The sequence below is a fragment of the Bos taurus genome, chromosome X (assembly GCF_002263795.3).
Source record: "Bos taurus isolate L1 Dominette 01449 registration number 42190680 breed Hereford chromosome X, ARS-UCD2.0, whole genome shotgun sequence".
Taxonomy (NCBI): domain Eukaryota; kingdom Metazoa; phylum Chordata; class Mammalia; order Artiodactyla; family Bovidae; genus Bos; species Bos taurus.
In genome coordinates, this window is record NC_037357.1 from 21123483 (window position 1) to 21195571 (window position 72089).

General features: G+C 44.8%; 1 pseudogene; it reads left to right on the forward strand.

The window, feature by feature from the left end:
* The first annotated feature begins 22496 nt into the window (after nucleotides 1-22496).
* Nucleotides 22497-33687, forward strand: LOC132342080 (zinc finger protein ZIC 3-like; annotated as a pseudogene).
* Nucleotides 33688-72089: the final 38402 nt, after the last annotated feature.

Sequence of the window (72089 nt, forward strand, 5' to 3'; positions counted from 1 at the left end):
ATTAAAGAAAGAGCTATTTAAATTGAGTGTTACAGAGATTTAATGAGAACCTAAATGGTGCAAACCAAATCCAAATGCAAGAACTACACCAAAATCTTTTTCTTAACTGAGAAATCTTTTACATGTTTCGTTACTTGCTTGTTGAGAGATTATTCTTAATTGTCATAATACTCCTTGTGTTTGAATTTTATGTTGGGAGGCCTTTGGGGACTCCAGAGTTGCTTAGTGTATGGTTCATAAGTGAAAATGAATGTAATTCTGACATTACATTCATTGTAATGGATCACTTGCCTACAAATGCTAACCTGGGCACTGTTGGATGGTTCTGGAAGTTCTGGGAGACAGATGTGCCCTCCTTTGGAAAGGATGGAGAGAAAAAGATTCCACCTGATTTTTTAACCAGTGAACTCCCTGGGGGACCAACACCACTCTGTGCAATTAGGTTAACTAAGGCCAAGCAAAACCACTGGAGTTTAGAATAATTTCCCAGAGGCATAAAATGCTGTTCATATAGGTGCAATTAAGGTATGTAGACTCTTTGACTCCAGTTGACACATTCAGCTGGAACCTGGGATCATCGTGACCTCAGGAAGGAAGTTAGGACATCCTTCTCAGGCCATAGTGACCTGCTTCTACTTTCTCTGTCAGGTTGAATCTCTTTTAAAACATTTTATAAAACCTTAAAATATATATATATGTTTGTTGGTTTGGCTGCACCAGGTCTTAGTTGTGGCACACGGGACCGTTGATCTTCGTTGCAGAACGTGGGATCGTAGTTGTGGCATGCAAACCCTTAGTTGCAGCACATGGGACCTAGTTCCCAGACAAGGGACCGAACCCAGGCCCCCTGCACTGGGAGTGTGGAGTCTTAGCCACTGGCCCACCAGGGAAGTCCGTGGCTGCACCTCCTCTTGATCTGGATTCTTGAAGTAATGGATCATGGAGAGTTTTCATCTCTTTCTTAGGAAACCTCTGCTCAAATATAATCCAAAGGGCTTAGAAATGCCATATCCACTCTCCCTCAGCCCCCCTTCTGGCGCCACTCAATGCTGTTATTCTCTCAGTGCTGTCAAACTTGATCTTGACTTTTTACAGACTTGAGCTTGACTTAATCTATGGTCATAGATTCTTAGGAAGGGAAGGGCTTGTCGAGATCATCCCGTCCAGCTGACTCACATTATACATGAGCTCAGTAGAAACCCAGATAGCTTAAGTAAATTGTCCAAGGTCACTTGGAAAGTTTAGGGCACTCCATTCCAGTGCCCACTGTGTCTCCACTTCACCATTCAATTTGTCTTGAGATCAGATTTCCAGAACTCTGCTCCTGGCTGAGCTCAGGCCCAGGAGTGACTAGACATTCTGAATTATTGTCATTCTTCTGGGTACCTTGTTAGGGTGAAAGTTGAGTTGAGCTATTGAGAATAACTGGGCAATAATTAAGGAAGGGAAAACTGATGGAGTTGTAGGAGTTCCACACATTCTCCCAACCCCACCGTGCATGTCGCTCAAGGCCTGCCCAATGGGTTCTCCTTCACCTGGTACTTCCAATTCCTTAGGTTGCATTTTGTGACTCCTGCCACACATTTTGGACTGCTACCAATAATCCTCTTATCTCCACTTCACCTGGGAACACACTGGGATGGAAATGAAGGGAGGGGCAGAGTCTTTCTGTTGGTCCAGATCGCCTTGGGTCAGGGTCTTTGGCTGCCCTGGGTAGAGATGAGACTTGCCCTAGCATAGAAAGGGAAGGTGCCGGCTTGGCCCAGGCTAAGTCTGAACAGACAGGGGCTCAGTTGGGGCATCTCCAGCTGGCCATGGAATTGCTCTTTGGGGATCTGAGGGACAAAAGCATCTGTCCTAAGTTGGTATGATGGCAGGTAGGATAGGGGCTGTAGTCATAGATTCATGTTTGGAAGAGATTTTAAAAGTAAGTTCCTACAACACACCATTATCTCCAAGACCGCACAAAGACAATGAGGCTCATTAACCCCTTCTAGTCACTCTGCCTGCTCCAACACATTACAGAGGAAGCTACTGTAGAGATTACTTTATTCAGGTTAGTAGCTTACACTGGGCCTCCCAGGTGGCTCAAGTGGTAAAGAATCTGACTGCCAATGCAGGAGATGCAGGCAGGAGACATGGGTTCGATCCCTGGGTTGGGAAGATCCCCTGGAGAAGGAAATGGCAACCCACTCCAGTATTTTTCCCTGGAGAATCACATGGACAGAGGAGCGTGGCAGGCTACAGTCCATGGGGTCGGAAATAGTCAGACACGACTAATCAGACACGACTGAGCACAGCACACACACACACACACACACACACACACACAGAGCTATCACTGAGTGGTCACTATTATGTGGCTCTATTTTCATTTAATTTACCTGAAGACTGTAAAGATGGGCACCTTTATTAAAACTTTCACAGATGTGGAAACTCATCAGAGGTCTTTTTAAAAATTAATTAATTTATTTTAATTGGAGGCTAATTACTTTACGATATTGTAGTGAATTTTTGCCATACATTGACATGGTTCTGGGGTCTTCAGTCACTTGTCTGAAGTTCAAGAAGCTAGTTAATGGCAAGACATATAGAATCAAACCTTTCTAAAAACTACTTGACTAAAGTCTATGCACTGACTACAGGACTTCTGTGAAAGAGAGACTAAATGAGTGAAGTGTGTGAGAGAAACAGTGAAAGAGAGAGAGAGACCTGGAGAGTTAGAGAGAGAGAGAGAGTTAGAGAGAGAGAGTTGTCTGCTGTGGGGTGGAGAGATTAGACAGGATTCCCCATAATTTCAGCTTGCTCAGAGGGTGGGAATCACTTAAAACTTTGTAAGGATTGGGACATTTTGAGGTACAGCAGAATGGGCCACTGTCCCCCAAACCAAGAGGACTAACAGCCAAGGCCACCGCTTCCCCCAAGGCGCCTTTGAGGTCTTGTCCCAAAATCCCCTCAGGGCCTGTGGCTGGCAGGCTTGTCAACAGCAGGGCAGTATTATTCCCTCAGTCACTAGTTCTCCCCTCACCCCGTGCCCTTTGTCCTAAGATAGTTCAGTGAGCAAAACAGCAACCACCGGGCTTTCCCTACTTTAATCTTTCCAAAATCCAAATGCAGTGCCCACCCCCCAGCCAGAGTCGGGGCCCTCAAGCCGGCTGCTTCAGCGGAGAGCCCCGGCCCCGCAGGGCGGGAGCCTGCACCACCCCAAGTCCCTACCTACGCACAAGTTTTCTGGACTGTTTCTCCCGGAGCCGAGTGTCAGCACTTCCATGCACACTTGACCCCGAACTTTGCCAGACCCAAACTGGGTGTGGCCCCAAGTGAGTTCGAAATAGCCAGCTGGGCCCTCTGGACCGCAAAGCATTTTCCGAACAGCCTCTGTCCCTCGGGGCGGCGAGTCTCAGGCTGCCAGGTGCGCCCCGAAACTTCCCCCGAGACTCAATGAGGACCCGGCCCGGGACAGTTTCGGGACCGAGTCCTGCTCCGGAGTTGGCTCCAGAGGAGGTCGGGGACCTTCCAGCCGCAGTCCTCACAACTCCGCCTCCTGGGCGCGGCCTGGCGTCCGGTCCCCCTCCCTGCGTCGGATCATGGTAGCCGTGCGTTGCACTGATAGTATCGCAGCCATACTCCCCGGATTCTGACATCCACCCAATTGAAGGGGTCGGTGATTATCATGAATACCAATTTACAAATGAGGGAGAAACCGAGAGGTGGACAGACTCCCCCGAGGCTCAGGGCTGGTCAACAGCCGGCTAAACTGGGCACTAAATCTTGTACCTCGTCCCAGGCAGTTGCTGAGGGCAGACTCGGTGGGCAGTTGTGGCTCCCACCCAAAGCCTCTTTAACTTTGGCACTTCCCTTCCAGGCTCAGGAGGAAAAGCCCAGGTTGCTGCTGCTGCTGCTAAGTAGCTTCAGTCCACTCTGTGCGACCCCATAGACGGCAGCCTACCAGGCTCCTCTGTCCATGGGATCTCTAGGCAAGAACACTGGAGTGGTTGCCATTTCCTTCTCCAATGCATGAAAGTGAAAAAGTGAAAGTGAAGTCGCTCAGTCGTGCCCGACTCCTAGCGACCCCACGGAACTGCAGCCCACCAGGCCCCTCCGTCCATGGATTTTCCAGGCAAGAGTACTGGAGTGGGGTGCCATCGCCTTCTCCGAAGCCCAGGTTAGGGACAACTAAAGCCAGTTAAGAAAGGCTTCACAGTTAGGTCAAGTTCGGTGGGGGAGGGGTCTATTGGATTCTAAACACTTGGAAGCAATTGCCTTCAGCCCTGTGCTTCAGTTTCCTTATATGTAAAATGGGGGATAATAGTACCAACTTCGGAGGGTTATGGAGGCAATTTCTTGACAAGATTTACCTTCAACACTTTTTATTTAGTGGTGGCGGTGGTCTAGTCACTAAGTCCTGTCCGACTCTTTATGACTCCATGGATAGTAGCCTGCCAGGCTTCTCTGTCCATGGGATTCTCCAGGCAAGAATACTGGAGTGGGTGGCCATTTCCTTCTCCAGGGGATCTTCCCAACCCAGGAATTGAACCCCGGTCTTTTGCATTGCAGGCAGATTCTTTACCAACTGAGCTAGGAGGGAAGCCCCCAAGGTAAGTGCTAAATAAATCGTTGTTTCCTTGCTCTCCCGGAGCACTCCGAACACCATGTCTTTCAAAGTTGCGAAGTCATTTCTTAAAGGACTGGAAAGTCTAAGGTGAGGTGGGGAAGCTGAAAGAGGAGACAATTTTGAACTGGCTGGCAAGCAGGTGTTACTGGGGGGACAACCAGTTCACATGGATGGAAGTCTAAAAAAAATTATAAGCACAAAGGGCAGAAGGGCCAGTCGATGCACTGGGCTAACAGAACTGAGCCAGTGTGGATGGCTTTTTCTTTCTTTTGTGACCAGACTTTAGCAGAAAGGAGCCAGATTGGGGTTGGTGGGAGGAGCGGTCGTGCCGGGACCTTTGAGGCTCTCAGGCCTCCCCGCAGAGCATCAAGTGCTTGCCTCAGGCGTGCGGGTTCTGATTCTCACCCTGGAGACCAAAGGACACGTTCCACCCACCTGCCTCTAGGCTGGGGATGCAGCGCGCGGCGCCGAGGCAGGGAAGCCGGGCTGGAGAGCGGCGGCCGGGCCAGCGGCGGAGCAGCCGAGTGGTGGGGGGGCCCCGAGCTGCGGACCAGCATCTCGCTGCGCCGGGTCTCAGCCGACCCCGGAATCTTCATTTAATCGCCTCTCTGTGGTCCTGTGGAGAAAGTCCCACCTAGAAAATGGTCACGCGGTGCGGGAAGGGAGCTATTTGTGTCTGGTGTTTTCCACCCCTGAGCTTACAGGCAGACAGCGATGTCAGCCCAGCTCTGGACAGAGAGTCGGAGGTCTGCGTCTGCACGGTCCTGGACCGCTTGGCACGGCCTTGGCTTCTTAGCAGGAACTTGGTTAGCCTTATTTTTAGGATCCCTAACTTTAAGCCCTCGTCTTTTGAAGAGGCAGCTCGGGATCAAAGGGCCCTCTGGCCCCCAGAGAGGGCACGCCGGCAGCCCCCTTTAGGTGGAAGTCCAGGGAAGACAGACAGCCGATGGGCCTCCACTCCACCCTGGTCGGCCAGCCCTGTCCTTGGGGATCGTGCGGCTCAGGGACTGAGGTGAGGGATGCTGCACCGCCAAGAGCCCAGCAACCTCTGGCAGCTCCAGGGAAAAACTTCCTGCAATTGGCAGGGCTCAGGGGACACACGAAGTGGTTTGAAGATAAATTCGTTTGGGGACAGATGGGTTCAAAGGAAGTTTTTAGGAGACTTTGTGAAGGGAGGGTAAAGGGGAGAGGCAGGAGTCCGTCCATTTGCCCAACAAACAAGTGGTTGAGACTCCGTCTATCACAAGATGGGGGTAACGGGGTGGGGGGGGGCGGGGGCTGTGCAGGGTTGTCCCCATGTCAGCCAATTTGTAGGAGCCGCCCAGCTGAGACTGGAAACCAGGTTGTAATTCCAACTTGAGTGATGTGGGACACTGTCCTTCTCTCAAAGGCAGACATCACACACCCTGTCACACCTACACCTTCACCACCCTCCAAGCGAAGACTAATTAAAAGGCAGAGGCCACTTCGCTTGTTCCAGCAGCAGTAAATCTTCGAAGCTCCTTGGCCTCGGACCTTGATTGCCAGTTGCTTCTCGGGGTTTGTCCTAAGACAACAGCGCACTCTCTGGGTCGCCTAGGTCGGGCTCTGTGAGCCAGGGAGCGAGCCATTGTCCGAGGTAAACACTATCCGCAAGGTCCTGTGTTCCATCTGGGCTTCTTGGCTCGGTCCTGGGACCCTCAGCAAGGACTGGTACCCAACAAGCCATGGAGAGAGTCTGGGAGGGACTGGCGCGGGGAGGGGGGGGCAGTGGGGTGTCAGTCGGGGCCAAGGGTGGCAGCCAATGGCAGCTGGAGTCACACTGGGTGCTGGCTTTGCTTCAGGCTCTTCTGCCAGGGTTCTGGAAGCCACCCGGAGTCCCAGAGGACTGCGGCTTCGTCGCCTTCGTGCATGGGAGTCCTCATCTCCTTGTCCAGGGCTGTTTGGCAAACTGCCTATTTAACAGCCGTCGAGTTCACTCTTGTACTGCTTTAATGCCTGGAAGTAGAAACCTAAATGTCCACCCCGGATTTCCCGGAGCCACGATGCAATTAAAAAACAAACAAACAAAAAAAGAATAAGAAGATGGGTAATAACGGGTTCAATGGAGACAAGCAATTCTTCACATCAAAAAGAACCCATTATTTCCAGGATTTTCTTTTCTTTTTTGTATATACATCTATACCAAGATTTCACGGGGCGCTCCCTATTTTATCAAGCCGTTCAGAATTTCAGGGTGATCTGCAGCTCAGAGACAGACTGGAATGGACCGGGAGTCACAGCAAAAACCGCAGCTCCTGTCTCCTGGCTAAACTGAGGCAGGTGAAACGCTGGCGCCTGCCTCCCTCCAGGTCCACAGGCTTTCTGCGGCCCGCGGCGTCTGCACTGGGGCCACCTTCACACTTGCAAACTTCACCAAAGGCTGTGGCATAACCGCACGCTTTGTCTTACGAAGTACGGAAGGGGAGCGCCGCCCGGACACAGGTTTCCTGGCAGGTTCCTCAGGCCTCCCGGAGGGCAGCAGGCAGCACCAACTTTCGTCTTTACCCGGACCGGGCCGTCCCTCTTCCGTCCGGCGGCCCCACCTGCGGGAGTCCGGGAAGGGAACTCTGAGAAGCTGCCGACCTGCGGGGCCTGCACTCCAACGGGCGGGCCGCAGGGAGACGATGATGGGTGCCCCCGGGAGACTCGGAGCGCCGGGCAGGTTCCAGCTGATCTGCATCCCAGCCACCGTGTAGAACCCGAGGCCCAGCTCGGGGGGCGGTCGGCGGGGGAAGGCGGGGAGGGCTGAGGGCTTTCCCCCTCGTTTTAGAGTCAACCTGAGGATCTGCGCATCACTGAGGAGACCTCTGGGAAGGGACCCGAGATCTAGCTGGTGGGGCCAGGGCATTGAGGAAAAATTCAGGGAACCTGGGCACCTCTCTCTTTGCCCTCGGCTCTCGGATGGACCCAGGGCCCTTCGAACAAATAAGCACTTTGGGGAATGTTCAAAAGAAACTGGCAGGTGGTGGAAAGAGGTGCGCCTGGGCGCTGGAGAGGGGAGGGTCGCAGTCCCCTGGAAATAGAACAGGAGCACCGAGGGCGCCAGTAATCGGAGACTAGGGCGGGTCGGCATCAGTGTGAGAGCGAGCGAGAGACAGAGAGGCCGAATGGACTCACACTGGACTATTTAGAAATGTAGACTTTGGTCTATTCTACAAATGCATACAATCTCACACAGTTTTCACTTGTTCATCCGCTGAGACCTTAGCCAAACCTCACTCTCCTGGTTCAAGTTCGAAGTGGAACTGGAAACAAAAGCAGGCAACGATTCTGGCGCTGCCGGAAAGGAGGACCACAAAGCCTCCTCCCGCGTCTCCCCTCCCGGAGCCGGAAAGCCAATGTGAAGATCAAAAGCTTCTACATCACCCCGGCGGGGCGCGCCCCCAGCCCTGACAGAGGCTGGCTAAATGCTGGGGGTCGGGGGAAAATCTCTGGGACTCTGGAGCTGGGCGGCTCCTGCCAACCCTTCCTGGTATCCAGGGAAGGCGCGGAGAGGAGCCCCTTGCCCTCGTGGGTTCTCGGCAGTGGTTTAGGAGTTTATATTTGTCTTTTTGGGGCCACCCGCTCCAGCCCCGCGGCTCCGTGGTCCACTGGGGAGTAAGCGTCCCGACTGGAGACTGTAGGCTCTGCCTGGCCGAGGCCACCAATTCGGTTCCTACCGGTGGGCGTTCCTAGACGAGTCCCTCTTTCAGAGCTGGGGTTCTCCGAGAGGCTGCTGGGGCCCGAGTGGATTGATTGGCTCCTCCAGGGCGGGGGAGGCCTTTCCAAAGAGGCTGGGGAAGCCCCCAGAACCTCTGGATGTGATGGTGCAGGGAGAGGGGACAGAGAGGAGAAACCCGAGGCTTGCTGGGAACCAATGTCCTACGCTAAACCCGGACAAAGCCAGAGACCTTTTTGGTGGGGGCGGCCGGCCTTGCCTTCCCCGCCCCACACTCTCGGGCCCCACATTTCTTGCAGGAGAGGGCGCATCAACAGGGGCCCCAGGCACTCCTAGTAGTCGAGATGCAGCGCCAGGCACCTCTGGGTCTTCCTTTCCTGGGCCACACGGACCAGGAGGCCGGCTACTGAAGCCTCGCCATCCAGGCCCGCGGCTGCCGGGTGGAAGCTGTCGCGCGGCCATGACAAGCCGGGTCCCCAGCATTGGACCCGAGTTGACGTCGGGACAGCCCCGCGCAGTGGCCGCTACGTTGAGAAAGCCCGGGCCACGCACAATGCGCCGGCGCCTCGTTAGGACCGGGCGGGCGCTCAGGGAGCCAGGCCTGCACTGTCCGCGGCCTCATCATTCATTTCCCTGGACGTGCTGGTAAAAATGCATCCAAACAGGCTGCGGAGCGCGGTATAAAAGCACAGCGGGATGAGCTGCTTTCCAAAAAGGATCTCGGTGATTGGCCGGGCTCGGTGTGATTGACAAGAGCTTAGTTGGTAAAGGGAAGACACGCAAGCTTTCACAGCGGGATCCCTTTTCTAAAATATATCACACTAGCCTTTGAAAAGCGCCGCACACTATAAGGAAATAGCGTTTCACGGCTCGCTTTATGGTGCGATGACATTTCTTTAAAACTCAGCGAAGATCAAAAAAGGCAGAAAGAGAAATAAAATGTGTTGCAAACACAATGTTTTAATTAGTTTATTCTGCGCGTTGCTTTTATCAGACGTATACATTGCGGGTTCCCCTTTTAATTAAACAGCCCCTCTCGAGCGGCGGCAGGCATCGAAGGGAGGCGAGGCACTGCGCCCCTTGGTTCCCTGTAGGAAAAACGGAAGGGCTGGCCGGCCCCAGAACCAGGCTCGCAGGCCCTTTTGCCCTCTGGGCCGGGGTATCGGGCGGCTGAGGCTTTGGGGCTTCGGGAAGCGGCAGGACCTGAGCGCCCCACGGAGGCAGAGTGGAGGGAAGGGAAGGAGAGGAGAGGAAGGGAGGAGGAGGTTTCCTTCTCCGGGGAACAGAATGGAACGAAGGCAGTCCCAGTAGCTCGGCTTTGCGCCAACCTCCCTCCCCCTCCCCCAAGTCTCCCCGTATCATCAATTTCCCGCCCCCGCTAGGGGTCGAAGCACCCCTCCCTGGGCCCTCTCGGGTCTCCAGGTTGGGCGGGTGCAGCGGGGAGCGACAGGCACCAGGAAAAGCACTGGGGTCTCGGCCCACTCCCGGCCTTCGGGCTCCGACTTCCGGCTACTCCGCCCTCCTTGGGTCCCAAAGTAGCGGATCCTCTGTCCTGACCAACAGGAAGAGAGGGCTTCGCCCAGCATCCTGCACACTGAAAGCGCGGGCGCCGCAGGCGCTGTTATAAGTAAGTGCGCCTCAAGAAAGGGGAGGATGTGTTGTGAGCCTAAGCAAGGCATGTTCTTACACACAAACACACATACTAAGCAAGGCATGGTTCTTACACACACGCTAAGCAAGGCCTGTTCTTACACACACACACACACACACACACACACACACACACACCCGCTTACTTCTTGGGAAGCTCTGCAGACTGAGCTCCACCTTCTTCCTCAGCCCAGCCCTTGAGCCGAATACAGAGCAGGCCCGTGGCAGCACTCTAAACAGTATTTGCAGCTCTGGCTGTGATGCAGTCATGTAGGCATGGTTGGTAGCCTTACACTCAGAGGGCATTGTTTGTTCATTCTGTTGGGAGACCAGAAACTCAAAATATACACCTGTGGAGTGGGAGGGGGTAGAAGAGCTGTGGATTTGGCCCTCTAGACAAACCCCAAACACAACCCCTTAAATTGATGGACTGGTCGGTAAGACCTCCTCTCCTGACCAGATTTGTTCCTTCTACTGAAACTAGGAAGGTTTTCATCCCTGCTGCAGGGACTGGGGTGAGGAGAGCCACCACAGGGCTGGGATGCCTCCTTTCCACTTTGGCTTAGAGGAAAATTTCCTTCTCACCTCTTTCCACTCAATGAAATGAGACAGAAGCCAGCATAGGTGACTGAATACCTCTGTAGCCTGTTGGCCTATTCAAGGGGTATGCAGTGTTGCCTCTCTTCGGGAAAGGGGAAGATCCGGTACTTCTCCCACCAAATATTTTTTTTCAGTATTGGAGTTTGAATATTTGGATTTGTGTAACTATCTGAAATTCATGATCTTCAACAGGAAGAACTCCTTTTAAAATCATATACATTCTCTCCAAGTACTAGCACACATAAGCAGTATATGATGTTTGGATGGAAATGTAAAAACTGCAAAGACCATTTGATAATAATCAAAATAATTAATACGTGGTTTCTATGAATCAGAAAATTTGATATTACATAGCATATGCACAATACGCTCTCTCTACTGTATTATCCTCTGAAGGTTATTTCTTTCATTAAATTACTTGTGATGGGTCTACATTATAAAAATAATCAACAAAATTAACTGACATGTGTAATGACAAAGTAGTGACAAACCCACTTTCAGAGCCATCTGCCTCCCCATTTTTTTGAGGCTTATTATACTCAAAATAATGATTTGAACCTACTACAGCTGTTAAAGAACAAAATAGCTCAAGAAATGAAGTGTGTGTATGGAATTGTGCTATAAAGCACTTTCCTATAGCTAGGCTCTCTCCCTCTTTCTCTCCTTTGCTCTCTTTTTCATGGAGTTATGAAATTGCAAAATTAATAATAATAAAAATAAGCCCCATTTGTTACGAAGTGGTCTTTAAAATTGTTTTAAAGGTGCCAGAATGGTAAACAATATTAAATGAAGCCTCTGATCTTGAAGACTTTCTATGCAGAACAGGACAAAAGAAGAATACAGTGGAAGAAACCACTCCCCAAATTAAACTAATAAATTCAAAGCTGATTTCATTTTTTTTTTTCTCACAAAAAGATAAATGCTTCTATGAAAGTTTCATTTGGGTATTCATCCCAGCAAACTCCAGTAATGTATCTGAGTTGGAAAAGACATAACTGAACATATTTTTTTATGTTTAAAAAAATAATAAAGAAGCACTAATAGTTACCCCAAACTTTCAAGCAATCAATATAGCAGTCACAAAATACCTCTTCTAAAACTTCAAATCCCAGCATTTGTTTTTAGAGTATTAAAATGTTTGCTGGCCCATGTGCAAGACAGTCACAATGCAGTATCATAGTATGATTTACTCTTATCTCCCCCACAAACACCTAAGACAGTGTCTTGTATAAAGCAGGAATATGTAACTATTTTTTTGAATATGAAGTTAACCAGCTAATGTATTACATGTGTGAACTTTAAAAAAAAAGTTTTCTAAGAAAAAAAAAAAGTTAAGTTTCAAATCACTCTGCAATTTGAACTTCATCCACTTGCCCCCATCTCTCTCTGCCTTCTACAACTTCAGTGAGATGTCCCTGGACCCTGAGCCAACCGAACAATCCTGCACAGCTCAGTTTCTTGTAATTGTTTAGAACCTGAGAGCCATAAGGCTCCCCTCATCAGTCATGGGGAGTCCACCTAGGGCAGCTGCTGCTGCTGCTAAGTCGCTTCAGTCGTGTCCGACTCTGTGTGACCCATAGATGGCAGCCCATCAGGCTCCCCGGTCCCTGGGATTCTCCAGGCAAGAACACTGGAGTGGGTTGCCATTTCCTTCTCCGATGCATGAGAGTGAAGTCGCTCAGTTGTGTTCCAACTCTTTGTAACCCCATGGACTGTAGCCTACCAGGCTCCTCGTCCATGGACTTTCCAGGCAAGAGTACTGGAGTGGGGTGCCATTGCCTTCTTAGACCTAGGGCAGCAGGAGGAAGCAAAGAAATTAATCCTGAGGAAACATTCCAAGTGAGAGGAAATACCTCCCCATCCACAGCCACTCCTTGTTTCTTCTGGAAGGAGGTCAGGACTGGACTGGGTAAGATGGAGAGAAGTGGGATTCAAATAGCCTGTTATTCAAGTAGCTCCATCCTTCACTGTCTTCCTGTGGAAATTTTGTTCTGTGACAACATAAGTGTAGCTCTTTAGTTGCAATAGGATAAATGGGAGCAGGCCCCAAAGCAAACAAATTCCTTATCAAGACGCTCTTGAGTTCTTTCAGTTCAGTGGTTCCTTCATTAAAGTCACCTGGGGAGCTTCAAAACATAGTACTATGGTGCATGCCTGCTAAGTCACTTCAGTCGTGTTTGACTCTTTTCGAACTATGGACTTTAGCCCTCTAGGCTCCTGTGTCCATAGGAATTCTTCAGCCAAGAATACTGTGGTGGATTGCCATGCCCTCCTCTAGGGGATCTTCCCCACCCAGGGATCGAACCCACATCTCTTACGTCCACAAGTGGGTTCCTACCAGTAGCCCCACCTAGGAAGCCCAGTAAGCCCAGGAAGTACACCTCCCTAAACTGAGTCACAAGTTCTGGGGTGGTCTGGGCATCTGAGTATTTCAAAGATTCCCAGGAGATTCCAATGTGGAGCCACAGTTTCCAATCCAGGGAATCCTGGCTCCACTCTATTGTTTCTGAGGCAGAGGGCAGGCAACTCCTCCCTCTTCCAAATTTAAAGGGATATGATGCCTGCAAAAATAACTAGAACCTGCAATGTAACTCTTGCTGCTGCTGCTGCTGCTGCTGCTGCTAAGTCGATTCAGTCGGTGTCCGACTCTGTGCGACCCCAGAGACGGCAGCCCACCAGGCTCCCCCGTCCCTGGGATTCTCCAGGCAAGAACACTGGAGTGGGTTGCCATTTCCTTCTCCAATGCGTGAAAGTGAAAAGTGAAAGTGAAGTCACTCAGTCCTGTCCGACTCCTAGCGACCCCATGGACTGTAGCCTACCAGGCTCCTCCGTCCATTGGATTTTCCAGGCAAGAGTATTGGAGTGGGTTGCCATTGCCTTCTCCGAATGTAACTCTTAGAGAACCACAAAAGTAACAGATAAAGCTGGAGTTACAGCTTTTGGGTGCATAAACTAAAGGGCCCCTGTGCCCTCCTAGGGAGCGTGTTAGAAACTGAGAGGGGAGGCTGGTGTAAGCTAAAGCTCGAACTGCTCACAGGCTATATATACCACCCAGAAGGCAAGTTTTGCTATCAAAAGGCAGTGCAGGCTTCCAACAGTCTTAGAGTCAGAAACTACTTCTTGAAGAAGAAGGTAAGAAATAAGAATTACTGAGCTTTTGTAAAGTGGGAAAAGGGGTATTTAGGTGTTGGGGGGGGAGTAGAGGGGGGCTTCTAGAATGTTCTCAAGGCCACTTAACTGAGGACAGATTCGGCCTGTGGAACCAGTAGTGAGGAAAACAATGTTCTAGCCGTGTTTATTCTGCTTCACTTTATACATAGATCGATAAGAACCTCTATTAAGAAGTATGGGTGGGGTGGGGGAAACAGGGAAGGAAAACAGCCGTCTGCTGATAAAATGTGCTTCTCAATGGCCTTGGTCTGAGGAAAACACCAACTTTTGCCCTGGAAGGCTGCACAGTGGCTTCTGCACCACTGGTGTTGACTAAAGTGCATGCGCCAGTGTGTGTGTGTGTGTGTGTTGGCCAGGCGATTGGGGTGGGGAGAGGGCAAGGCTCAGCAGACTTTGGGGGCCAGGTCGATTTGGAACTTGGACCCTGGGGAGGGGGCCTCGGGTGCACATACGCAGAGGAAATTAGGAAAAGATGAGCCAGTGGACCGCGGCCTCCAGTCCAGCTGGGATGGTGAGAGATCAGTGAACGGCACCTTGTGGCCTCAGGGTCCTTCTGTAACATGGCACTATATCTGGGGCCCAGCGGTCAGTAGTACACAGGGTTTCCCTCCAGGGTTAAGGACCTGCTCTGAACTTCTCTGGTGGCCCTACAATGTGGGAGACCCGGGTTCAGTCCCTGGGTCAGGAAGATCTCCTGGAGCAGGAAATGGCAATCTACTCCAGTATTCTTGCCTGGAAAATCCCATGGACGGAGGAGCCTGGTAGGTTACAGTCCATGGGGTTACAAAGAGTTGGACATGACGAGCGACTTCACTTTTTTAGTTTTCTGAGAAGGGAGGCAGGAGCCCCTAGGGCACAGTTTGGGAGCAGCAGCCATGGAAGGTTCTAGTCCCAGTGTCCGGCTCTCCCCTCCCCCCCCTCCACTCCCCACCCCCTTCCTTAACCACCTCCCTCCTCCCTCCCCCCATTCCCTCCACCCACCTCAGCCCACCACCTTCTGAGAGCTGAGGGTTTCTCTTGGCAGGGCCAGGAGGGGGCTCATTTTAAATACAGATCACTGCACAGAGCCTCACTAAGATGGCTCCTGGCCCCGTTAAAGAGAAATGGCACCCTAACTGAACTGGAATGTCACTCCAGCCTTTCTTGGGCTTGCTAGGGTCAGAGGTTCCTAAGCTGATTTCCACAAATGGCGCCTGTGGAAAAGTCTAGGTGCAAGGAAGTCTTTCTTTCTCCATTCTGCTAGGCATATGATACCTGGTCAGGCCACAGCTTGGGCTTGAGACAGTTTCGGTCATCTAGGCCTGTCTAGAGGGCTTCCCTGGTAGCTCAGTTGGTAAAGAATCTTCCTGCAATGCAGGAGATCCCGGTTGGATTCCTGGGTTGGGAAGATCCCCTGGAGAAGGGATAGGCTACCCACTCCAGTATTCTGGCCTGGAGAATTCCATGGACTTATCCATGGGGTCCCAAAGAGTCGGACACAACTGAGCGATTTTCACTTTCACTTTCAGGCCCATCTAGGTCAGATGCCTGAATCATAGTATTACCAGATAAGATATAGGTCGTCCAGTTGAAATTAAAATTTCTGACAAAAATGATTAATTTTTTAGTGTAAATATCTCCCATGCAGTATTTGGGACATACTTATACTTAAAAAAAAAAAAAATCAGTTTATTTGAAATTCAGGATTAACTGAGCATCCCAGATTTCTCTGCTAGACCTAGTAGCTCTACCAGAGTGCAGTGACTACTTGTGTCTGGAGGAACTGTTGACTCTGCCAGCCTACGCCAGCTTCGAAAACTGAAGTGTAATCTACCAAAACTGAGTCTGAGAGGACAAAGGTTAAGGACAGGGAGGAACTGCAACTTTGAAGAGAAATTTCTGATAGGGCTAGAGTCTGGGAGAAACGAGGGGAGAGGCATACTTAAGAAGACAAGGTTGTGGGAGCATCCTGGAATCTTTATATTAACCTATAGTTAAAGGAGAGGCATTCAAGGAATGGGGCTAAATCCTTGCCCAAGTGTAGTGGCTGAGGACATCTGTCCATGGTAGAACTGGAAGGAGCATTTCTGAGAGAGAAAAAGGCAAGGGATGAAGTCCAGGCCCTGGCTGAGGAGGGGCAGTTGAATTGGCAAATAGTTGCCCTCTCCTCATCAGAGCCCCTGGGGCCTGGGGAACTGCCTCGCTTCCCTCGGGCTTCCTGAAGGCAGGCAGCTCAAGGAACGGCCTTAGCCTGGACTCACATGCCTCGCTGGGTTTGACAGCTACAGTTGCCCCTCAGGGTTCAGTCATGCGGAAAGGGTCAATAAACCTATGTATCTCTAGCCAAAGAAGAAAGACATAAAACCACCCTCAGGGTCACAGGTCACACAGTCACAGATTGAGATATTCACAACTCTTTTTTCTTTCCTCTCCTCTTGTCTCCTCTTTCTCCCTCTGGTTCATTCTCCCTTGACTCTACTTTTCGCCTTTCTCCAAAACCAACGTTATGCCTGGAAATAATTACGAGGCTGAAAAAAAAATCATGTCATGCAAATGAAGCTTAAAAAGTAGGAGAGTGATGGTGGATAAAACCCGCCGTGTTAAGAATACTTAGCTTCTTCGCTGGCAACCTCCAACCTCTAGTCTAGGGAAAGCAAACATTTTCTGTAAAGCATCATATAGAAAACAACTTTAGCTTTGCAAGCCACGCTGGGTCTCTGTAGCTTAATCTCCCCACCCTTTTCCCCTCTCCTCCTCTTTTTTCTACTTCTAACCCTCTAAAGATTAAAAAAATAATTCTTGGCTCCTGGGGCCATACAAATACAACAGGCCAGATTGGCTTGCAAATTGCCAGACCACATCAAGCTAGAAGTTAGTCTAATTCACTCCTACTCTGTCTTACTTGGGGGTGGGGGAAGAAAAGGGGGAAAGGGAGGCCCCCATCAAAGCCTTTCCTCCTACTCCTTCACTAGAAAAGGACTAGATGGAAGACTCCAAATCATGCAAAAACCACAAGCAAGTTGATTTTAACCAAATGCCATTCCTGAACTATAATAGAACTTCTTGGGAGTTGAATAAGCCGGGACAGCATTTTTTAGGTGGCAGGAATTCTCACTCTCAATTTGGGCAAAAGGGAAGATAATTGAGGTAATGCAGCATCTGGCCCCCAGGGAGAAGGGGAGGAAGAAGAGGGAATGGTGGACTGGGTCTGAACTAGGGAAATGGAGCTAGGAAGGTGGGGGCCCCAACACCTAGGCACCAAGGATGAGTCAGTGCCAGAAACCATAATGTGGTCCTGAGGTACCCTTCCTGTCACCTTGGGTGCAGGACCCTGTCTCAAAGCAGGGACATGAATAAGTAAATACCCCAGGAGAGTCAAGGCTTCTCTCCACTTGTTTGGAGCTGAAGTTATTACCAGAACTAACGGAGCACTTAGCACCTAGAAGGAACTTGGGGCCCTGCATAAATGAGAGCTCTAGAAATGTCAGGCAAGCTTTGCACCCCCAATCCATTCTTCTTTCTCTATCTCTTCAGCTCACTGGGGAAGGACTTGGAATCATAAATCAAATGCATCATTGTGTATTTCTACCCCTTGCCTGGGTCTCCCTCTCCCCTTGCCTCAGTGCTTCCCACCTACAAATGGTTCTGATCCCTTTGGGGAAGGGGAAGTCTTCTTCCAGTGTGACTTGTCCTTCTGGTACCCACAGCCAGAGTGTACCTCAGATCCTGGGCAAATAAAGGTACTCATTGGCTGCATGACCTGGTGGGCCAGGACCACGACTCAGACTTTAGCTGTAACAGAGCACTGCCCACTGCCTAGCTTTCACTGTATTTCCTGTATTTTCAGGGCTCTCTCTTCATTATCTCAAACTAGGTTCTGATATCTCTAGCTCAACTTCCTGCCTTCCTCCAAGTTCAATCCTCTTTACTTCAGCCTGTGTCTCTGAAGTTCAGATAATCTATCATTTGTCTATCTATCTGCACAGACATGATTGACAAGTACAATGAATGAAAATGTCTCATTCCTGTCTGGTTTGCCTTTCATTACATTGGGCAGCGATGTGCTGTGGACCGCAGAGGACAAAGACAAAACAGATATTTAAAAAGGGTTGGTTAACAATATCTACTTGTTCATTCTACATTGAATTTTAAAGGTATTTAGGGCTTAAAACTTTTTTGTGAAATGATGAGAGGGTAGTGCAAACTCTGATGCAGCCAATAAAATCTGGACCTCAAAATAAGCGGCTGCTGAAAGTGTCCACTAGTCCCGGAGCTCCCAAGATCGACAGTTTAGCTTGGCCCCTGAAGCCAATTAAGAGCTTTATCTTAGCATAAAAATAAAGAGGAGTTAAAAACTCATTCCTTTCCAGCCTTTTCTCCCTTCATTTTTTAAAAAATGCGATTTGCAGTTTTTCTTTTAAAAGATCTGGAACTCTTTTTAAAAGAGGGGGTTGGATTGATGTAAGGAAAGTGCTGTTACCAGGGGGAAAAATGCATATAATGGTGAGTTTCAAGTACATGTTTCAACGAGAAACACTTGGTGCTCGCTAGAAAAGAGGCAGGGGCACGAATTCAGCGTCTTGGAATTAATTCCCTTCCTGGATTCAAAGATTCATTTATTGAAATAAATCAGGAAGCATTGGCAGAACGGAAATCCGCTTGCTGGGTTTAAAGGGTCTTTAAAATGTTCCGAGTGTTAGATTGCAAGTCTTTTCTAAATACAAAACAGAAGAAAAGACCGCAGTGTTTCCCTTGGACTTAAAACTGCTAGATCTCCGACTTGGGATAATTTCATGTCCCGCCACAGAGACTGTGTTTTAAGAGGAAATTCTGCCCCATAGAACAACTGCTGTACATGTTTTGTTTTTTAGCAGGCTGGATTGAAGAGAAAAGTGCTGCAAAGTGGGGCTCTGGGTTCTATGGAGAAACCAGTTTATCCCTACTGCCCGTCCTGGACATTCTGTTTCCCTCTTGCTTCTCCAAGATGGATCCTAAATTCTGGCTCAAAAGCTTTGCTCGTTTGGCAATGATCAGTTTTCTCTGATTTTATTTATTGGCTTCAGATTTGGGCATGAAAATAAATCTTTTCCTATTTACTGTTGAACTTCAGTGTGAGGGAAAGGATCCCATTATATTTCCTATCCATACAGACATGTGGATATTTAGACCAGACCACATACAACTGGGGGACACATAAAAGAGATTTATTGGTTAATTTACGCCGCCTAATACACATGTAAACCCCAGTAAGCCAAAGCTGCCGAGGGAGCCTCGGTTCTAGCGTAAAATAAGAACCACGACTCCTGGGTTTCCAGTCGCCCTGCCCTGCCCTGCCCTGCCCTGCCCAGTGCTTCCTTTCTCCACCTGAGAAACGAAGAAACCAGAGCTCTCTTCTGTCTTACCCCAGCCTGTGTGCAGAAAAAAACTTTTCTTCGCTTGCTTTCCGCCACCACTCCGCTCCTCTCAGACTCAGCTCCCTAAAGCCCCCTGTCCCCGAAGTTGTTCCCAGGGTCTCCTCCGAAAAGGGAGTCGAGGGGTGGGGGCTGCAGGTAATCAGAACCTTGCCTATTATTATTGTAGTTGCCTAACAGGAGTGGTTTGCTTGGGGTGGGGGGGCGCGTTAAGTTGTTTTCTTAGGCGGTAACTTGCTATATCTGGAGGTATTTCGCTTTCTATCGTGTTCCAAAGGTCAGGGTTCCCCCTTCCCCCAAAGGAAACCTCCACCCACGCCAACCGAAATAGAATTCGAAATGGCCTGCCTCTGCCCTGCAGCTCACAAAGTCCCCAGCCTCATCCTCTTGGGGGTAATCTGGGGTCCCTGCGCCTACTGCGAGCAACGACACTCCCTCAAGAGTCGCACATTCGGGGCTGGGCCGGGCTGTCCTAGGAAGGGCTCCACCGCCCGGGGTTCTGCCTGGCTGAACCGCCTCAGGTCGGCCCCTTAACAAGCATCCCCCCTCCCCACTTCTCGGTTGATGATCTAATTGAATTATGCCTTTTTTTCCAGGGACTACAGAGCACGTGCTGGAGGCAATTAATTATCAGAAATGTGGTCAGATGAAGACGACAGTGGGCACTGGGTAGGTCAGCGGCGGCAACATCCCCCGCCCTGCGCTCGGGACCCCTCCCCCAAAAGGGGCTGGCCGAGGGGGCCCTCGGCCGCCCTCCTTCCTCGGCTCCTCCTTGCCCCCGCAGCCCCGACCCGGACTCCCAAACGCGCGTAGGCCCCTGGTTCTCGGGTACCTGGCGGGGCTCCCCGGAAACCCTCTCATCAGCGCTGGCCGGGCTAGGGCTTGAGAGCCACCTTCTTCGCCGCCCCGAACCCCGCTCTCCTCCGGGCTGACGCGGAGGAGATCCAAACTTTTTCTGATCAGCTGCGCGCCAGGGTCCGTGGGGGCTGGTGGGAAGTGAAGAGAGGTAGAAAGAAGGAAGATATAAGGGGGAAGGAGGAGAAACGCGGAAGAGAAAGAAAAGCTATCCTCCCTTTTTGTAAAGCTGATCCAGGGAATTCATTTTGCTAATTTAGGCTTATTGTTCTTCTCTGAACCTCCCCCCCCCAACCACCACCCCACCTTCCCGCAAAGAAACCGCTGCTGAGCGACACTGAAAACAGTCTTGGCGAGCCTATTTTCAGTAGCTGTAATAATTTAAGACAGCAGTGAACTCACCTTCAACTGGGGGGAGAGCTCTGATGTAGAGGGAGAATTGGGGCGAGTTTGAAGGGGAGGGGGTGACTACGGCAAGTGCGCTACCGGCAGGGTTTGCCCCCAGCAAACTGGCAAAGAAGAAGGTGAAGTTCTTGACCAGGCCTGGAGGAATGGGGGGCAGAAGTGAAAAGACTGCAGTTTATAAAGCGCTGCTTGAGGCGGTCTCTTCAAGCGTCTCTGAACTTGATCAGATGTTCTGTTTCCTACAGAGAGATGGCGGCCAGGCTGTGAGGCTGCCTCAAGGCGCAGACTTTGGGGCTCGGCTCCGGTTCGGAGTATGACAATCATAGCCATCTCTCTCTCTCTCTCTCTTTTTTTTTTTTTGCCATTCTCGCTCTCTTATATTATTTGCAAATGCCCTGCTGAACAAAAAAAAAAAAAGAGTGGATTTATAGCCCTGTCTGAACCTGGTCATTATGTCCAGAAAGACCTTGCACCAGACAGGAGAGGGGGCCCTGATCCCACACACAACCCTAGAAAGACAATATTTAAGGGTAGAAGTTCCCTAGGTGACTAGAAGCTTCTGCAGGTAGAAGAGGCAAAGCCCTGGCAGTTCAGAGGGAAGAAGAATTCCACTCACAAGCCCCATTCCCGCCCCACTTTTGCATTTGAAAATGTTAAGAATTCGAAGCTGATTAGCCCAGTGGTTTGAAAACAGGCACTGATCCGGGGTGTGTGTGTGTGTGTGTGTGTGTGTGTGTGTGTGTGTGTGAGCGAATGTGTGTGCAGTGAGTTTGCTGTGTAGTTCATGCTGTGTGCAATGTTCGGCGTGCCAGGGTAAATGTACGTTTGCCTGTTTAGTATTTGTGCTTCGGTGTGTTTGCAGTTATACGTGCGTGTGTGTATACTGTTGGGTGTTTAATTTGTGTGTGTCTGTTTCCCTTTTTTGTGATGTAGTTTGTTGTGCGCCTGTTTACTGCTGTGTTGAGAGCGTGTTTAGTGTCGTGTGTGCGAGTTTACTGTGTTACATTGTGATTGCTGTGTTGTGTCTGGTGTGTCATGTGGGAGGTGGCGGGGACAGTGCGAGGACAGTATAACTATAGCCACTACTCACATACTGAGAGCCAATGGATGGCTCAAGGGGAAGTAACGGAGATGGCTCTAATTCTAACCATTTCTCCTCGTTTTCACAGACGGCGAGCTGGCCGGCCTGGGTCCAGCCTCTTGGGTCAACAGGACCCACAGCAGCCCGTGGGGAGGACGCGGCGAATGAGCCGCGAGAGTGGAACTGTTCTCGCCCCGGGATCCACGCCCGGGGGCACATTCTCGGGGTGGTGAGTGCAGCGGGTTTGGGGGGCCCAGGCAGGACTGGACGTGCAGCGCCCAGCCGACGGTGGGAACGATCCTGGCGAGGCAAGGAATTCATTTGGTAAAAGCGGGTAAAGCGGGCGCGAGGGGTGCTCGCCCGCTTTCGGGCGAGGGGAAGCCGGGAAGAGGCCCGGCTCCGCCCCGCCCGGTCGCCGGCTGGAGCCTGGCTCCAGTTCCCCCACGGCAGCGCCAGCCTCACGGAGCCCACTCGGCGGGTTCCCGGCCGCCTCTGCCGCCGCCTCACCTGCCAGGCGCCGGGCCACGCCCAATCAGCGGCGGTCGCTCGGCCGCGGCTTGCCATGTTCCCCACTCCGCGCTGCCAATTCAGCTGTGGCGACTGCCAATGGGCTGCGGGGCCGGGGGTCAGGTGACCGCGGGCCAGCTGGCTCCCCATTGGCGCGCGCCGCGCGGGCCTCCCGCCTCGGTTTATGTGAGAGGAGTGAGTGATTGACTTTATCAGTCCAAGGACACTACTCTGGAGGCGAACAGGCTGGGACTGGCGCGGCGAGCGGCGAGGACCGAGCCTTCCTCCTGCCTCCTGCCCGCCGGCCGCGAGCCTGCTCTGCTTCTAAGCGCACCCTAGCCGGGAGGCAGGAACCTCCTGGTCCCGCGGCTCTGCGCTCTCGGGGAGAGGTGGGGTGCCCGGGACAGGATTGGCAAACTCCGCCCTCCACTTATTATTTTGCTTATTTTTCTTTGTGCGCGTCTGTTAGTTTGTTAAACCAGATCTAGTTCCAGAATCTTTTCTCCTCCCTTCTACCCCCTCCTTCTCCCCCCTCCTCCCCCCTCCAGGTCCTTCTACTTCCCCTCCTCCCTCCTGTCCCTCTGCAGGAGACTCTCTCAGCGACGGAAAGTTGCAGTCCCTGCTTCAGCCTGAGGGATCTCCCGACCACCGTGTCCAACCGTCGCCACCCCTCTTCGACTTCGACTCTGTGGAGCTCTCCTTAAGCACCCTCGATCACATCTGCGAGGTCGCTGGTGTCGAAAAAGAACCACCCATGACGATGCTCCTGGACGGAGGCCCGCAGTTCCCAGGACTGGGAGTGGGCAGCTTCGGCGCGCCGCGCCACCACGAGATGCCCAACCGCGAGCCGGCGGGCATAGGGCTGGACTCCTTTCGGGGACTCGCCCCACGCCGCCGCCGCCGCCGCCCGCCGCCTTCAAGCTGAGCCCCGCGGCGGCTCACGATCTGTCTTCTGGCCAGAGCTCGGCGTTCACGCCGCAGGGTTCGGGTTACGCCAACGCCCTGGGCCATCATCACCACCACCATCACCACCATCACCACGCCGGCCAGGTGCCCAGCTACGGCGGAGCCGCCTCCGCCGCCTTCAACTCCACGCGCGACTTTCTGTTCCGCCAGCGCGGCTCCGGGCTCGGCGAGGCGGCCTCGGGTGGCGGGCAGCACGGGCTCTTCGCCGCCTCGGCGAGTAGCCTGCACGTCCGGCTGGCATCTCTGAGCCCCCTGGCTACCTGCTCTTCCCCGGGCTGCACGACCAAGGCGCTGGGCACCCGTCGCCCACCGGGCACGTGGACAACAACCAGGTCCACCTGGGGCTGCGCGGGGAGCTGTTCGGCCGCGCTGACCCGTACCGCCCGGTGGCCAGCCCGCGCACGGACCCCTACACGGCCGGCGCGCAGTTCCCGAACTACAGCCCCATGAACATGAACATGGGCGTGAACGTGGCGGCCCACCACGGGCCCGGCGCCTTCTTCCGTTACATGCGACAGCCCATCAAGCAGGAGCTGTCGTGCAAGTGGATCGACGAGGCTTCAGCTAGCGGCCCAGAAGAGCTGCTGGCACCGGACCTCAGCACCATTGCACGAGCTGGTGACACATGTCACCAGGTGGAGCAGTTGTTGGGGGCCCGGAGCAGAACAACACGTCTCGCTATTGGGAGGAGTGCCCCGCGAGGGCAAGTCTTTCAAGGCGACTAGTACAAACTGGTCAATCACATTTCGAGGTGCACACGGGCGAGAAGCCCTTCCCGTGCCCCTTCCCGGGCTGCGGAAATCTTCGCTCGCCCGAGAACCTCAAGATCCACAAGAGACTCCACACAGGGTAAGGGGAGGCGGGCGGGCCGGTTTCGCCGCGGCCGCGCGCCGCAAGCCGACATTGCACCGCGAGAACGAGGGGTGGCGGCCGTAGAGAGAGGCGGCGCCCCGCCGGGGTGGTTGGAAGAAGTAGCGCTGTCAATGTCCCTCCACCTCTCGTCCTCCCCGCCCCGCGGAGCTTTTGCCCAGTTCTAACTTCCCGGGCGGACGGCTGTGCGGTCTCAGGAACTAATTGGAACCTTCTCGCGCCCAGGAACCCACTGGCGCCGCCTCTTTTTGTCTCTTTCTGGGTTACTCTGGAGGGACTCCGAACGCGTGCAGAGAAATTGTTCACAAGCGACTTAGCTCTCGGCACCCAGTCGGGGGAGGCAACCATAGAAATGCTAATGAAAACTAACTTTCGGTTACTTCCGCTCTTTTTTACCCTTGATTGGCACATCTCCTAATTAAATGACTGGTACTTTTGTCAAACTATTTTTATTTGGAGTTCCAGGTTCAATTCAGTCCTCCGGGAGGAACGCTAACGTAGAAAAGGCACCCCAGTTTCGTGGCTTGTTCAGAGCATCTTGTAAAACTGTCCGGAGCCCCCTGGATTTATATAGTTTTCTCTTTTCGAACGTTAAGTACGACGACCTCAGCTTTTTAATGCTGGGCTTAGCAAAACCGATGCATTTGAAAGAGGCAAATTAAAAGGTACAAAGGAGGAACTAAAAGGGATTGTCCCGTCCTCGGTCCATTGTCCCTCCCGGGCTTGGCTGCCACGCCGAGATACCGGCGGAACGCGGCAGCGCTCGGAGGCCCCGGGCCGGGTGGGGGGCGGGGGGAGTACCGCAACTCGGGGGAAACTTTGGAGGAGCCAGGGGCTTGCCCTCCGGCCCGAGAACAAAGGGACGGGCAGGTTCTGGGCCGGCCCTGCCTCACCCCCGCCCCCGACCACTGCTCCCCACCCTAGCAGGCTCAACCCGCGATCTCCATTTTTCTCCAGGGAAAAGAGATGCCACGGCAGCCCCCAGTCGGCGCTCCCTCTCCGGGCAGACCGCCGGAGAGCTCTGTCTCCCGCTGCTCGGCCGGAGGACGCTCCTGGCCCTGACTCTATCCCCCCACCCCCACCCCCTTTGCGTTTCTGCCTTTTGCAGGTGAGAAACCTTTTAAATGTGAATTTGAAGGCTGTGACAGACGCTTTGCCAACAGCAGCGACCGCAAGAAGCACATGCATGTGCACACCTCGGACAAGCCCTATATCTGCAAAGTGTGCGACAAGTCCTACACGCACCCGAGCTCCCTGCGCAAGCACATGAAGGTAATTACCTCTTTATTAGCGGTCGGCGGTTTATAAACACTCTGCCCGACACCGGGCTGCGGAACGGAAGCGCCCGCGCTGCCAACCCTGTATCTTCCACGTTAAATCCGATTTGCTCCAGCGTTGACACCTTGAACCCATTTGAGGGACCGGGAGGGGGGACGGGGAGGGGGAGCGCAGTAGGGAGGAGGAGGAGCGGAGGGAAAGATCAGTTGTTTCCTGGGAAGCTCTAACCGAGCTCGCCGGGACTGGATGTCGCAGTGGCCGCCTCTCCCCGGCTCAACCCGCGATGAGAACCGAGAGTGCCCGCGCCGAATCCGGGGGGCGGGGGGCTGGGGGCTCCGTTCTTCTTCGGCTTCGGGTAAAACAATAGGGCCGAGGAGCGCGGGGGGATTCCCACGCAATTGTCGGAGCCCTCGCAGCGCCCAGGGCGCCCGTGCCACCTTTCTCTGTACCTGCTTTCGCAAGCCAGAGCGGTCTTGGCCAGACTTGGGCCCGGAGTATTTTATAGGGCCCCAAAGACTGTGCTTACCCCGCTCTAGCCGCGGAGAAAGCATTTCTGAAGGGGCATGAATAAACTAGAGTACTTTATTCCTTTTCCACAATGGCCAATCTTAGGACTCAAACTGGTTTTTTGACGAATGTCTTGGGGTTTTCTTATACATCGGTAATGTGGAAATTAAAAAACAAAACCCCCAAATCAGCAGCATTTTGTCTTTTAAGTGGGTCACTGGGCGGTCTTGCTCTTACAGTGCTCTTGTTTTTGCTTGCACAATGCCAGTTGGAATTATATTCATTATAATATATACATGTTAATTTTAGGTTCATGAATCTCAAGGGTCAGATTCCTCCCCTGCTGCCAGTTCAGGCTATGAATCTCCACTCCACCCGCTATAGCTTCCTGCAAACAGTAAAGATACCACTAAACCCCTTCTGCAGTTCAAACTAGCACCAGCCACAACCCTGGACTTCCTCCCAATTTTAACGAATGGTACGTCTGAGGACAAACACAAACCCTGTTTAACCATAGAATGGACCAAATGCATTTTAAAAAGAAAACTGAGACCAATCAGATGGAAATGGAGTTGTAAGGCAAGAGGCCATATATAGGGCTACATCTGGTTAATTGCAATTGTCCAGGAAGGTTTTTGGGCAAGATCCAAAAGTAGCCATGCCCTTTTCTCAGGATTAGAAAATATGTTTTGGCATTTGAAGGATTAAAAAAAGATCTTCTCACTGCTTTTTCCTCCCCTTTCTCTTGCTCTCTGCTCACCCCATCCCTAAATGCCTTCAGTTCATTTTAACTCTTGTCCTGTTTCTTGAGAGGAAGTTATGGAAGTCTTATTGGTGGTGATGCTAAAACTGATGGAAAAATCTTCGCCTTAGTGGTGATTGTTTAAACTCTCACAGTCTTAAACCGTGCCAAAGTCCTGTTATGTCTTGAACTTTTCCTCAAAGCATTACACTTGTGAATGTATTTTTGTCTAATGGGGTTAAAACTGTTGTTCAGTATTTTTTCAGGCTGAGGATGTGATGTTACTCTACACAAATTGTGACGTTTAGTATACAATTGCCTTTTGTAATAACTTTCTTTTTTGTAAATACATATCCATTGATGCCATATTTATCGTTTGTAATTTAATTATTGCTACAAATGCCGGGAACTGAACAATATTTATGGATAAATGTTTTCTAACAAATTCTGTACAGCTTTTGATTATAACCGCTTTAGCATTAAAATTTATTGTTTTGAAAGAAGAACACAATTTACAGTTTTTGAACCACTGACTCCTTTCTCTTGTTTTGTAACAGCCTCCTTCTTCAAAGAGGAGACGTGAGCAAATGAAATCTTGTTTGTTGGTATTTATAACTCACTCAGATCCCTTTTTTAATTGTTAAATTATTTTTCTATTGCAGTATAGATTCTTTACAGTGTCAGTTTCCATCTGGGAAGACCCTCCTTTCTTTAGCTCAGATGGTTGTTTAACTGCGAGTTTAAATGTGTTTGTCCTGGATTTTCTGCATGCAAATCAAATATTACTGATCAATTCAGTTAGTGGCCATGACATCTCAATCTTGTACTTCAAAGACTGAGAAGCTGGATTTAATCATCCCTGCCCTACATATATAAACCTAAGGTAACCTAATGAGTTTTATGTCCCTTAGTTTTTTATTATCTTACATAAAAATGAACATTGCGACAGGATGCATGTCTGTCTGTTCTATCAAGAGATCACCCATATACCTATATATGTTTGTATCTATGACTTATCTAATCTGCCTATCAAATCTATCTAGCTATCTATATATTTTCAAAAGTAAGCATATGTCTGAAACAGTGATGACGAGTAAGGCCAGTCGAGGCATGCTTACTTATGATTAAAGTGCTTCTTAAAAGAACCATAGACCATTTACAATTTTGGAAGGCACAGGTTGGTTTGTTTTGCTGTATATAGTTCAATTCGTAATTATCACAATTATTCATAACATTTTTATAGCGGTGTAATAACTGCAGCTGTTCTGAAATATTATGGAAAGAAAAAACATTTGCAAAATATGTATTTTTAAAAGTTCATGGTTTGTAGGCAAAGATGTTAAGAGCATTGTTTCCATTAAAATCAATAACAATGAAAAATGGTTGTTTGCTTTGTGATAAAATATTAACAATCCGTTTAATCTTAAGTGAAGCAACTCATTTGGACAGACCGTTTTTTTACAGTTGTTATATGAAAAAGAAACATTACTATTTGGGGGGGTGGAGTGGGTAGAGTATTGAGGGTTTTTTTTTTTTTTACTAATTTAGGGTGCTGTTTAATATTGAGAGCCCAATCTGCATGAATAACCAACTTGCAAATCAGCAAATAGAATGGTGGAGATAAGGAATTGTAAAGAATTTAGCAATGTAATGAATAGGCTTAAGTATCTCCTTCTCTTGAAGGGGCAGTACTCTAGGATTTGTGGTGGCAGTCAGTTTGGTATTATTCATAATCATTTTGAATTCTAGAATTTTGTTTATTGTTCTTTTTGAAGAAATAAAGTCTTGGCACAACTATTTATAACATTTTTGTATTTGGTGCCTGATTTTTTTCCCATGTTCAAATAAATCAACCTTAAATTGAAATGCTCAGAGAAGTTCTGATGATTAAAAGAAACTTTGATTCCTTGGATACAGTTGAAACAGTCTGTTTTAAGTTATCTACTGATCTTTGTCAACAGACAATTAGTTATTGACAGTTTCTAATTGCAAATTGCTTTGGATGTGATTTCTTGTTTGTGGAGAATGGTTTTTTGGGGGGTTTTTTTTGCACTTTCCTCCACCAGTAGACAAGGCAAAGGCCTGAATGCCATGAACGGATTGGGATGCCTTCACAAGTGTGAGCAGGTAACCTGGTCAGTCTACTGCTCCTACCCCCAGACATTCTAGTCTTGACCTTGACATTGAGGGTGCTGGACCAAATTCCTATTTCAGGAGTTTTCCTTCACTTCAAACCAGAAAGCATTTTAAATGCTCAGCAAGTTTTCAGAAAGGTGTGTACTCATAAGATTGGCTTTACATGTGTTCCAACTGAAGTCTAAATGATGTTTTCTTCTGAAATGTTGCATTTAACTTCCACAGTTTACTGTTTCTCTATGAATTTTTCCTCTCCACCCCCAACTTCTCACCTAACCTTAAATGACAGTAGAGTGATGGGTTGGATGCAAGAATTATTTCAAAAACTTGCTTCTCCCACCCCCCATTAAATACATTAACAGACATTCTCCCTTAGGAGACATTAAGTTTGATCTTTTTTGCTAGGCTTGAAATTATTCTGCCATGAAAATTTACAGTAGAGCATTGTGTCCTAAGAGGGGAAGATGTCGAATTAACAATGATGATAACCAATATTAAGATGTGAAAGTTTTGGCCCCCTTACATGATATCCTTATATACGGATGTAGCATCGTTATTTCTGTCTATCCCTCTGCCCTTGTCATTTGGTTGCAAAGAAAACTTTATTTTAGTAGAAACTTTTCACAGATTTTCTTCTATAATCTGACTCTGGGAGTACATATTCTTCAATTTTCAGTAAGGTTCTCTTAAGAATAAGCACCCCCTCCCCCCTCCCGCCGCCCAACAACAACAAAAACCTTTGCAACCCTAAAGATAGATAAGCTGGAAAACATGAATGTCAGCTGGTCTTAGTAAGAGAACGGTTATTTTTACTTCTTGTACCTGGTAAGAACCTTTGTTAAAAGTCCATTAATCTTTTCCAAATGGGGTGGTTTAGTTTAAACATTTCCACGAAGGTGTCTATTTTCATGCAGACAGAAGTCTGGACTTCATCCAGTTTGGAAGGTTAAAGATCAGGGTCAGGCTAAGCAGGGTTGTGGGTCCTAACTACCGCGGAGGTTGAAGAACTAACAGGAACGCCTCTGCTCACAAAGCCTCCTAGGAAAGTTGTGTTCAGGACTTCCTCGCCCCTCCCACCCCCCTCGCCGCCCGCTGTCTCTTCGCCCCTGGCTCCTTCTCCCCTTATAAAACCCCCCAAACAAACGAAAAAAGCCTAAGGGCCTTGGCCCTTAAGCTTCTGAAAGAGTCGCTACCGGTCTGCCCATCCCCTGAACCGCGCGGGATCTCAGCCCCGCAGCCGGGCTGGTTTTCTTTCGGGCGGTCTTCCCCCACGAGACCTAAAGTCTAGTCGGGCTCGGCCCCGGGACGAGGCGTCGCGGAAGTCAGGGCTCCCGCTCGGGGTCCTCAGGCCCCTGGTGGGGGATCCCGGGGTCCCTATGCACACACCAAGTTCTTGCAAGGCCCGGTCGAAGCTGGGGCCGGGGGGGAGGGGACCTCATTTCCTAGAGTCAATTCTCTTGCGGTCTCGGCCCGCTGACCCTTTGACCTCCACCTACAGGGCCCTTGGCGGCCGTAAGCCGGCGGTCGCCCGGGCTCCGAGGACGCTTCGCGCCCCATCGCCTCCCGGCCTCATTAGGCCGGCGGGTCTGTAAAGCAGGAATCAGCCGCTGCCTAATCCGGACCTGGGGTCAATATGAGCCCAAACAATGGTGAGCTCCGAAGGCCACAGCGCAGCGCTGGCCGCAAACTTTGTGTTCCATTCATTTTCTGAAAGCGGCGGGGTGGGGGAGGGAGGGGAGGTACTCGCACGCCCGAAGGCCGATCCCAGCGCCCGGGGCTTTTCAGCGAGAGTCCCCGCTCTCCGGCCCTCCCGGTCTCATCGCCGCGCCAGGGTTTTGGAAGGGCCGGCAGGGCGCTGGGCCCGGTTCGCGGCCCGCGCGAGGGCCCAAGGGCTGGCCTAGAGGCGGCCGCCCCCGCACTAAGAACAAGACTTTGAAGTGGGTTTTTAGCGTGCACGTGTGAGAGCCGCGCCGGGGCCGGAGCGGGGGCCCGCTGGGTGGAAAGGGGAGGCTCCGGCCCGGACCGGCCCCTCCTCCCCCGCGCCCCGTCGCTCCGGCCTTTTCAAGCCGCGGCCGGGACCCCGCCGGCCGCCAGCGCCCAGAGCCCGCGCTGTGCGCAGGCGCAGAACCCGCAGCCGTCGAGTCAGATTTCGCTGCGAGGGGGCGGCGGGGGAGAGTTGAAAGCGGCTCGGCGGCGCCGCGGCCTCGGCCGGGCCGGGAAGGGGGGGCGGAGGGCCGGACGGAGCGGGGGGGCTGGTTTTGGGGCGGCTCTCGGGTCGGAAACATGGCGGCCGGATGCGAACCCCCGCGGAGCGCAGCAAAGCGCTGACGGCGGGCTGCCGAACTGTTGTGTGGTTTCAACTCCCTTTTATTCCTCGGCTCGGAGCGCCTCGCGGGAGAATGTAGGTCGTGGCGGCCGAGCGCAAAATTGTTAAAAAAAAAAAAAAAAAAAAACGGAAGCGGAGAAGTTCTTCCAGGGCATCCTGGGCGTGGGAAGTTGGCGAGCCTTCTGGGGGCTGGGGTTCCCGGGAGGGAAGGGGGGTAGGCTTGGACCTGAAATCTACCCGAAGCCTCCCCACCCTCCGGGCCCGACTGAAAGCGTTTCTCCTCTGACCCCCTCGGGGTGGGGGATGCCGTTTTGAGCTTCGTGCCCAAGTCGGGATCCTCCTGCACCTTCGAGTCGCGAAAAATGCCAAGGAGTGGACACTGTTCTCTTCCAGGACAATGGCGGGGCGCGTGAGCGGAGCACGGAGGCACCGTTTCCAAACCGGGTGCCCTGGATTAGCCGCACGGATATGTCATTGCGAGTTCGAACCCTACACGTTGCTCAGGCCCCGTTTTCTGCATATCTCATTTAAACGCGGGCCTATGAAAAATAGCACTGTGTGCGCTTTTGTGTGTGCTGTTAACAGCTGGTCGTCTTACGAAAAAAGGGGCTGGAGGGAAGGCCATGATTCCGAAAACTTTCATTCAGCTTTAGCTTAAACCGCCTTAATGCTGGCGTGTGAAAGAACCCCTGGTAGTTCTGGGATCTCGAGTCCGTGTTTTCTCTGCAGGGAAAATGGAGCAGATGTCTTTCGTGAGGGGGAAAAAATGTGGGCTTTTAAAAATGTAGTTTTTGACCCCCGTCTCCTCTAGGAAAATAAGCGGCACGCGTTCTTTCAGGTTGCGTCTTCGTGGAGGCCAACAGCTAAACGAAAAGACAGCCTTCTGGGCTGCCCACTGGCGAGGATTTGGGCTCCTGAAGGTGTGGGCCAGCTCCCGTGGGCCACCTTGAGAAGGGCCCCAGGTGGGTGGGCAGGTCATTAGCAAAGCTGGCCCAGATCTGGGGGGAAATCTGCAAAACAGTGCCTTTATCTGCAGAGAACAATTGATGGGGTTGTCTTTCCTCCTTTTCAGTGCACAAAGAAGACGGCTTTGGAGCAAGAATTTGGAATATGCATTTAAGTTGTCGTGCTTTGCATTGGAAACCCCTGGGCAATTAAAATAAGCCTGCCTTGTAGTGTTTTCTGTCCTTTTCTTATGTGTGGTTCGTGCAAGTCAAAGGGGATGGAGACCCTTCTACAGTTTGGAAACTTGTTTTGAAATAGCCACCAAACAGATTTTTACCCCTTTGGGTGAAGTTTGCTTCCAGGGTTCAGCCTCTTCACCCCACCCCCTGACTGGAGTAGAGTATTGACATGTTTGAGAGAGCAAAGGAGGTAGATGGTGCTTGCTGTATACTTTATTTTTCCATGCTGTAGTTTGAACCCTGAGATATGAGCTTTTTCCTGGCTAAATCTCTTGGTACCAAAAGTGTGGAAAGTGAAAAGTTCATTAACTTGAAAAATCTTTAGCCAATGGATAGGCAGTTTGTCTCTCTGAGAACTGCAGTGCCCAGAACGTCTCTAAGATTGACTTTGGAATCAAGCTAAAGAAGCACTGGTGAACTATCTCCCCTGGATACCTGCGGTGTTCTTTGGGTCATTTGATATGGTAAAACTGTGGTTGATTTTCATAAGAGTTACATGAATGGAATTTCTTCTAAACTGGACGAATGACAAATTGGTAGAACTCTTATATTTGTTTGAATGATAACTCCAAAGGGCACTGCTTTTCCCTCTGAGGTTTGGTTTCTACCATCACTATTGAAATTTACAGCTTGAAAAACACGAAGTTCGCAGGAAGCCATTAAAGGGGGGAATGTTCAGAGGACTTAGACTAATAATAACACAGGAGCAAAACGTCTTTGAATAAGATTCTTGTTGCCAAAAATCTGTTGAAACTAAAGAAAACATTTATTTAAAAATAATCTAATAGAGCAAACAATTTTGTATATTTTTAATGTGATGACAGTCCAACCTGTTTACTGATGTGATGAATAGAGAAATGTGAGCCCTGTAGTAAGTGGGAGAATAGCCTTCACCAAATGGCAAGTTTCTAATGTTTGTTCTCTGATAGAGTGTGTATGTTGTCTAATGTGTTTTATTAAAACACAACCTATGTAAAGACCATTTGAGCATAAGGTGTTAAAAATAGAAGATTCCATTGTGTTTTATTATACGCTAGCATTTAAAACAACATATCCAGTAACGTTTTATGATATTTTTCTAACAGTAAATGTAGCTTGTTTTGACCTATCTGCAGTTCACTTTTTGTTTTTTTGCCAGTGTTGTCCTGCTTGGTATCCGGGACAGTCTCTAATTCCTGATGAAGAACTTGATACTGACGTTGGTATGCAGCAGCCAGCCCTCCATAACACTACCTATCCTAAATGCAGGGTTAATGCCGAACCTACTGTGCAAGAAATGATTTACTGATGAGGTTTCAAAGAAAACCACATCAATTTGGATGTCTGTTACCTTGAAGTGATCATTTTAAGAGTAGTAGCTTCTTCCCTAGGTATAAAAAGACTATTTTCTTCTTTGGTGTATTTCATTCTGTGTTGAGCAATCATTTGTGAAATGAAAAAGCAAAAAAGCACCCCCCACCCCCCGCCCCGCCACACACACACCTCCAGCCAATTTAGGATCATAAACGCGAAGATGGAGGTGAAGACTAGCCTAATTCAGTGTGTGTTATCTCATGCATTGTGTTGACCTTGTTGAAAATCTCTTTCAAATATCTGCATTCCACATGTAGAACTAAAGTGTTTAAAACTAGAAATATGAATGCTTGTTTTGTTAATTTCTTGTTTGTGTTCAAAAAGCAACATCCAGGATCTCTACAATCGACTTAAATAAAACCATTTAAATTATTTTTTGTGATTATTGTTTTATTTCAGTGACAACCATAGCCCCTAACTAAATCCTCAGTGGTCAAATAACCTTGATTAACTTGTTGAATTGGGACAATTTATATTCTATTCACATCTTTCATGATACAGCTTGGCTTTCACTGAGCAATAAACTTGGGAAAAAGACCCAACCCGCTGAACAAACCCCAGCCGTTTTGAGCTCACAGTGTTTTCCCGGAGGAACTCAGGGCCAGGTGCTGGGGAGGTCCTGGGGACCTCCAGGGGAGGGGAGGAATTCAGAGTCAAGGATTGATTGGGATGATTAGAAGGAAGGACTGGAGATAGGAGTTTGGAGAAAAAAAGAGCATTTGAACACCACTACCTGGATGAGAGAGGAAAAGACAAAGCTGAAAATAACCTTAAAGGAGAAAGGAGGGCCTCTGGAAAGGGGGCGTTGCAGCATTGCACATTATATGGATATAATTCAGAAGCTCCAAAGTGGTTCTTGGGGCAGACAACTTGGCAACCATTGATTAGAACACTTACAGAATCATGGGATTTAGGTGTTATTAAAACACAAGTTGTTGTTAATTAACTGTAGTGTTAGAGAAGATGAAGACACTTCAGAGAAATTCTTCAAACTCCAGATACTTGATTTCTCATTTAAAATTTAACATCTGTAATCTAATGTGATCTCTGAGTGGCCATCATTCTATTTATTTGACGTGATTATGCCATGGTGAGGTATTATAAAATTGCAGCCTGATAGAGTATATTGCTATTGGTTCTTTAGATCCAATTTTATTAAAATTTCTGCTAAGTAGGCTGATGATACTGGAATTTTTTAAGTAAAGGGGAAAATTGCTCCTCTCCCTCTGATTTTTGTTGTTCATTTACATCAAGAGTAGGCGTACCGTCCAGTCAGGAAAGACTGTGATTCTTTGCTCCCTAGAACTTGACATTCTTATATCCCCCTAGAAAGATGTTAGTAGGAATTTTTGTTTTGTTTTTGTTTTTAAGAACAAGAACTGTGTTCTTTCAGACAGGCAGTGGAGTGTTATAATGGGATTATTAAGAAAGGCCTTGGAAAGGTAAACTACCAAGTTGTGCATGAGCCAACTGCACTGTGATAATAATACCTCCTAGGGTTATTCTAAGGATTAAGCAAGAAAATGTCCATAAAGAGCCTGGCACAGAGTAGGGCCTGGACAAATGTTAATTTGCTTCTTTTCCTCTTGCAGGTAGCTATTGTTTCATTGCTTTGGGGTGGTTTCGTACTTGTAATATTATGGAATATTTTACTAAAAACATAGTGATTTGCACTGGGGTGCAAATTAATGCAGTTTCAGAAAATAAATGGAGACTTAGGGCATCTAAGAAATACTGCATTTCATAAGCATAATCACTAGATCAGGCATGTGAGTTTATGAACATAGCTATGAATATTTAAACACATAAAATTAAAATGTTATTAAATGCCTGTTGTTCATTATCTTCCAATGAATACACTTAACTCTTAGATTAAAAGTAAGTTGTGTACTTAAAAAATTTGTACACATAGTAATTTAATGGTTTAATTTGACAAATTTTTTTACTTTAGTCAACAGCTTCTTACTATATTTAAATGACAATTTTACAATGTGAAAATTGGCATTCACATTTAAGGAAAAGATTAAATCTTATGATGCCTTAAATTATTCAGTTTCCTTCTACTAAATTTATGTTAGTATTATGCAGGTGTGACTATAGAGTAATGAGGCTGCTTTTCTTGTGGGGCTTGGAAGCTTGCTCTGAAGGCAATTCCCAGAGAGGAGCCCCCAAAATGTTTTGACCAATGTCAGGATCCTTAGAATGAGTTTATGGACTCCCTAGGTGATGGCCTCACTTCAGATACAAAGTGAACACCAGCCACCAGGCAGTACAGCCATACTTTTGTTTTTTATTATGCTTTTAAAGGATACCCTGATTATTTTATGTTAATAAAATTGAGGCTTAAATGAAAATGTAGAAAGTCTCTATTACAGCACTATGAAATGTATTTTTCACAGCCATATGTCTACTTACGCAGCAAAACAAGACAGAAATACCTACACACGAAGCTCTTCCCAGAGGAACTGACGGGCGAGTATTTCTTTCCTTCCCAAGGATTTTGGGGGCTTGGAGCTTCCCAGAGAGTCTGTACTGCTGCATGATAATGGCTTTTGTAGAGAGGCTTGGGGGATGTTTCATTATTCCTTTCTTCACTGGTTTAACACCTTTGTCTAGCTTTCTTCCTGACCCCGCCCTATTAGAAGCGCAGGTCCAAGGTGGTGGTAAACTTATTTTGAGTATTGGTTTGTTGTCACCGAGTAAGAACAAGGTTATATTAAAGAAGCAACTTGAAAACTGATGTCTAGTGCAATGCTGTGGTGCCTCCCTGGACGGACCTTCTATAGGTGTGATCACTCTCGAGTCCAAAAATCCAGTCAGCCCAGCCTTTTCCTATAGAGCAGGCAAGGGGGGTGGGGGGTGGGGCAGGAGAACACCCTCTTAGGTTTTTCTTAGAGAAGAATTCAAGTGCTTACTCCTTTTTTTTTTTTTTGTACTTTGGGTTAAAAGCCCTTTTAAAGTACATTGGGTCATCAGAAACCTCACTAAAGAAATGAGAAAAATGTTATTGCTAAAGATTTCCTCTGTAAATGTCCCAGAATCGATAATAGAGCCTATTTGTAGTACAGATAAATAAATGCATTTTAACATCTTGATATAAATCCAGTGCATGGAAATTGTTTACAAATGATTCACTAATGTTACCCAGCCAGAACTTACACGGAAAAGCTACACTCATATTCTATTTTTGCAGCTAATCATCCACAGAATGTGTAATTGGTTAGGCCAGCTGATAAGATTTCTTTAGAGATTTCACTACTCTTTACAAAAATATTTAGTCAGGGTATCCACTGAGATGTGACGTCTTATTGGTTGTGGTGGTAACCCAATACAGAAGGTGTTCTGTTAACTTCTGACCATTGACATATTAAATGAAGATGTTCAGTGAGCAACATCAGTGATTTCAATTGATTCATCAGTCGCCAGTATCTAGCAGCCATCATGTTTCACTTTGCTAACAAGCTGATACCCCACATCTGATGCCAACAACTCTGGTCTTTCAAACAAATGACATGTTTGATAAAGAAAATCTTTTCAAATCATTATGCACTTCAGCATTTGTCTTTTCTTCCAGCACAGCATCTGTGCATCTGTTCCATCAGGCGTCTATTCTTGATCATTTCTGAGCCTTCCATGATTTTTGAACCTGATTTGTGGGTATATCAGGATATGAATGAAGCTGCTTCTTCCATTGAATGTTCCAGTGAAACACAACGTTTATGTTCAAGGCACTAGATTTAATCTTGTGAATGAGATGGCAGGGAAGCGTTTTCATAGGACTTTCTGATAAGACATCCTTATGAAAGAAATTGAGTGGGGGAGGGGAAAGAAGCCCTACTTTAGGAAAAACATTAAGGACATCTTCGTTGTTGTTGTTGCTGTCTTTGCTATGGGTACTGAAACTTCCATACCATTATTACAGCACTGAAAAGCTTCAGAGTTTTAAGGCATTTCTCTGAACTGGTGAAATGAAAATTCCACCTAGTCCAGCTGGCTCAAACAGATGCAATTCATTCTTTAGCGAGGCCTGTTTAACTGCATAATTTGCTTATATGCATAAAACTGAGGAAGTCTTAATCTCTAGTTTGCATGTGTCTGGACTGCATGCATCTGGCTCCATTAGATTGCCTGTAATTGGCATATTGACTAATTGCATAATACAGCTATTTGAACACTGAATTTAAACCCAAATGCTTCTATTAGCACTGTAATCACTTTGGATAAGTGAATAGTTGGAATATGGTACTTGAAAATCAGAACGCAGGACAATAACCGCTTCCCTACTTGAAGAAAAATCTAAAAACAACTTTGAATTTATAAATTAACCAGTAATGCTTTCTCTTGGGCAAATGCTAAATCAGAAAATGAATCAGTAATTGATAAATGCAGAACCTTCATACATAATATTTTATCAAATCTTCTACATTTGCTTCCTTTAAGGGTTTTAAATTGAACATCCACATGCAATATAAATATGTTAATTAAAATTAAATCATTTTGAAAAGGTAATTGTGCATTGTTTTCAATTTGCATTCATTTCTTTAAATGTAGGCCCGGGGCATTTTTGTTGGGGTGGGAGAGGATGGGAGTCTGTAGCCTGCGCTAATTGAAACTTATTTGGTGCATATGTGTTGTTTAATAAAGGAATCGTGGCTTGTGCCGTGCACACGTATAGCATTCATTTAGATTAAAAGTGTGTGTTATGATTGTCGGGTGTTCAAAGCTGAAGTTCCTGGAAGAATCAGGAGAGAGCATCTTTAGCTTAAAATAGGTTATAAAGCCTATTTTTTAAATGTAAAATTCATGTTTATTTTTTAATAGAGAATACACGTACGTGATGAGAAATCAAGAAGTGTACACAGTGACAATAATGTTTCTTTGCCCATCAACAATTCGCAGTCCCCCTGTTCCCTTTCAAGAGACAGTCATTGTTTCTTATACTTCAAGCTTTGAAGAATATTCTCAGGCAAGACTTTCGCTACCTTCCTCCTTACATTTTAAGCATTTTAAAACTCAGAGAGTGGCTACATCTAAATCAAAGCCAAAACTTTGTCACTTCAGAAAACATTCAGTGTTAGTTGGGAAGTTATTGTGTATTTTACCTGGTTGATTCATTAAATCACTGGATGTTCTGGCATTGTACAGGGACAACGGTGTTTATATGGACAAAGTGACGTGGGGCGTCAGGAAATCGTATAGAGAGCTGGGTGTTGAAGAAACTGCATTTTGCACCTACTTTGTGCCCAGCTTACACCGCGTCCAACCAAAAATGAATGTTGACTAAATGGATGAATAATTCAAGTTTGTTTGCATGGAGTATATGATGTAACTTAATTGACACTTTAGTTTTGCTTACTTAGGTATTTCCACAGAATGAGGGTCATGGGGCTGCCTGCTATATGGCCTGCAGATCCCCTGTATCAAAATTCCTTGGACCCCTGCTCTGATAAACAAAATCAAAGTTCTCCAAGTCAGGGCCTAGGGATATGACTTTAAACAAGTGGTTTCAGGGACTTGCCTGGTGGTCAGGTGATTAGGACTCTGCACTTTCACTGACAGGGCTGCTGGTTCAATCCCTGGTCAGGGAACTAAGATCCTACAAGCTGTAGGATGTGGCCAAAATTTTTTTTAAATAAAACAAGTGTTCACTGTAGCTGAATATGATATGTATGAAAGTGTGAGAAGCATTGTTTTCCAGAGAATGGTAAAAAAGCAAAAACTATTGAAACTCTTTCCTACCAATTATCTACTTGTTCTCTAGTGGTCTTTTACGATTCAGTATATCAGAATGGCCTGCTTAATTAATAAACTGCAAAATTATTTTTGTCTAAGGCAACAAATTATTCTCAGCGTGGACAATTGTCTCGATTCTCTCTATTCATTTTGCCAACGTAGAATTGCCAACCATTCAGAGACACATAGATGTAGATCTGAGGACAAATTGGTATTTGCAAGCAGGGGGTAGATTCCTCAGCATGTGTTTGTTTGATTTAATATTTAACTTAAATGCAAAACCCAAGCCTTTTTGTATTTCTGATCATTTCCCATTCATTATGCCAAAAGTCCTCCTCCAGGTTTCTGCAGCTTCTGTGTCAATGATCATGACATATTAAAAATGGTAACATTATAATACTGTGCTGTCTTAAGAATTTAGCACTTCCTGAATCGGAAAATAATGCCCTTGCTTTTTTCTGTAATGAGTAAGAACAATAATTCTTTCACCTTCCCTATGCTTCTGTTAGACATTACAACAGCTTTAGCTGGAAGGAAAAACCAAATCTAAAGTTAACTTTTACCATTATGGGCGCTAATAAAGGATTTTTCTGTTGTATTAAAGAAAATACCCACTTGAATGTGGCAAGTCGAGATATTTCATTTGTTGGCATTTTCTAAAGCCATCACGTGCTCTCTGCCATGTCTTTTCCAGATGGGCTCTTACAACAAATGAGTTGGAAATGAGTTCTGTTCCAAAATTTACCTTTGAAGTTTTAGGTTGTTTTAAAATCACAGTTTATTTTTTCTCTAGAAATCAGTGATAGAGTCCTTGGATTACCTTACTGAAAGTTTATTTATTTTAAAATTCTTCTATTTGAACTTTAACCCACAATGTTGTCAAATGATGGCACCATCATAGTGTTTGGTGACCCAAGTACAGATGTCGAAGGTGTAACTAGGCTCTCCTTCCCCAGCTGCCTAGACAAAATGCGGGCAGTAATGGTGTAGGTAGAAATGTTAGGGAAACATACTGACTAAAACTGCCCACCTTGGCCAGGTATCGTAACCATTTACATGAGTTATTTACAACAAGAGGTCCTGGTAAGGAAGACAGAACTAAGCAGCCACCACCAACCAGGAAAGGTCGAAAGAAGACACCACGTGTCTGACCACCTCCCAGAATCCTCTTTGCTGGCATTCATCTTGACTGAGCAACAGTGAGCTACCAGGAAGGACCCTGAGTTAGAATGATTAACCAGAGACAACCAGAAACTAATCCTGTTACCATAAAATCCAAGACTGAGAGCCACTTGGCAGAGCAGGTCTCCTGAATTCCTTTACCCTCTTCCTCTCTGCCCAGACGCTCCTTCCCAATAAAGTCTCTTGCTTTCTCAGCACCTGTGTCTCCACGGACAATTCATTTTCGAGTGTTAGACAAGAGCCCACTCTCCGGCCCTGGGAAGGGTCCCCCTTCCTGCAACAGAAAAAGAAGTGACCATCCTCTCCTCTTGTGTATCACCCTCTTTTCTCATCCCCTTGGGGTTGTCTCTGGCTAATCATTCTGACTCAGGGTCCTTCCTGGTCGCTCACCATTGCTCAGTCAAGATGGATGCCAGCAAGGAGGATTCTGGGAGGTGGTTGGACATGTGGTGTCTTCTTTTGACCTTTCCTGGTTGGCGGTAGCTTGTTAGTTCTGTATTCCTTACTGGGACCTCCTGTCATAGAATAATTGAGAAGAGCTCTGGAATTGGAGTGTGCACTGAACTGGGTTTCTGAAATAGGATCCAGCTTTTACCAGCAGGTAGGGAGTGGATGAAGGGAATGAATTGGCATGAGTGTTGGAATTGGTAAGGCAGCATCTTCCCTCTTTTCAGAGCCACCCCATTGCTCTTTTTCCTATTCTGCTTTGAAAACGTCTCCCTCATCTCAGTTTAAAGCTTTGGTTTCCAAGTCGGATACAAAGCAAAGCAACTGAATCTACCCCAAACCCCAAAGTAGATAATACTGAAAGAGTGAAGGAAAAGTATTTTGGCAGCAACCAATTATTTTTCTCTCCGAAAACCAGAAAGTGCATTCTCAACTTTGTCTTTTTGTCCTACGTGCTTTCAAAACATGCACATTTTCTTAAAACATCACCTTAATTCATATCAAACCTCTATTATCTTGAGGACAAACCACAGTCATGTTTATTTAAATAGGGTTTGCAGAAAATAATTGTACAAAATCAGAAAGAAAGCTCTATTTTTGTCTGTGGGCTCTGGCTTTTTTATTTTTATTTTTTTAAGTTACCATTTCCTAAGAACTCTGTGCTTCCTAATTTTCACTTAATTCCCCTAAATCTTCCAATTTCTTAGACTTCTTTTGAATTAAAGTACTGCTTTTGTGTTTTTAAGTGCCACATTTTCTACTAAGGCTATCAGAACAATTTTTAGTGTAGCAAATGCTGACATAGATGTAATAAATTGTCAATAAGATGCAATAAATTTTTGTCATTTGATTCAACCTGATGTTAAAGAGAACACAGGTATGACAAACCAAGACTTTCTAATAGCTTTGGAACTCATCTCTAAATTCCTACGTATTCAGAGATGCAATTGAAAGGCCACCCTTACAGGCTGCTGTTATGAAATGTTCTTATTCTTTTTTGTCCCTTGGATTCTGAAGAGGATTAGGGAGTTAAGCTGACTGCTAATATTGCATACTCAGTTGACGGCCCCCTTCTTAGCGCTGCTGCCTCCAATGAGTTTTCCTTGGCAGTTTGTGAACTTCCCTGAATTTTTAAAAGACTCTCCTTATTGTTCCATAAAATGCAATTTCCTTTGTCTTTTCAGTTCCTTTTCTGCTGTTTTCAGAATAGGGCTTAAAAGTAAGATAAAAGGCCTGATACTTTTCATCATAAAAAGTTGTAATGACAGGTCTCACTAATTAAAGTGTAACAGTGGGAAGATTAGCCTTTCAGTTGGCATTGTGTGCAATCTATACCGTATTTTCAAAGCCCTAACTCAGAACATATTGGAGCACAACATCTTTAAAATATAACATTCACACATGGATTTTATTATCCTATGCACACCAAATACAGGCACAGTACAGTAAGGTTCTCAGAAGGCAGTAAATAGGAGAACTTCCCATTTCTGTGTAAAACCTTTTCGGTACTAACCATTCGACTCCTGAAATGGGAAAAGGGCGAGCTGGAGGGGCGCGCTGCGGAGCCAGGCTCTATGCAAATTTTGTGTGAAGAGCTTTCCTCGGGGTTCCTTAGTATCAGAGAAGCAGAGCATATGTGCTTTTCACTGTGGTGTTTTCTTCCCTTAGTGAAAGAGCACATCTTCAATCCTGTCTTAATAAAATAATATTCCTTTCTTGTGGTTTCAATACCACCACAATGTCCCTAACGCATTATGGGAACATTAGTAATTCCAAGTATTTGAAACTATGAAAATGTATTTGATGTGTAAAAACATGGTACCCAGTGGGTCTTTCTCACTGGGGGTCAGAAGATAACATTTGTTTGAGTAGCATGCACTTTTCTAGAGAAATAGATATAAAAACAATCAAAGGAGATCGAGAAAAATCCAGTTGCAGGAGGGCTGATAGGAAAGAGCAGAGAGTGAGTAGGAGAGAAAACGCTCCTGTTTGCATCTGGTTTCCAAAAAAATTTAATTTGGGGATTTAGCTATCTTTCAAATTAGTGATTAGGTCCTCATTAGGAAACAGAAACATATGCCATTCTTTTCTTTCTTTTTGTTTAAACTTCTAGGTTAGGTCCAAATTCCTGACTTGATTAAATATCTCTTATTTTCTAGAATATGCTGTCTTTAAAAGAGTTTCCTGATTCACGCGATATCACCTTTAATTTCAATATTTTTGTCGCAGGCATTATGCAAACGGAAGTGTCTGAACCAGGCAGAAACACTGTTTCTGCGTGTTTTACTGTATTTCAGCCCTGAAGATATAATTCTGCTTGGCTCTGCTCCAAGCTGGAATAATCACAGTTCTCACTTTTAAGTGTTTGTGTTCCTTAGGAAAAACTGAAACACCTAAGGCAAGAGTCCCTTGTAAGGTGACTGTAGCTCAGTCACAAGGGGAGAAAGGAAATAAGAATTAGAAGAAACAAGAGGAAGAGGGCGCCAATTAAAACTATGCTCATTTTGTATCGTATTGAGAGATGAGCATTTTCTTCACTTCTTTCCCGCCAGAAATTGACTGAGGAGGGTGGTGTTGACATTCCTTCTCAATTTTTTCATGACTAGTACCCTCTTCTTTCTTGCAAACCTGCCTCTTCCCTTCAAGTTCTAAGGGCAGTTTCACCTGGACTGTTGTCTTTGCTGACTAACCATCTTCCTGCACTCCCCTACCCCCTTCAGGCTCTCACCACTCTTGTTTTACACCCTACTGTCAGATTAATCTTCCTAGCGCCTAACACTGATCCTGTCATTTCTGTGTTCCAGAGCCTTCAATGGCACCCCATTGCTTGGCAAATTAAGTACAAATTTTGTAGCTTGATACATAAGGCCCTTCTCACTTAGGTTCGATCTTATTTTGCAGTACACCTTTCTACAGATCCAATGGTCCAGTCAAAATAGACTCCTGAGGAAGTAGTTTGAGATAATAGATAAGAGAACATTTTGGGGAGTCAGATCAGAATTGCTTCTGTGTGAGCCAGCTGTGTGACTTCAGTGCATCTGCTTACCTTTCTGAAATCCAGTGTCCTTGTTGATGGGGATAATACAAACACCTGCTGTATAGGGTTGTTGTGAGGACTGAACAAATGATATAAACTTAAGACATTTTGGGGAGCAACAGGATATTTTAGATTATTGCTGTCCACCACTCAACACTCAACAGAAGCAGAAGATATTAAGAAGAGGTAGCAAGAATACACAGAAGAACTATACAAAAAAGATCTTAATGACCCAGATAAGCACGATGGTGTGATCACTCACCTAGAGCCAGACATCCTGGAGCCCAAAGTCAAGTGGGCCATAGGAAGCATCACAATGAACAAAGCCAGTGGAGATGATGGAATTCCAGCTGAGCTGGATGCTAAAAGACGATGCTGTTAAAGTGTTGCACTCAATATGTCAGCACATTTGGAAAACTCAGCAGTGGCCACAAGACTGGAAAAGGTCAGTTTTCATTCCAATACCATTGAAGGGAAATGCCAAAGAACACTCAAACTTCCGCACAATTGCACTCATTTCCCATGCTAGCAAGGTCATGCACAAAATTCTCCAAGCCAGGCTTCAACAGTACGTGAACCAAGAACTTCCAGGTGAACAAGATGGATTTAGAAAAGGCAGAGGAACCAGAGATCAAATTGCCAACATCAATTGGATCATCAAAAAAGCAAGAGAATTCCAGAAAAACATCTACTTCCACTTCACTGACCATGCCAAAGCCTTTGACTGTGTAGATCACAACAAACTGTGGAAAATTCTTAAAGACATGGGAATACCAGACCACCTTACCTGCCTCCTGAGAAACCTGTATGCATGTCAAGAAGCAATAGTTAGAACAGAATGAAAAACTGACTGGTTCAAAATTGGGGAAGGAGTACATCAAAGCTGTATATTGTCACCCTAATTATTTAACTTATATGCAGAGTGTGTGTGCTAAGTGCTAAGTCGCTTCAGTTGTGTCCACCTCTTTGCAACCCCTTGGACTGCAGCCTGCCAGGCTCCTCTATCCATGGAATTCTCCAGGCAAGAATACTGGAGTGGGTTGCCATTTTCTTCCCCATGGAATCTTCCCAATTCAGGGACTGAACTTGAGTCTCTTTTGTCTCCTGCACTGGCAGGCACGTTCTTTACTAGCACCATCTGGGAAGCCAAGAGTACATCATGAGAAATGTTGGATTGGAGGAAGCACAAGCTGGAATCAAGATTGCTGGGAGAAATCTCAATAACCTCAGATATGCAGATGACACCACCCTTATGGCAGAAAGTGAAGAGGAACTAAAGAGCCTCTTGGAGAAGGTGAAAGAGGAGACTGAAAAAGCTGGCTTAAAACTCAACATTCAAAAAATGAAGATCATGGCATCTGGTCCCATCACTTCATGGCAAATAGATGGGAAAATAATGGGAACAGTGACACAATTTATTTTCTTGGGCTCCAAAATCACTGCAGATGGTGACTGCAGCCATGAAATTAAAAGACGCTTGCTCCTTGGAAGAAAAGCTATGACCGCTGACAAAGGTCCCTCTAGTCAAAGCTATGGTTTTTCCAGTAGTCATGTATGCATGCGCAAATTGGACCATAAAGAAGGCTGAGCACAAAAGAATTTACACTATCCAACTGTGGTGCTGGAGAAGACTCTTGAGAGTCCCTTGGACAGCAAAGAAATCAAACCAGTTAATCCTAAAGGAAATCCACCCTGAATAGTTATTGGAAGGACTGATGCTGAAGCTCCAATACTTTGGCCACCTGATGTGAAGAGCTGACTCATTGGAAAAGACCTTGATGCTGGGAAAGATTGAGGGCAAGAGGAGAAGGGGACGACAGAGGACCAGATGGTTGGATGGCATCATCGACTCAATGGACATGAGTTTGAGCAAGCTCTAGGAGATGGTAAAGGACAGACAGGGAAGCATGGTGTACTGCAGTCCATGGGGTGGCAAAGAGTTGGACACGACTGAGTGACTGAACTGATTGAAGCGACTTTCACTTCACTTCACTTCAAATGGTAAAAGAATTCAAAAGTTCAAAGCAAAATTACAAGAATAGTCTTGTATAGAGAACCCAGGTCTCCCACATTGCAGGCAGATGCTTTACCCTCTGAGCCACCAGGGAAACCCCCAAAATGGTCTAGAGACCATGCCATATATAACCGATTGCCAGGTGAATAAGATTGATAGTAACTGTTGGGATTTATTAGAAGGAGACACAAGGTGGCCCAGAATGGTCTGGGAGGGCTTCCTGGAAGAAGAGGGATTTGAGCTGATAAGGTATTAGATTGGAGGACAAGATGCACTCCAAAAGTAGCAGGTTCTGGCTTTGTTTGAGAGAACTCAGCCTTAGTGAGCTCCTTTTGTCATAAAAGCCTTCAGTCTTTGTTTAGGAGAAACCTTACTTCAGAGTGTGATGCTAATCAACCTGTTTGGTGATGTAAATTGGGTTTAAACAAACTACTCTCCAATAGAGTTCGACAATTTCCCTTTTTCTAAAGCTGGATTAAGCTTGGATTCCCTGCCCCCCTGCAGATAGGTGTAGTTTTTTTGCCCTGAGGTTTTTCTCACAATAGACTTGGAATTGAGATTAGTTTGAAGCGAAGGAGGTGTGCAGGTTTGATTTTTCTTTAGCCTTAAATTGGAGGAGAGGCTGTGACGAGCTGAGCCTGGGGCTGGCTTAGTGCTAGCTAGACTAAGCGAGGTGGCCTTGCTTGGTCTCACTAGAGACATGTCTGTACCAGCCTATGGGAAATGGATGGTGGTCTCCTTATCATCTATCTGGGTTATGGTATCTGGAGATACTAGGATTTCCCCAGGAGGAAATGGAGAATCTCAGCATCAACCACTCTGGGGTGGGAAAGTGGGGCAATGGTCTTAGATGGCATGAAAGGAGGAGTTGCTCCTTTGGCTGGAGCATATGAGAGTTGGACCATATAGAGGGCTGAGCACTGAAGAATTGATGCTTTTCAACTGTGGTGTTGGAGAAGACTCTTGAGAATCCCTTGGATTGCAAGGAGATCAAACCAGTCAATCCTAAAGGAAATCAACCCTGAATATTCATTGGAAGGACTGATGCTGAAGCTGAAGTTTCAATACTTTGGCCACCTGATGCAAAGAGCTGACTTACTGGAAAAGACCCTGATGCTGGGAAAGACTGAAGGCAGGAGGAGAAGCGGGTGACACAGGATGAGATGGTTGGATGGCATCACCAACTCAATGGACATGAATTTGAGAAAACTCCAGGAGATAATGAAGGACAGGGAAGCCTGGGTGTGCTGAAATTCATGGGGTCAGACAAAACTTAGCGACTGAACAATAGCATCAACGACAACAGGGGGGTTGGATCTGAAATCTTAGGCATGGGAATTTCTAAAGATTCCTGTTGGTGTGGATTTTGAGCTGGCACCTGCTGTGAAGATACTGCCACTAAGTGGCTAGAAATTGAATGTGGATTGTAAGTTATAAACTACTAGCTCTAAGCATGGCACCCCACTCCAGTACTCTTGCCTGGAAAATCCCATGGATGGAGGAGCCTGGTAGGCTGCAGTCCATGGGGTCGCTAGGAGTCGAACACGACTGAGCGACTTCACTTTTATTTTTCACTTTCATGCACTGGAGAGGGAAATGGCAACCCACTCCAGTGTTCTTGCCTGGAGAATCCCAGGGACGGGGGAGCCTGGTGGGCTGCCGTCTATGGGGTCGCACAGAGTCGGACATGACTGAAGCGACTTAGCAGCAGCAGCAGTAGCAGCAGCAGCAACTCTAAGCAACTACCTCAGTCATTTCTATGTCACCCTTCAAGCATTCAGTCAAGTTCTGTTAAAAATTACAGCCTCTAAATAGGTTCATTTGTGCCTTTTTTTTAAGATTTCACATATAAGCGGTATTACATGATGTTTGTCTTTCTCTGACTTACTTCACAAAACAGAAATAGAATCACAGTTGTAGAAAACAAACTTACGGTTATCAGGGTGGGGGAAACGGAGGAGGAGAGATAAATTGGCAGACTGGGCTTGACATATACATACTACCATATATAAAATGGATAAATAATAAGGACCTATGGTATAGCATAAGGACCTCTACTCAATACTGTGTAATGACCTATATAGGAAAAAAATCTTAAAAAGAATGAATATATGTGTTGTGGTCAGTCACTCAGTCGTGTCTGACTCTTCTGCTACCCCATGGACTGTAGCACACCAGGCTCCCCTGACCATGGGATTCTCCAGGCAAGAATACTGGAGTGGGTTGCTATGCCCTCCTCCAGGGGATCTTCCCCACCCAGGGATTGAACCCAGGTCTCTAATGTCTCCTGCACTGGCAGGTGGTTTCTTTACCACAGAGCCACCTGGGAAGCCTGTAAGTATAACTGATTTAGTTTATTGTACACCTGAAGTAACTGGGCTTCCCTGGTGGTTCAGCTGCTAAAGAATCCGCCTGTAATGCAGGAGACCTGGGTTCGATCATTTTAAATAACATTTAAGTAACATTTTAAATAACATTTAAGTAACATTTTAAATCAATTATACTCCAATAATTTTTTTTTTTAATTACAGCCTGAACTGAAGGAACTGGAGACAGCAGAGCACTCTCCTTCAGGCAGGAGTTGGGTTGTCATCTGAAATGGGCTCTCCCAGAGTTTCTCACTGTCAGACATCCTGATTCAGTAGGTTTGGGGTGGGGTTCTGGAATCCATATTTTTAGCAAATTCAGATGATTGTGATGCCCAGTGAGGTTTGGGATTCACTTCTCTAGGCTGAAAATAGGATATACTACCTCTCCTTGGTGGGTTTTTCTATGAAGTGTTAGAATACATTTAACTCGATGGAGAGAACTTGTGAGTGTCATGTACAAGATAACAGAGTTTTATATGTTAGATTTGGAATCAGTTTGACATTTTGCAGCAAGAACAGGTTCACGGTGTAGTAAACCCCCTAACACAGTAAAGTGTTCAACTGAAAGTCGCTCAGTCGTGTCCGACTCTTTGCGACCCCATGGATGATAGTCCATGGAATTCTCCAGGCCAGAATACTGGAGTGGGTAGCCATTTCCTCCTTCAGGGGATCTTCCCAACCCAGGGATCAAACCCAGGTCTCCTGCATTACAGGCAGATTCTTTTTTTTTTTTTTTTAACAGGCAGATTCTTTAGCAGCTGAATCACCAGGGAAGCCCAGTAAACACAGTAAAGATGAAACAAAAATAGAGGTGGGAAATCCTGCTCTGACCACCTCCCTCACAGGGCTGCCAGAACCAAATGAAGCAGGGATGGGAGAGGGGAAAGTCTTCACCAGCACAAACTGTCATACAAATCTCAAGTGCTCTTAAGTGATGAGCATTACTTTTTAATCCAAAAAGGATCCATAAAACTGGGTTTTAAAAAATAACAATAAAAGCAGCAAAAAGCAAAGTTATGAGAAAATACATTTGCGTAACTTAAATCTCATATTACTCTAAAGGGGATGAGGATCCTTTGATTAGGAAAATAATCACTCTCTGTTTCTCCTTTGTAAAGATAGAGAATTATTTATGGTATTTCCCTTAAGCAAGACCCATGTGACATAGTGTGTCCTAGAGATTCCAAAAATAATTATATGAAAATCATTTGAGAAAATCTGATGCCTATTTTAAAAAGTTTGAAAACTTCTAATGTTATATCTGCCACTAGCATGCCACATATTTCAGACCATCGTCTCTTTTATTCTTGACATGCTGTCACAGGAAATTAACCTGATTTATATGATTTGAAGGTGTGTCTTTTACTGTTGAAGAATATGCAGTCACCTTTTGCCTTCTATAAGGATAGAGTATTTCCTACCATCGGAGCCTCTCTGTGGCCTTTCACACCACTAGGTTTACTTGACCTTGGCTCTAGTGCATTGAAACCCTAAGTGTGAACACTTCTCTTTCCCAGGAGCTTTAACTTCAAAGCCTCTGAGAACCATTTGTATGGTAAGACTGTGAAGCACTAAGAAACAAACACTCATAAACTGACCATCCTTTTACCACACTTGCATGCAACGCATTTGTCCATTCATTCCTAGCTGCGCTGCCCTGTGCCACTCTGTGGAGAAAGCATTTCTTTGATTGTTTTACTTCCCTAATTCTCCCCTTGTGAGAACTGCAGTAGGGAACTCTCTCTTTGGCTTAGCAGATGGGCACAAAGAAACTCTGTCTGAGGTGCGAGCTGACCTTTCTTGAAACTTGAGATCAACTCCTACTTGGATTTGAACTTTGAAGACCCAGAGATAGGAAGTTTCCATATAAGGATCAAAACACATCAGAGCAGGAACCATTAATTTGGGCTGGCAACCTTGGCAGGTAGGGTTACTTTGCTCAACAACTCAGAATCGTGTATCCTGAGCCCTGAAAAACCACCTCACAAATGCCTACAGGCTGGTCCTGATGATAACTGGAGAGACAGAACGTGAGGATAAATCAGTGCACCCTGTCTCCACCACTGGAAAAGCAAATCCAAGCATGTCCTACTGAATATCATTCCACAGCTAATGTTTTTGAGAGATTGTTTGGTTCACAGCAGTTGGCGATTGCAAGAAATATATAATTGTAGGAGTCTCTGCAGGAGGCTGGTGCCTAGTGAACACGGTGGTATCCAGTGGAAGCAGCAATGGTGCCCAGTGGGGTGCCATGGTGCCTGCAGGGGTCGAGAGCAGGAAATGGAGAAAAGAATGGTGTGTGTCACCTGGAAGCAGACCTGGACAGCTGACCGGGGCTCGATCATGAGGTGAGATGCTGCCTGGAGACTCCCAGAAATACCTGAAGGGCACTTTGCAGGAAGACAGGGTCCCACATGAGCAGATAGGAACAAAAGTCAGGGAAGTATAGATTTTTGGAACCCTAGTGTACCCACAGGCTGGCAAAGCCTAAGGAGATTCAGGTTACTTTATCAGTTAATCAGTGTAAGAGACAACATTTTCCACTCTTAGGGAGCTTCCACACAGCTTAGGGACTTACTGAAAAATAATGAGGAAGATATTGCTGGTGGGTGCTAAAGAACCTGTAGTATGCAGAGCTGGGAGGGCAGGCAGGACCTTCCAGATAGGGGTCCTCGTGATCACGGAAGTTCAGCCCATCGTCTTTTGGCGTCCTGGAAGTTACACCAGGCACGGTAGTCCGGGCCAGGCTGTGGGAGGGCACCGACTGCCCAGTCGTCCTCAGGAGTTGGGACATGTAACAGTGGAAAGTGCTGAAGACTGGGCTGGCACCCTGCAGGGGATTAGGAAAGCTCTGTGTAGGATAGAGGGAAGGTTTGTGGGCTAGGAAGAGAAACTACAGGCTGAGAGAAACTGCAATAATTGAGGGGTGAGGTGATAAAGGCTTGGGCTACCAGGTAGAGAAAGTAGAAAGGAAAAGAGAGGAAGAGAAAATTGACAAACTTGGCGAGACAGAGTTGACATGATTAGTTACCATCGGTAGCCTGAAAACTGGCGCTGGACTGACTGCCAAGAAAGAGGTTAGTTAGGGACTTTCCAGGTTGTCCAGTGGTTAGGACTTGGCACTCTCACTGCCCGAGCCTGGGTTCAAGCCCTGGTCAGGGAACTAAGATCCCACAAACTACGTAGTGCAGCCAAAACAACAGGTCACTCAGAGAGAATGGAGATTTGTGGCCCACCAACTTGGAGACAGGCTGACAGAAAAAGGGAGGAGCTCCTTGACTTATATTTTTGAGTAAGATTGATGACACATGTTTTTGATTCTCAGAACTACTAAGTATAACCCAGCCTTCTCTTCTACCTCGTTTTTTCTCCCCCTCCCCACCTTAACACCACAACTCTGGTCCTGGTTAAATTTCTGTAATTTATAAGCACATGTTGTTTTTTTTTGTTTTTAACAGAAATGGTACCATAATATACATATTGTCCTGCAAATTCCTTTGATTACCAATAAAATATGAATATCTTTCAGTGTTATTGCATATAGATTTTCCTCAGTCTTTTTAACAGCTATGTAACAATCCACTTCATAACTGTACCATCATTTATTTTACCAATGCTCCATTGATACACATTTATGTTGTTTCCGAATATATATTCTTATGGCCAATGCTTCAATTAATATCATGTTCCTATCTTTGTGCAAGTGTCAAGGATAGATTCCTAGAAGAGAAATCACTGGGTCAAAGGATATACACAATTTATATCAGTTGATATATATTGCAAAATTGTTCTCCAGAATGTTTATCTGATTTTAATTCATCCATTAACAGGTTAATCAAGACCTCATCATGGATGTCTGTGGCAATTTGTCAACCTGCTCTTCCTACAACTGCTATAAATACTAGTTTCCCCCATTGGAAGGGATTATATTAGTCAACAGAATTCTAATGAATGAAGGGTTTCTTAATTAAAATAACCAGAAAGTCATTACTTGTAAATATATAAACAAGTTGATTATAGCAAGAGGCTGAATACTTCTAATAAGCATGTGTGGATATTAAATTAACCATGGTTCACAAACCATCCATGGATGCATGGTTGATTGGAAATAACCACTTCACAATGGTTACCCGATTCCTTTTTGCCAACTGCCAAATGGTATTTCTGTTTCTTTGATTATTATGGCTTGACATAATTCATGATACTCTCAAACACATATATATGTCAAGTAAAAGTGTGAGTTTTTTTAAAAAGTGGATATTGAAGAAATTGAATACTTAAGGGAGGATTAGGAAACTAGCTTTTTTTTCCTTTTTGATTCAGTAGATATTTGTTCAGCATGTACAATATGCTAGAAAGGTACCTTATTAGTTGCTTTAGAGAATACATAGATGAATAAAATCTAGTTCTTGCCCTCAAAGTGTTCATAGGAAACACAAAGGAACATAACATGACTATAAAAATAAATATTAAAATGGCTGTAAAATCAAGGTGGAATAAGAAAAGTGCTTAAGGAAAAACACAAAGAAACTACAGTGAAAATTTGAAAGAGAGTAAACACATTTGGTTAAGGGAGAAATAAGGAGAGGGTTCATATGGAGGAAATGCATTTGAGAGGGGTGTTCAAGAATGGGTAGGGGTTTTTTATTCACTGAGATACTCACTTTCGGAGCCTCAAGGCTACCATGCTGTGGGAAGCCAAGGTCACATGGGGCATATTTGTTTAGGTGCTTCTGTTGACAGCCAAGTTGAGTGGCATTTTTCAATCAACCTAGCCCAGGCATCAAATGTGAGTGAAATTTTCAGTGGGGCAATTTCCAGTGAGTGAAGACACCCCTGGACATTTCTTTCACTGAGCCACTCAATCACCCCAGCCATTCAAGTCTTCCCAACCAAGGTCTTGTCATGGTGGAGTCAAGATAAGTTATGTCTGCTGTGCCTGTCTGCATTTCTGACTCACAGAATTCACGAACGTGAATAAATGGTTGTTTCAAATTGGGTAGGATTCCACAAGTATGCTGGAGATTTCCTAGCAAAGGAAAATGCATGAACGGAGGCCCTGAGCTGGGGGCGTGTGACTGTGTCCATGTCACATGTGCGTGCTCAGTCATGTCCGATTCTTGGCGACCCCATGGACTGTAGCCCGCCAGTCTCCTCCGTCCGTGGATCTCCCAGGCAAGAATACTGGAGTGTGTTGCCATTTCCTTCTCCAGGGGATCTTCCCAACCCAGGGATCGAAGCTTCATCTCCTGCATCTCCTGCATTGGAGGCAGATTCTTGACCACAGAGCCACCTGGCAAGCCCTGACTGTGTCCACAGAAAAATAAACCGTCAAGGTGGGCTGGTGTCAAGGATTTGAACAGAGGAGTGGTAGGAGATCAGACTGGGTCTGAGAATGGAGAATGTGAAATGGCAAGCAAGTGTACCCTATTTGATAGGCAAGAGCTGGCCAGCAAAAGCTGAGCATCAGGCTGTTGTATTGAGCCAGAAAGAGAAACATATTCATAAATGTTTGGCAAAAATTAAATTTCATATTCTCTTCATCTTGCAATTAATCTTTCAATTTGATGAGAAAGTTCCACCTGTCATTCATTTAACAATTGTTTGTTGAATGCATCTACAAATGTAAAAGTACTAAATGTATTAAATTACCTTCAAAGTTTAAATAAGCTGTTTGTTTCTTCTCTCTTACATTAATTTGTGTGATGCCTACTGTGAAAATGATTTTCTGTCTTCCACATAATTTTGTGGAGAAAAAAGGAGTCATACCACTGAGATTGTGGGTAGTTTTCTGTCCATGACACAAGTGTAGCCCTTTTAGTAAAAATAAAAATATTATTGTGTAAAAATGAAAGATTTACTTTTTCAGTTCATTTTTAAAGTGGAATCAGATTTTTCACTATGGGGACTGAAACATGCAATTAAACTAAATTTCAAAAAAGGCTATGTGAAAACGCTTTGGAAATTATAAAAGCAATATTCAAATACAAGTTGTTATTATTACTATTACTCAGTTGTGTTCTGGAAGCATGAAGATCAACATCATATTGCCTATATTCTTTAAATCACTTTGGACTTTGTGCCTTGCTAAAAAAATTATTGTCTTAAAAAAATAAACATACACATGAATGAATCCTAAATAAGAATTAAATAGGTTAGCATAATTATGCCAGTAAAACATGTCCAATATAAAAAAATGTTTATCACCAAAAATTGATACTTTGAAAAGTAGTGAATGCAAATAAAATAGAATCCTACTCTAATCAGACTCTATACCTTTGATCTGACACAAATCAAATTCATACATTCGATAGGATACATATGTGTGCTGGTGTATATAAGTATTATGTGGCTGTTTAAAGCCATATTGGAACTTGTGTGCTAAAATTTAGAAGCACTTTATACATACTATAATATTCTTGCTTGATAAAAACACAAAAATAATAATAAAACAAATTTGAAATTTGTCCCAAACAGAAAAGTTTCTCCTTAAGTTAAAAACATAACGGCTTCCATTTATTAAAGAATTAAATATCTAGGAATAAACTTACCTAAGGAGACAAAAGAACTGTACACAGAAAATTATAAGACACTAATGAAGAAATCAAAGATGACATAAACAAATGGAGAGCTATTCCATGTTCCTGGGTAGGAAGAATCAATATTGTGAAAATGACTATACTACCAAACACAATCTACAGATTCAATGTGATCTCTATCAAATACCAATGACATTTTCCACAGAACTAGAACAAAAAATTTCACAATTCGTATGGAAACCCAAAAGACCCTGAATAGCCAAAGCAGTCTTGAGAAAGAAGAATGGAGCTGGAGGAATCAACCCTCCTGACTTCAGATTATACTACAGTCATCAAGGCAGTATGGTACTGGCACAAAAACAGAAATATAGACCAATGGAACAAGATAGAAAGCCCATGCACCTATGGGTACCTTAGTTTTGACAAAGGAGGCAGGAATATACAATGGGGCAAAGACAGCCTCTTCAATAAATGGTGCTGGGGAAACTGGACAGCTACATGTAAAAGAATGAAGTTAGAACACTCCTAACACCATACACAATGATAAACTCAAAATGGATTAAAGACCTAAATGTAAGACCAGAAACTATAAAACTCTTAGAGGAAAACATAGGCAGAACACTTGATGACATAAATCAAAGCACGATCCTCTATGACTCACCTCCTAGAGTAATGGAAATGAAGACAAAAGTAAACAAGTGGGACCTGATTAAACTTAAAAGCTTTTGCACAGCAAAGGAAACTATAAGCAAGGTGAAAAGACAACCCTCAGAATGGGAGAAAATAATAGCAAATGAAACAACTGACAAAGGATTAATTTCCAAAATATACAAGCAGCTCATACAACTCAATGCCAGAAGAAAAACGCAATCAAAAAGTGTAAAAAAGACCTAAACAGACATTTCTCCAAAGAAGACATACAGATGGCTAACAAACACATGAAAAGATGGTCAGCATCACTCATTATTAGAGAAACGCAAATCAAAACTACAATGAGATATCACCTCACATTGGTCAGAATGGCCATCATCCAAAAGTCTATAAACAATAAATGCTGGAGAGGGTGTGGAGAAAAGAGAACCCTCTTGCACTGTTGGTGGGAAGGTAAGTTGATAGAGCCACTATGGAAGATGGTATGGAGATTCCTTAAAAAACTAGGAATAAAACCACCTTATGACCCAGCAATCTGACTCCTAGGCATATACCCTGAGGAAACTAAAATTGATATAGACACATGTATCCCATTGTTCATTGCAGCACTATTTATAGTAGCTAGAACATGGAAGCAACCTAGATGTCCATCAACAGATGAATGGATAAAGAAGCTGTGGTACATATACATAATGGAGTATTACGCAGCCATAAAAAGGAATGCATTTGAGTCAGTTCTGATGAGGTGGATGAACCTAGAACCTATTATACAGAGTTAAGTGAGTCAGAAAGAGAAAGATGAATATTGTATTCTAACAAATATATGGAATCTACAAGAATGGTACTGAAGAACTTATTTACAGCACAACAGTGGAGAAACAGACATAGAGAATAGACTTATGGACATGGAGAGAGGGGAGGAGAGGGTGAGGTGTATGGAAAGAGTAACGTGGAAACTTACATTACCATGTGTAAAATAGATAGCCAATGGGAATTTGCTGTATGGCTCAGGAAGCTCAAACAGGGGCTCTGTATCAACCTAGAGGGGTGGGATGGAGAGGGAGATGGGAGGGAGGTTCAAAAGGGAGGGGATGTATGTATACCTATGGCTGATTCATGTTGAGGTTTGACAGAAAACAACAAAATTCTGTAAATCAATTATCCTTCAATAAAAAATAAATTAAAAAGAAAAAACTAACAGCTTCCATTTATTAAGCATTTGCTATTCCTATCTGTCAGGCACTGTGCTAGGTGCTTTATATGCAATATCTCATTTAAAATGCACAGCAACACCAGGAGGTAAGCACTGTTAAGAGGAAAGCAAGGTACTGGTAATTTAAACAATTCTGACTAAAGGTCACCCAGTTAGTAAACAGGATTTAAATAAAAATGGGGCGTGGACTTCCCTCATGGCTCAGACAGTAAAGAATCTGCCTGCAATGCAGGAGACATGGGTTCCGTCCCTGAGTCAGGAAGATCCCCTGGAGAAGGGAATGGCTACCCACTCCAGTATTTTGCCTGAGAAATCCCATGACAGAGGAGCCTGTCGGGCTACAGTCCATGGGGTCTCAAAGAGTCAGATATGACTGAGTGACTAACACTTTCAAGCAAAGGTATTCTGAACCCCAGGTACTGTGCTATTAACAACTTTGAATTACTTAAAAACGAGCCTTTCTGTGGGAAGGGACTTTAGATGTCATCTAAAGTAACTCAAACCAGAGAGATAGGTGTTAGTAAAATGGTAGGAGAATGCCAAAGACATCTTTGCCTGTTTTGAAAATTACCCAGATTCAACCCTGCACCAGCAATGTGGAAAGGACTATGGTCCCAAGAGTGTGGAGTAAATAAACATTATTTCTCTCTCTGCTCTCCTACCTCTTGGCCCCTGAAGAGTTCAGATGTGTTACCCCAAAACAAGGCAACTTAGCATTTGAATATTTAAAGCTGAAGGAATTTGAGAAGTGGCAGGTGCAGGAAGCGTCTTCTGACCTTCCCCTGAAGCAGGTTGTCAAAGCCTCAAGTGACAGGTTACCTCCCTATACCTGGAGCAGGAGAGCATCTTTACCTCCCAAGACAGAGGGATGCTCAAAGGCGTTTAAAATGAACAGACCTTGCTGTTTGCCCCAGTTAACCACACTTGGCTCTTACCCTTATTTTGTCCTTTCACATTTTTCCAGGACTTTCCACTCTTCATCAAAACATAGCATGAAAATACTCAGGTTTAACTTCTTTTTCAGGTCTTCATTTCCTTTTGAAGGCTCCCATGTCATGTAAACCTGTATTAAATTTGTATAGTTTCTGCTTGTAAATTTATTTCTTATTACAGGGGCCCCAGGCTATTCCTTAGGAGGGTAGAGGGAAAAGATTTTTCTTCCCTACCTACCATATGCACACAATTGGAAGGGTTGCATCAGAGCTCCCCAGCTTTCTGGCCAGATGACTGTGAGGAAGGGCCCCAGAGAGGCAGACACTTGTCGGGAGAGAGATCCTCCTTAAAGTAGAGAGATGCCTGGGCACACCTCTGAGTCACATGCCAAAGACCATTAGACCATTGCCTAGTCTCACGGTGGCCACTGAGTGGTGTAAATGCAAGACAGATCCAAATAACACGGCAAATGCTCTGAAAACTAAACTGACCCTGGAACCACAGCCCAGAGAAGTTGGTTTGAAACTTGTACCCCAAACCTAACCAGGCCTATTAACTTCTAAAGCAAAACCAAAACAATACAGAAACAAACACAAACCACAATCTTTTCCTTAGAAATCATACAAGACCCAGAGTCTCATGTTCAAAAAGTGCAAGATGCAATCCAAAATTACTCAGCATATGAAAAATTAGGAACCTCAACGTGCAAGAGAAAAAACAAAATGATCATCAGATTCCAACTGTAAAATGACACAGATGTTGGAATTATGACAATACTTTGAAGCATCTATTATAATCATGGTTCAATAAATAAGGGCAAATACTCTTTGTCTTCCTCTCTTTTTCTGCCTTCTCTGGTTTTAATTAAGCTTTTAATGTGATTCCATTTTTTCTTCTCTCTTGACATATCAATTATACTTCTTTGAAAGAAGTTTTTAAAGTTGTTGCCCTAGAATTTGCAATGTACATTTACAGCTATATCAATTTCAAATGCTGGTGGTGGTTTAGTTGCTAAGTCATGTCCAACTCTTGCAAACCCATGGTCTGTAGCCTGCCAGGCTCCTCGGTCCATGGGATTTCCCAGGCAAGAATACTAGAGTGGTGTGCCATTTCCTTCTGCAGGGGACTTCCTGACCCAGAGACTGAACCCGTGTTTCTTGCATTGGCAGGCGGATTCTTAACCACTGGACCACCAGGGAAGTTCTATATGTTTCTTAATAATCCATTTGATAAAGAGGAAGCCCTAGGGGAAATGAGAATATAATTTGAATTAAATGAAAATAAAAATACAGCATATCAAAATTTGTGGTGTGTTCCTAAAACTATGGTAAGAGAAAAAAATACAGCTTTAAGTGATTATTTTAGAAAAAAAGTTCTCAAATCAATAATCTAAACCTTGAATTTATAAGACTGGAAAAAGGAATAACAAAATAAAGCCAAAGTAGAAGGAAGGGAATAATAGCAGAAATCACTGAAACTGAAAACAGAAAAGCAACAGAGAAACACAGTAAAACCAAAAGCTATGCTTTTAATAAAAAGATGAATAAAAATGGCAAATCTCTAACTAGACTGACAAAGAAAAAGAATAAGACAAATACTATGCATAAAAGAGAAAATATCACAACAGACATCACCAGTGTTAACTGGATAATAAGGGAATACTACAAATGACTGTGCACATAAATTTAATTATTTAGATGTAGACGCTTACTCCTTGGAAGGAAAGTTATGACCAACCTAGACAGTATATTAAAAAGCAGAGACATTACTTTGTTGACAAATGTCTGTCTAGTCAAGACTATGGTTTTCCAGTGGTCATATATGGGGACTATAAAGAAAGCTGAGCGCCGAAGAATTGATGCTTTTGAACTGTGGTGTTGGAGAAGACTCTTGAGAGTCCCTTGGACTGCAAGGAGATCCAACCAGTCAATCCTAAAGGAGATCAGTCCTGGGTGTTCATTGCAAGGACTGTTGAAGCTGAAACTCCAATACTTCGGCCACCTGATGCGAAGAGCTGACTCATTTGAAAAGACCCTGATGCTGGGAAGTATTGAGGGCAGGAGGAGAAGGGGACGACAGAGGATTAGATGGTTGGATGGCATCACTGACTCAATGGAGTTGAGTTTGAGTAAACTCTGGGAGTTGGTGATGGACAGGAAGGCCTGGCGTGCTGCAGTTCATGGGGTTGCAAAGAGTCAGACACGACTGAGCGACAGAACTGAACTGAATGGATCAATTCTTTAAAGTTTACAAAGTGTCAAAACCTACTCAGAAAGAAATAGATAACTTGATAATCTTATTAAATAAAATGAGTTCACAGTTAAAATTTTCTGAAAAAAGGAATCTCCAGACTCAGATAATTTCTCTGGCAAATTCTATCAAATGTTTAAAGAAGAAATAAAACTAATTCTATACAATTTTTTCCAGAAAATAGAAGAGGAGGAAACCTTCCCCAACTCATTTTATGAGGCCAACATTCCTCTGTAGCCAAATCCTGAAAAAGAGAACACAAGCAGAAAAAAACAAAACAAACAAAAAAAAACTGTAGACCAGTATCTCTCATAAATATAGGGGCAAAATACAAAATATTACCAAATTGAATACAGCAATATATGATAAAATAATATAACACAACCAAGTGGAGTCTATTTTGGGAACGCAAGGCTTGTTCAGTATTTGAAAATCAATATATGTATTCTGGGCTTCCCAGGTAGCACTGGTGGTAAAGAGCCTGCCTGCTAATGCATGAGACATAGAGATGAAGGTTTATCAAACCTCTGAAGGAGGGCATGGCAACCCACTCCAGTATTCTGGTCTGGAGAATCCCATGGACAGAGGAGCCTGGCAGGCTACAGTCTATAGGGTCACAAAGAGTCGGACACAACTGAAGCGACTTAGCATGCCCTCAAGCACGTATGTATTTTACCATATTGATAACCCACATGATCCTATCACTTGATACAGAGAATGCATTTAGCAAAATGAGCATTACTCAACTCATATAATATATACATGGTATGTAATGTAGAATGTGAGTATTTTTAATATATTTGATATGATATGAAGTGAGACCTTTGAGATAAGAGTGCCTAAGACCAAAAAGATGTTTAAAAGGTGCTAAAATATAGATGAAGACGGGGAATAGCAATCTGTCTTAGGAAATAAGCATACAGAGAGAAGACCTAATGGTTAGTGATTGGGCAAGGAAGCGCGGAGAATGGCAGTGAAGGAAGCAGAAGAGGATTATTTAGAGATAGGCATCATCTGGAATAATGTGGTAAGAGACATTAAAGAAGGATAAGGTGATACCCTAGTGCTAGCAAAAGCAAATCTAGCACTATGCAGGGGTCAAGAGAAATTCAGTTCAGTTCAGTCGCTCAGTTGTGTCTGACTCTTTGCAACCCATGTATCCCAGCACGCCAGGCCTCCCTGTCCATCACCAACTCCCAGAGTTTACTCAAACTCATGTCCATTGAGTCAGTGATGCCATCCAGCCATCTCATCCTCTGTCGTCCCCTTCTCCTCCTGCCCCCAATCCCTCCCAGCATCAGAGTCTTTTCCAATGAGTCAACTCTTTGCATGAGGTGGGCAAAGCATTGGAGTTTCAGCTTCAGCATCAGTCCTTCCAATGAACACCCAGGACTGATCTCCTTTAGGATTGACTGGTTGGATCTCCTTGCAGTCCAAGGGACTCTCAAGAGTCTTCTCCAACACCACAGTTCAAAAGCCATCAATTCTTCGGCACTCAGCTTTCTTCACAGTCCACCTCTCACATCCATACATGACCACTGGAAAAACCATAGCCTTGACTAGACGGACCCTTGTGGGCAAAGTGATGTCTCTGCTTTTTAATATGCTGTCTAGGTTGGTCATAACTTTCCTTCCAAGGAGTAAGCGTCTTTTAATTTCATGGCTGCAATCACCATCTGCAGTGATTTTGGAGCCCCCCAAAATAAAGTCTGACACTGTTTCCACTATTTCCCCATCTATTTCCCATGAAGTGATGGGACCAGATGCCATGATCTTAGTTTTCTGAATGTGGAGCTTTAAGCCAACTTTTTCACTCTCCATTTTCATTTTCATCAAGAGGCTTTTTAGTTCTTCTTCACTTTCTGCCATAAGGGTGGTATCATCTGCATATTTGAGGTTATTGATATTTCTCCCGGCAATCTTAATTCCAGCTTGTGTTTCTTCCAGCCCAGCGTTTCTCATGATGTACTCTGCATACAAGTTAAATAAGCAGGGTGACAGTATACAGCCTTGATGTACTTTTCCTATTTGGAACCAGTCTGTTGTTCCATGTCAAGTTCTAACTGTTGCTTCCTGACCTACATACAGGTTTCTCAGAGGCAGGTCAGGTGGTCTGGTATGCCCATGTCTTTCAGAATTTCCCACAGTTTTATTGTGATCCACACAGTCAAAGGCTTTGGCATAGTCAATGAAGCAGAAATAGATGTTTTTCTGGAACTCTCTTGCTTTTTCCATGATCCAGCAGATGTTGGCAATTTGATCTCTGGCTCCTCTGCCTTTTCTAGAACCAGTTTTGAACATCAGGAAGTTCATGGTTCACGTATTGCTGAGGCCTGGCTTCGAGAATTTTGAGCATTACTTTACTAGCGTGTGAGATGAGTGCCATTGTGAGTAGTTTGAGCATTCTTTGGCATTGCCTTTCTTTGGGATTGGAATGAAAACTGACCTTTTCCAGTCCTGTGGCCACTGCTGAGTTTTCCAAATGTGCTGGCATATTGAGTGCAGCACTTTCACAGCATCATCTTTCAGGATTTGAAATAGCTCAACTGGAATTCCATCACCTCCACTAGCTTTGTTCATAGTGATGCTTTCTAAAGCCCACTTGACTTCACATTCCAGGATGTCTGGCTCCAGGTGAGTGATCACACCATCATGATTATCTTGGTTGTGAAGATCTTTTTTATACAGTTCTTCTGTGTATTCTTGCCACCTCTTAATATCTTCTGCTTCTGTTAGGTCCATACCATTTCTGTCCTCTATTGAGCCCATTTTTGCATGAAATGTTCCCTTGGTATCTCTACTTTTCTTGAAGAGATCTCTAGTCTTTCCCATTCTGTTGTTTTCCTCTATTTCTTTGCCTTGATCGCTGAGGAAGGCTTTCTTATCTCTCCTAGCTATTCTTTGGAACTCTGCTTTCAGATGCTTATATCTTTCCTTTTCTCCTTTGCTTTTCACTTCTCTTCTTTTCACAGTTATTTGTAAGGCTTCCCAGGCAGCCATTTTGCTTTTCTGCATTTCTTTTCCATGGGAATGGTCTTGACCCCTGTCTCCTGTACAATGTTACGAACCTCCGTCCATAGTTCATCAGGCACTCTATCTATCAGATCTAGTCCCTTAAATCTATTTCTCACTTCCACTGTATAATCATAAGGGATTTGATTTAGGTCATACCTAAACGGCCTAAGCAAGGTCCAATGCTTTAAAGAGCAATATTGCATAGGAACCTGCAATGTTAGGTCCATGAATCAGTGCAAATTGGAAGTGATCAAACAGGAGATGGCAAGAGTGAACGTCGACATTCTAGGAATCAGCGAACTAAAATGGACTGGAATGGGTGAATTTAACTCAGATGACCATTATTATATCTGCTACTGTGGGCAGGAATCCCTCAGAAGAAATGGAGTAGCTATCATGGTCAACAAAAGAGTCCGAAATGCAGTACTTGGATGCAGTCTCAAAAAACAACAGAATGATCTCTGTTCGTTTCCAAGGCAAACCATTCAATATCATAGTAATCCAAGCCTATGCCCCAACCAGTAACGCTGAAGAAGCTGAAGTTGAATGGTTCTATGAAGACCTACAAGACCCTTTAGAACTAACATCCAAAAAAGATGTCCTTTTCATTATAGGGGACTGGAATGCAAAAGTAGGAAGTCAAGAAACAGCTGGGGTAACAGGCAAATTTGGCCTTGGAATACGGAATGAAGCAGGTCAAAGGCTAATAGAGTTTTGCCAAGAGAACGCACTGGTCATAGCGAACACCCTCTTCCAACAACACAAGAGAAGACTCTCCACATGGACATCACCAGATGGTCAACACCGAAATCAGATTGATTATATTCTTTGCAGCCAAAGATGGAGAAGCTCTATACAGTCAGCAAAAAACAAGACCAGGAGCTGACTGTGGCTCAGATTATGAACTCCTTATTGCCAAATTCAGACAAGAGAAATTAGGACAGATGAAAGATTAAAGATTGCCAATAACCAAGTGCTACCCAATCTTTGAAAGCGTAGGTTTTCTATAATGTTGGGGCTAGAAGCTAGAATCTGGGCAGGCTGTGAGCATAGAAAAGAAATAGAAATATCAGACAGAGCTACTTAAATTTCAGAGAGATAAAGAGGAGGGGTGATATAAAGTATGCTCTCAAAAGCACGGGTGTGCCTGTGTCCACACATTAGGCGTGCACCAACTACACGGCACATATTACATATTTTTTTTCTTTGCAGTTGTGGTAGTAGTATGGTAAACCAACTTCTTTTTCTTAGAATATCCATCATTCATTAGCTTTGTACAATGCAACAGTTCTCAAACCTTTTGGTCTAGTATTACTTGATACTCAAAAATCATCAAACACCCAAGAGAGTTTTTGGTTCATGTGGGCTATATCAATTGATATTTATCATATTAGAAATAAAAACTGAGAAAATTCTGAAGTATTGATTATAATATACATGACAAATATATAATAATACAAATAATAATTATAAACCCATTATATGCAAACAAAATAACATTTTTAATTAAACATAACCAAATTTCTCAAAGCAATAATAATTTAGTGCTACCAGTGGCATTGTTTTCATATTTTTGGAAATTCCTTTAAGGTATTTTTGGAAATTCCTTTAAGGTTTGACTTCATAAAACTAGTTGTATTCTCATAACTGCTTCTACATACAATCTATTGCAATAAATGGTTTGGTTGAAGTATATGAAGATAATTTAGCCTCACAAAGAAATGAGATTGGAAGGGAGGGCTACTTCATTAGCTTTTTAAGGTAGTGATGAATACTTTAATTTGATAATATACCAAAGCTTGACAAGGAGTAGTTTCTTAAAGGTAAGTGGCATAGTGGAATCTGAAATTATATCAATGAAATTTATGCACTCTGTTACATTAAAATTCATTGGAATATTCACCATTTTAAATAGTTTTTTTACTCATGCATGACTTTGTTCTTCAAATTGTTCCAGCTTTGACCCTTTAGAGCTCTTTCAGCTGCCTCCTGTGTCCTCTTTGACATAATGATTGTGTGTTTTTAAAAAAACACTTCTTACTCTTTGTTACTACAAGATGCTCCGGGCTTATTTTGCATATTCCTTGCCCCAGCCCTAGAATGAATCACCTTCCAAGGTGTCCTGGTTCCGTTATTGGAGAATGATACTAGAAACCAATGTCTGGAGTCTGTACTTGTTCCTTTTGGAGTGTCATTTCTCCTAGACCCTCTCAGATGATAGAGCCAGGAAATATATGTATGGATACTAACCCACAGACCTATAAATATCAGTATCTCTATTATTGTAAACATGAGTTTACGCTTATTTATCTCCAACTCTAATCCGTTACCACATAGATCATTTAGCCAGGCTTTCTTGCTTATCTGTAACTTCCCTCACCTCCTGACTCCTACTATGCACTATGCATTAATATGTGAGTGTATGTATGTGTGAGTGTGTGTGTATGCATGTGCCCTTGGCGGAGGGAGACCTCTGAGTTTATACATAATAACCTCTGGGTTAAAACCTAAACTTTCTCTGTTTCTTGTGTCTCCGCTGCTCAAAAGACCCTGACCCTCAAGCAACCTCGCTCTGCCTCTCTCCTGGGAATTGCTCTTTCCCCTGGATTTTGAACAATTGACCCACAAGATTGAAGTGAAATGGAATGCCTCTTCCCAAGGCTATGATTATCTGGTCCTGATGACAGCTGTGCTTGAGTGCTATCCAGATGTTACCCCGAGTCCTCTGACTGGTGCTGTTCCTATTGTTTTGTATTCTGCCATGATGCCATGATCAAAAAGATCTTCCCAGCAAAACACTGGTGAGCCTGAAAACCTACCAGCATTTTGGAAAGCTATGGCCAGCCATTTGTCTCTCTGTGACAGGTGACTCTAGACTCACCCCCACCCCGTCTGCCCTTGATAGTGGCATCCAACCACTTTCTCTGTCCCTAGGAATGCCTCACAATTTTCATTTTGGATTCTGGGATCCACAACCTCCCTCCCCTCAACACAGACACACTTCTGGATTATTCCAGGGTTGTGCTTAGGAGAAGGAGCCAGCAACCAGTCCAAGTTCTCCCTCATGTCTGGAACCAGGCGATCAGCTATAATATCATTGTTATAAGTGGTTATTGAAAAACAAAAATGAACCTCAGAACTGATTTGTGAGAAAGTCCTAAGTTACAAAGTAATGAATCAGGGACCTGCTTGTTCATTGTGTTTCTCTGGGAAGCACAGTGGTGTGTGTTCTGGAAGACTGCTGTTCATGCCAGGAGGCATACTCTAATTACAAACACATTGTTCTTCATCATCCCTAAAAAACTGTATAAACGAATCTGTTACTTTAAGACACAAATGTTTAAAATCCAATTTCACATTTCAGGGCTTTCTAATGATTAAACTTGCTGTTAGACGAAGTTTTCTAAGTTTGTATTATATTGTAATAAGGAGTAAAAAAATCAACAAATATTGATGAAAAATTTACTAAATGCAAGATTATCAATATGTCATACTATTTCATGTCAATGTAAATTTCTTCCTCTCCCATCCTGCCATAAATTGGAATAGTTAAAAAAAAAATTTTAACTTTTAGGGCTCTGTAGTCAAAAATTATAGGTAGTAATTTTAAAGAAATTTAATACATATACACAAAAATCTCTCCAAGCTTAGATTTTATATGAAATGTTTCAGAATATACATCTAAATTTTAACCCTGGAAAACAGGCTGTAGAGAATTCCTCACTGTGTCTGAGAAACACCACTGTAATTAAGTTTGGGCAGATGCTATATATTTGCAGTGAGTGTTCTTAAAGCTCAAAAATTCTAACATGGCTCACGCATATGGAACCAAAGATGTTCTTATATTATCTTATTGAATGACTCAGGTAACAAATATAGTGAGAATTAAATATTTGACTAAAGCATGTATCAATTTTAGTCTTAGCATTAAATCCTATCCTTGAGAGTCCCTTGGACTTCAAGGAGATCCAACCAGTCCATCCTAAAGGAAATCAGTTCTGAATATTCATTGGAAGGACTGATGCTGAAGCTGAAACTGCAATACTTTGGCCACCTGATGCGAAGAACTGACTCATTTGAAAAGACCCTGCTGCTGGGAAGGATTGAAGGCGGAAGGAAAAGGGACGACAGAGGATGAGATGGTTGGATGGCATCACTGACTCAATGGACATGAGTTTGAGTAAATTCCGGGAGTTGGTGATGGACAGGGAAGCCTGGTGCACTGCAGTCCATGGGGTCACAAAGAGTCAGACATGACTGAGTGAGTGAACTGACTGATTAACCAAAAAATGCTTTTCCAACAAAATGCTTTATATAATAATACTATAAAATATCTAAGTCCCTGTCAGTGATCAATCTACTAATTTCCAGAAATATTTGATGCAGCAAAATTTTGGTCTAGCTCATACACTTGACTTATTCTTTTGTGTTGAAGGGTTTTCACATCCTACTCTAAAAATTCTAGTTTCGCTGTGAGAGATCAACATTCCCATTTCCTTCATCCATCCAAATTGTGCAGTGCTTGAATATCCAATTGAGGTAGCCATGTAGCGATTTTCTGGAGATGTGTCAGGAAGATATAAGCTCTGCTTCTATTAGGATTTGGATTTTATCATGTGTCTTTTAGGACATGTAAACAGGCAACCATAAAATAAATGCGAAATTAAATAGGTACCACATAAAGCACATGAAGTCATTGCTTACTTGGAAGCAAATGTTGATCCAGAAGAACCTAGATGGCCACTATAATTCTTTGGATATTTAGTTTTATCCATACTTTTGTCAATATTGACTTCTTAATACCTTGCGACTATGCTTGGGAATATTTTATTTAGAAATGGATTTATTGGGGGCCTTGTTCACCGAAACTTGGTCTCACCATGTCGTTCTTTCTCTTACCTTCTGGCTGAATTATTCAGCCTCTTTTCTCCACTGAATTTCCTCACTGAGCTATCCTTATTTCAGCCTCTTTTCTCCACTGAATTTCCTCACTGAGCTATCCTCATTCTATTAGTCTTTATATCCTTAATTAACGTTTAATTAAGCAATTGTTTCCTGATCTTCGCCTACGCCGTCTCTCCTTCGAATACCCTGGATCAGCCGGGGCTGGTCCCCGGCAGCGGGAGGCAGGCTTTGTAGTGTCAAGAAGATGGAGTGACCCTGGTTCCTATGAGAAGATGTAATTGGCCAGTTGGAGTAATTCCATGGGCTGGCAGGAAACTGAAACCTACCATTCAGGAGAAGCAGGAACTGCATTTGGTCCATTTAATCCACTTTCAGAAGTTGAAGAGGACCTTTTCCCTGTAGCAAAGTGAGGCCATTAGAGACTCTCCTTATTTCATCAGATTTGAAGGAAGGGCATTATGTTCATTTTAAGTCTCACACTACAGGACCTGTGGTACATGTCTCCACAGAGGACCCAGGAGCCTCTGTTCACAGTTCCTCTTGAGATGCCAATGGGATAGACTTACAAGCTGTTAAGTTTAAGCAAGACATAATGAGATTTACTTGAAAACAAGCTCAAGTAACAAAGGACATACATGTTCTTTTTACAAATCTCTTATTCACATCTCTTTTTGGTTTACAAAATTTACTTACTTGATTTTTATGACTTTACAAAGGAAGTTCAGACTCACAAAGTCATCCTTCAAGGTTGCAGATGACATTAAAGACTATTATTTTATAAGGCCTAGGCCCACAGTTTAAGCCATGCAGGGAACAAAAAAAAAAAAAAAAGAAATGGATTTATTTATGCTTTCTTAGTTTGTTCAGAAATGTAACCTTGCTTCCTATTCTGCAATCAAGAAAACTTAAAGGTAATTTAATGAATCACTAATAGCTCTCCAAATCAGCCTTTGACTTTGCTTTGCTTAAGGAGTTTCAGAATCATAAAATTCTAGAAGGGATTAATGGTCCCCTAGCCCATTCCCCCGGAGAAGGCAATGGCATCCACTCCAGTACTCTTGCCCAGAAAATCCATGGATGGAGGAGCCTGGCGGGTTGCAGGCCATGGGGTTGCTAAGAGTCGGACACGACTGAGTGACTTCACTTTCACTTTCATACATTGGAGAAGGAAATGGCAACCCACTCCAGTGTTCTTGCTTTGAGAATCCCAGGGACGGGAGAGCCTGGTGGGCTGCTGTCTATGGGGTCACACAGAGTCGGACACAACTAAAGCGACTTAGCAGCAGCAGCAGCAGCCCATTCCCCATTCCCAAACTTTCATGGAGAAATGTCCAAAATGTTTTTATGCTTAAGCTAGATCCTAGACATAGGATAGTTCTTAAATATACACCAGAGGAAAATTCCCTAGCTCTATCATCTTTCTTGAACTTCTCTTCTTTCATTTCTTGTAGTTCAGTTAAAGTTCATTTATTTAGAAACAGTCGTTGATGGTTAGAAGATTTTACAGTCATGTTGATTTCTTTGGACCAAGAACTTTTATCATGATGTTGAGATTCTGGCCACAGTTGTTTTACTTTGGCCATCTTGTGAATGCATTGAATTGCTTTTCACCTGTCTCTAGAGTTAATTACACTACTTGCATATGGTAGGAGTTCAATAAACGTTGATTGTAAAGAATGAACACATGTATGGTTCAATAAGTAGGGTAACACCAGGAACAGACTGCTTCGGAAGGTTAACCTGGCCTTGAAAAACACAAATGGGAAAAAAGAGCTGCTGAGAAGAAATACCTGTTTAAAGACAATTTCAGTAAGACAAGCTGAAGCAAAAAGAGACAGATAAAACTGAGGAGGGTGGAGAGAACTGAAAAGAGAGGGAATTATATAGGACTAATTTTGAAGGTGCCTAGGTAAGACAGTACGGGGCGGTGGTAGAGGAGGGGGAGAATGAGTTACATTTGAGACCATGGTTGTACTCCTGTTGAAGAAGAAATTCATTCCTAATGTTGTGTTCATGTTTATCATTTTTGAGTGGCTTCATGCATCTAATGGAGTGATTTAAAAGCCCATCCTTATTGTATATTAAATTTTTAGTCAGAAGGTAAAACAGCACTTTTCACCAGCAAAGCTATAATTTATGCATATATAGGTCAAAGTCAGCTTAATTTTATCTTGTAAAGATGTAAATACTCTCCAAACAAGTTTTTGTCCTTTTGAAGGACTTAACTATAATTCAGAATACCGATGAATTGTCCTAACACAAAATAAATTGATTTGATCGAATACTACATAACTTAGTCCTGCAGTGTAGAATTTCCTGTTTTTTCCTCTCTAAATGTATATATAGGAAATGGGTTATTTTCTCATTGTACTTTTGAAAATACTGTGTACATTGTGAATGTAATAGTGTAAAAGGTTTGTTTCCAAAAGTTCTAGAATGGAAGGTCTTAACCTCCTTTTTCCCTCACCTCTCCCCCAGCACTAGCATGGTCTGAAACTGTCTAGCAGTGTTGTTTAGGCCAGAGTGGTATATATGGCTAGAGCTGCTATTCTGGAAGAATGGGATAAGCAAAACTTGGGTGACAAAATTAGGCTGGGCTCCTAATCACCAAGGACTTGTGTACTCTGTGGCTGGGTGGGCTTGTAAATGGTCCGCAGAAAGCGACAAGATTTCAATTGTGTGCGTACTAAGTCGCTTCAGTTGTGTCCGGCTCTTTGCGATCCAATGGAGTGTAGCCGCCAGGCTCCTCTGTCCATGGGATTTCTCCAGGCAAGAATACCGGAGTGGGTTGCATGCCCTCTTCCAGGGAATCTTCCCCAACCCAAGGATTAAACCCGCATCTCTTTATGTCTCCTGCATTGGTGGGTGGGTTCTTTACTACTAGGGGCCACCTGGGAATTATTGTCAACATGGGGACATTGGACGAACTGGTTTAGGCTCATGCCCATTCCACTAGCATGGGATTAAGGAGTGGGCTTGTGGGTGGTAGTTTCTTTAGTTAACTTCAATTTATTGGGAGCTTACTAACTTGCCAGACACTATGCTAAGTACTTAACATGCATAATTTTATTTGATGTTCACAGCAACTGTGTAACAGAAGTGTTAGTCGCTCAGTGGTGTCTGACTCTTTGCAACCGCATGGACTGTAGCCTGCCCAGGCTCCTCTGTCCATGGGATTCTCCAAGCAAGAATACTGGTGTATGTGGCCATTTTCTTCTCAAGGGATCTTCCTAACTCCTGGATCAAACCCAGGTCTCCTGTATTGCAGGAAGATTCTTTACCATCTGACCCACCAGGGAGACCTTGTGTAACAGGTACAATAATTATCTCATTTATAGATGGCAGAATTCAGGCACAGAGAGCTAAAATAATTTTTTGAAGTGACAGAGCTGGAAAGAGTAAATCTAGGATTTGGGATTTGAACCCATGTCAGTTTGACTCTGAAGTTCCTCCTTTCTTGGCTTGTTTATTTGTTTTTATTGGAATATAGCTGAGGTACTATATTATTGTTAGTTTCAGGTATACTACAGACTGATTTGACACTTGTATACATTATGAATGACTACCATGGTAAGTCTAGTAACAACCTGTCCCCATACAAATTATTAAAATATTATTGACCGTATCCCTTATGCTGTGTATTACATCCTCATGACTTACTTAATTTATAACTGGAGGTTTGTACCTCTTAATCAGTTCTCTTATTTTACCCACCCACCTACCCCCTTCCCTTCTGGCAACCATCCATTTGTTCTCTGAATCTTTGAGTCTGTTTTCATCTTGTTTGTTTTGTTTTTTGATTCCACATATGAGATCATGAGGTATTTATCTTTCTTTGGATGACTTCTTTCATTTTACATGATACACTCTAGATTCATCCATGTGTTGGAAATGGCAAGTTTCATTTTTATGGCCAAATAACATTCCACTGTACATATACCCCATCTTCATTATGCATTTCTCTATCAATAGACACTTGGATTGCTTCCATAGCTTGGTTATTGCAAATAATGCTATAGTAAACATTGAGGATTACATCCTTTTTTGATTTAATGTTTGTTTTCTTCCAATAAATACTCAGAAGTGATATTGCTGGATCATACAGCAGTTCTATTTTTCATTTCCTGAGGAAACGCCATATTATTTCTGTAGTGGCTGCACCAATTTATAATCCTGCCCCTAGTGCTCGAAAGTTCCCTTTTCTCCACGTCCTTGCCAACATTTATAATTTGTTGTTTTTCTGATGATAGACATTCTAACAGGTGTGAGAGGATGGTTTTGATTTGCATTCCTTGATTATTAGTGCTATTGAGCATCTTTTTATATGTCTTTTGGTCGTCTATATTACTTCTTTGGAAAAATATCTGCTCAGGCCCACTGTCCATTTTCCTATTGGGTTATTTGTTTGTTATTGAGTTGTCTGAGTTCTTTGCATATTTTGTATATTAACCCTTTATTAAATATATCGTTTTCAGTATCTTACCCA